General features: G+C 37.9%; 3 protein-coding genes and 1 pseudogene across 6 annotated transcripts; 3 read left to right on the forward strand and 1 right to left on the reverse strand.

The window, feature by feature from the left end:
- The first annotated feature begins 2,392 nt into the window (after positions 1–2,392).
- LOC122010742 lies at positions 2,393–4,504 on the forward strand. The gene has a single exon (XM_042567232.1). It carries the CDS (start codon positions 2,393–2,395, stop codon positions 4,502–4,504), a length of 2,112 nt encoding a protein of 703 aa, XP_042423166.1.
- Positions 4,505–6,838: 2,334 nt separating this feature from the next.
- Positions 6,839–11,443, forward strand: LOC122010743 (annotated as a pseudogene).
- A 3,274-nt stretch (positions 11,444–14,717) lies between these two features.
- LOC122008738 (scarecrow-like protein 21) lies at positions 14,718–18,137 on the forward strand. Of its 2 annotated transcripts, XM_042564577.1 has the most exons (3): positions 14,718–14,736; positions 14,916–15,016; positions 16,218–18,137. In XM_042564577.1, the coding sequence occupies exon 3, from the start codon at positions 16,344–16,346 to the stop codon at positions 17,955–17,957; it is 1,614 nt and encodes a 537-aa protein (XP_042420511.1). In that variant the 5' UTR covers positions 14,718–14,736; positions 14,916–15,016; positions 16,218–16,343; the 3' UTR covers positions 17,958–18,137. The 2 variants fall into 2 exon arrangements, with proteins under 2 accessions (XP_042420511.1, XP_042420510.1); XM_042564576.1 differs by lacking the exon at positions 14,718–14,736 and having other exon boundaries at positions 14,862–15,016.
- A 2,810-nt stretch (positions 18,138–20,947) lies between these two features.
- On the reverse strand, positions 20,948–38,076 carry LOC122008740 (DEAD-box ATP-dependent RNA helicase 10-like). Of its 3 annotated transcripts, none has more exons than XR_006119357.1 (15): positions 37,650–38,076; positions 37,066–37,124; positions 28,927–29,061; positions 28,596–28,719; positions 28,420–28,489; positions 28,092–28,154; positions 27,372–27,446; positions 25,803–25,922; positions 25,195–25,236; positions 25,001–25,075; positions 22,819–22,965; positions 22,512–22,649; positions 21,466–21,577; positions 21,310–21,390; positions 20,948–21,208 (listed from the first exon to the last, which is right to left on the reverse strand). XR_006119357.1 is itself a non-coding variant. In XM_042564578.1 (15 exons), the coding sequence occupies exons 3-15, from the start codon at positions 29,057–29,059 to the stop codon at positions 21,089–21,091; spliced, it is 1,308 nt and encodes a 435-aa protein (XP_042420512.1). In that variant the 5' UTR covers positions 29,060–29,061; positions 37,066–37,124; positions 37,650–38,074; the 3' UTR covers positions 20,948–21,088. The 3 variants fall into 3 exon arrangements, 2 of the variants coding, with proteins under 2 accessions (XP_042420512.1, XP_042420513.1); XM_042564578.1 differs by having other exon boundaries at positions 21,310–21,398; positions 37,650–38,074; XM_042564579.1 differs by lacking the exon at positions 37,066–37,124 and having other exon boundaries at positions 21,310–21,398; positions 37,650–38,074.
- Between the last annotated feature and the right edge of the window lie 34,013 nt (positions 38,077–72,089).

Genomic DNA, 72,089 nt, shown 5'->3' on the forward strand with positions numbered 1-72,089 from the left:
TCAAGTAAAAGGGGGAAGGTAGATTCCCTTCCCTGCTATAAGAAAGCTTCCCTGATATAAGAAAGCATTATTGAGTATGCTTGTGATATTGAGGGAAGTGCCTTCTCGTCATCCCCTAAATATCAACTTGGACAAAGCAATTGGAACTTGAAGGTTTTGATATGTATCGCCCTTTTATGTAGACATCTAATCCAATCATGACTTTAGCCGAATCTAACATGACAAATTACTTTTTACTAAATACTCCTTATACATGTTTCAACCTTGTAACATGATAAGTTTCCTGGAACCATCATGTTTATTTTTATAAAACAGCAAGATGATCTTCAATTGAATAATAACCAAGTCAACGTTATTATCGTCAACGTCACCAACCATGTTGATCCCAACTATATGGGTGTAACAACATGTATTGTATCCTTCCGCTGAACTTTTTGCAACTATATTACTAAATAAGATAAACTCTGTTAACATTTCCAAAATAAGACTCAGATATATATATATATTTTATTTTTACCTGCAAAAATTGCAATTCACCAAGTGACAAAAGCACAACTACAATCCATTCTATATTGAACCATGGTTTCTTTATGAGTTCATATCATATCTAGATTCTAGAATATCAGAACTTAGTAACTTGGCCTGAGCCCTTCATGAACCTGTAGCTTTGGTTTAAAAGGTCTTAAGCCACCTGATTAGATCCAACACTTTGTGGTTCTATTTTTCAATCATGTACCTTTAAGTTTGCCAGCTGCAAATAACTTGATTTTTCTGTCATATTTTATTTGTTAATTTTGCATCCTTCTTTTTTGTTTCCTTTTTTTTCTTCCCAGTAAAATAACAAGAACCAAAGAGATAGTATAGCACCTTTGTATTGGTTAGGTGCTTCAACACTTATGTGATTTGCTGAGACACTAAATTTTTACATGGAATTTTTGCTTGCGATTAATTTATAGGATAATGACGAATGAATGGTGAAAACGGGGAGAACTTTCTGTAGTCTTGTGTGTGATTGTCATTGGCCTCTGTCTTTCTCTTAAGCTAAAATGAAAAGTTTATAAGATTGTTGTATCACTGCCATGATTTATGGATCAGGACATTCAACTTTGTAAAATATGGCAGGCTAGAAATTCAAGTCAATTTGGTTTAGTCTTAATTAGTTAAAAAGATTTGGTTGAATTTTTTTTTAACTGCATATTAACATAAGTCATATGCAGCTGCAAAGCAATCCTCTTGAAGATCGATATAGCAGCGTAATATGCGGCCCAAGTGGTGATGTATGAAGCTATTAGAAAAATAACATAACAAATAATAACACAAAAGAGAAATGAGGTCTATCTCCATTAGATGATTATAAGAAAGAAAATAGGTTAAGATGATTTCTACATGTTTTAAGTTCACCAATTGATTCTATAGGTTGAATTAGAGTGGAAGACCTAAGAGATAGATATGCCAAAGAAAAACAATAGTCGACATAATACAAAATAATACAAAGGGACTTACTTGACTTGAGTATTTGTAGTGATACAGTTTTGCAAAGAGCTCAATTGAGATAAACAATTGATAGTTTATTAGTGATAAGATTCATCTAGCCAACCCAAATAGTTAGGACAAACACAACTTGATGGTGAAGATAGGTATGATGATTTATTCTTCAATAAGATTGTTAAAAATCGCCATTGAGCTCAGTTGTAGTGTTTATATTGTTCTCTATAACATGTAATGTTCTCTGTAACATGTAATACATTACTCTTTATATTGGTCATACATTGCCAAAACAATATGATGCATACTTCAAATAAACTTTTGAAGAAAAATCTGTCTGATAACCTTACCTATATTTGAGAATGCAGACATTCTTGAACCTCTTTCCTTATGCTTAGTGTTATAGAATATGGTCTTTTATTGTGTACAGGATGCACTATTATTCTTTTTTATGTTAGTCTAACCACCAGTCTCATAGTGAACAGTATATAACCCTTTCACATTAAATTTAGATGTTTGTTATAACAGATGTTTTTCTAGGTTTTAACTGCAACAGCACATTTGACCAGGGAACAAGTAAGGTGCCATGACAAAAAATGATTTGGAAAAGTAAATATAAATCAACATCATATTCATGCCTTTTAAGAATGTCATAGCTTTTCATTACATATTGGCATACAAGTAAATATTCCTTATCCTTTTATTTGATGCTATCCTAAGGAAGCCGATGGACAAGGCGTGGATGAAATTACCAAGATATAGCCATGACAAAAAATGATTTGGAAAAGTAAATATAACTCAACATCATATTCATGCCTTTTAAGAATGTCATAGCTTTTCATTACATATTGGCATACAAGTAAATATTCCTTATCCTTTTTTATTTGATGCTATCCTAAGGAAGCCGATGGACAAGGCGTGGATGAAATTACCAAGATATAGCCCAGAATACATTAATGGTGTTGAAGTTTTTCTAAATTATGCGTACACAAAAGGAAACCCCCAAGGAGTAGAGATTTTGTGCCCTTGTGCTAAATGCCACAATGCTTTTTGGAGGACAAGGGCAGTGGTGCTTGATCATTTAATTGGATACGGATTTGAAAAAGGATATGATGTTTGGGTTCGTCATGGTGAGGGGCTAATAAACCCGATGGATCTCAATGGTGATATGGATGATAGAGAGGATGCAATTGATGATATTGATGGACTATTGTATGAACAATTTAGAGATGTGGCACAAGAAGAAAATGGAGTTGGTGAAGGCCCTAATGAAGATGCTAAAAAGTTCTATAATCTACTTGAAGATGCAAAGCAAGAGTTGTACCCGGGTTGCAAAAACTTCACTAAATTGTCATTCACTATTCGACTGTATTTGTTGAAGTGCCTTCATGGTTGGAGTAATGCATCTTTCAATGCTTTATTAGTGCTGTTGAGAGAATCTATGCCTCAATTGAATATTCCCGATTCATTAAACAAAACTAGAGGCATGATAAGGGATTTGGGGCTTGATTATAAAAAGATTGATGTTTGCCCTAATGACTGCATGCTATATTGGAAAGATCACGAGAATGACACCTCTTGCCATGTTTGTGGAGCTCCACGATGGATTGAGAATGTTGAAGGAGATCGCCAACTTGAGGAAAATAAGAAAGCTTACAAAATTTCCGGTAAAGTTTTGAGACACTTCCCCTTGATTCCTAGGCTTCAAAGGTTATTTTTGTGTTCAAAGACAGCTGGCTCATTAAGGTGGCATGAAGAGGAGCGTTCAAAGGCTGGAAAGTTAAGGCATCCCGCGGATGGAGAGGCGTGGAAAGACTTCGATAAATGCCATCCTAACCTTGCCAGTGATTCACGAAACATAAGGCTTGGATTGACCAGTGATGGATTTAATCCTTTTAGATCCATGAATGTGTCTCACAGTACTTGGCCTGTGGTTTTGATACCATATAACTTTCCACCTTGGTGGTGTATGAAGGCTGAGTATGCTATGCTATCTTTATTAATCCCTGGCCCGCAATCACCAGGGAATAACATTGATGTATACCTCCAACCATTGATTGAGGAGTTGAAGTTATTGTGGGATTCAGGAGTAGAAACATATGATTCTTCACTAAATCAAACTTTTCAAATGCGAGCAGCTCTATTGTGGACTATCAGTGATTTTCCTGGGTATGCTATGTTGAGTGGGTGGAGTACAAAAGGGAAATTAGCATGTCCTTGTTGCAATTATAACACTAATTCAACTTATTTGAGGTATAGTCGAAAGATGTGTTATATGGATCATCGTGTTTTTTTGCCTATGGATCATGAATATAGATCAAATACAAGGGCTTTTAATGGGAGAAAAGAATCCAGGCCTCCACCAACTTTGTTGAAAGGGAAAGATACCTTAGAATTATTAGAAAACTTCAATAATGTCTTTGGAAAGATGCAAACAAAACTTACCAATGGTCCTTGGAAGAAAAAATCAATTTTTTTTGAGTTGTCATATTGGAAGCACAATAGCTTGCGCCATAACCTTGATGTGATGCATATAGAGAAAAATATATTTGATAATATAATCGGGACTTTGTTGGATATCCCAGGGAAGACAAAAGATCATGAAAAAGCTCGTTTTGACTTACAAGACATGGGCATTAGAAAGAAACTTCATCCCAAAGAGACAAATGAAGGTAAAAATATAATGTTCTCAAAAGCATGTTTCTCCATGACTCCGAATGAGAAGACTATTTTCTGTGGTGTTTTAAAGAAAGCAAAAATACCAGATGGTTGTGCGTCAAACATCTCAAGATGTGTTCATGTTGTTGAGAAGAAAATTTATGGTTACAAAAGTCATGATGCACATTTCATTCTACATTACTTGCTACAAGTAGCTGTGAGAAGCACAATGTCCAACCAGGTTTCCCACCCTTTAATTCGTCTTTGTTCATTTTTTCGTTGCTTATGCCAAAAAGTAATTGACGTGGGGGATCTTAATATCTTGCAATCAGAGATTACTGAAACACTTTGCCAGTTGTAGACAATTTTTCCTCCTAGTTTTTTTGATATAATGGTTCATTTGCCTATACATCTAGTGGATGAGATAAAATTAGGAGGGCCAGTACAATTTCGATGGATGTACTTTCCAGAAAGATATTTAGGTAAATTGAAGAGTTATGTTCGTAACAAGAGTCGACCAGAAGGTTCTATTGTTGAGGGATTCTTGGTTGAGGAATGCTTAACATTATGCTCACGATATTTGCATGGTGGTGTAGAAACAAGGCTTAATAGAATGACAAGGAATAGTGATAGATGTGATCCTTATGAAGTTAGCATTGGCCATTCTATTGGAAGTGCAAAAGTAATTTCTCTGGAATACAAGTTAAGGAGTCAAGCCCACCGTTACATCTTGTTTAATCATGATGAAGTTCAAGAATTCATTAGGTAAGTAAATCTATTGGTTGTTGGCTTTAATTATGTTAAAAGTATCTAACATTCATTTTAACAATGCAATTTCAATTGTAGGGAGCATGAAAACGTAATTACAAATGTTAAAAAAAGAAAGAAGTGGAGCAAAGCAAAGAGTCAAGGACAAGATTTCGTTGAGTGGTTCAAAAATTGTGCTTTGATGGATGATGTACCAGACCACCTTAAGGAGCTATCTAGAGGACCAAATACAATTGCAAGATGTTTTTCTAGCTATGTCATTAATGGTTACCGGTTTCATACAAAGCAACGTGATACAAAACGCAAGACACAAAATAGTGGTGTTTCGGTGGTGTCAGTGACCCAAAGCTTTGCTAGCACTAAAGATGAAAATCCAACAACAAAACCAATAGCATACTATGGATCAATTATTGAAATAATTGAACTGGACTACTATGGTAGTTCTAAATTTGTGTTATTTCGATGTGATTGGTATGAAGTTGAGGATGACAAGTATGGGTTGACTTGTGTTTACTTCAATAAGAGATGTTATGTAGATGATCCTTTTGTGTTGGCTTCTCAGGTCCACCAATGCTTCTATATTGAAGATCCTTTTGATGCTAATAGAAAATATGTTATGAAGACCGTTCCACGAGACTTTTTTAATATGAAAGATGATATAAATTCAAATTCCCAGGAGTTATATCAAAGCGAGCCGTCAAATCATGCTGTAAATCTAGCTATAGTTGATTCCAATTATGAAGTCGAGTTGGTCAGGGATGATATGCCGGCGACGGTTATTGAAAATCCATTTCTTAAGTCAAATATGGTGGAATCCGAAGATCAATTAAATTTTGATGCCACTTTGTCAGAATCCATGGATTAGTCTATCTGTACTGATTTTATTTTGTTAATTCAATAGTAACTAATTAGTCTATCTGTACTGATTTTGTCACTTTTTGCGCTAGACATTTAAACACAATGAGTATCTTTTATTTGTTCCAAATTGCTAATATTTGCTTATCTGCTATTGATATAGCGAATCTGTCACATCCGCTAATCAAATTGTACAAATGTATTTTCCACTGAACCCCTTAATTTCACAATAATGTTGTAGTAACGAGCCCAGGATCGATCCGAGGAACCAACGGTAGAATGTAATTTAGGATTGTCTTTTATTCCTATTTTTGGGGTTTTCGATATAAAAATGGAATGGGGGGATTTAAGCTTGAATCTAAATGTAACAAAGGAAAAGCGCAGCAATAAAGAGATTAATCTAAAGCAAGAGTAAAACCTAACTATGTGCCAATGAACAAATCATTACGCATTGTCACTCTACGTTGTGATAAATCCATTAACACACATCAAACTAAGATATAAAATAGCAAGACACAATTAAATCTGATCTAAAGCAAGATGTAAACCCTAGCTTAGAATTTAAACACTAAACAAGTAACCAAGCATCAACTAAAACTTAAACTAAGCTTCAACAAGGAAAGAAATGCTAACTACTTGCATAAAAATATAACAAAACATAAAAGTAATCTGTGATAAGCTATAAAAACAATAATAAAACGAATTAAAACCTAACCAATCCAACTCACAACCAATCTCACAAGTTTCACACTCAAGCCGTCACACAAGAGTGCCAAAGTCGAAACCATCCAACTTTGGACCTCAATGGATCGTCTCAACTGCGTATCAGCTCAAGGAATGCTTAAGAACACCGACGGACCACCCCCGGCGAGCTAAGAACATCCCGGAACCCATAAATGCCGAAAATCTGAAAATCTGGTCTCTGGATCTGATGGGAAGCTGTGGAACGCGGATGGACATCTGATGGAGTTCAGAAACGCCGGAAGACCACCTCCAAATGTTGCCGATGGGAATCGGAGCTCAGATTTGGAAGAACACCTCCAAATCTGAGGTGAACAGAGGCATCGAAGAAATGGAGATTGCGCCGGAGGGAAAATCCAAATCGGTTCCAGAGAATCGGGATGAAGCTTCTGGGACGTCCTTCACCGATGTTGAAGCTCGGAAGAATGATCGGAGAAGAGAAAGGGGCCAGAATCCGGAGAAATGCCGCGGGGATGAAGCTGATGTGCGTGGAGGATTCGACGAAGCAGAAAGGCACTGTAGCTTCTGTTTTAAATAAGATCTGGATCTGGAATGGACGGTTGCGATGATTCCAGGCTAAATCAACGGTAAAAAGTCATCCAAAATCTGATCTGAAGGTACTGATGTTGATCTAGGGTCTGGATCTACCCTCCCGTAGGTCGGATCGATCAGATCATCACTGGATGACCCAGATCTGCCCAGTCTTCAATGAACGGCCCAGATTGTTTCGGCCTGGATCAATGGCTAGATGAACTCAGATCTGGATCAAAACTTCTGGATCTTCATCAATGGCTCATATCTGCTCCCCATTAGGTTGGATCGGCCAGATCTTCAACGGATGGTCCAGATCTCTCCTATTCTTGATGAATGGCCCAAATCGACCCAAAGCTTGATCTTGTCGTTTAAACTCCGATTCAAGCCCAATTTCGGTCCAAATAAATCCAAATCCAAGATCCTTTGATGCCTACAAAATAAGAATCAAATATTAGCATCAAATAGTACCAAAAATAATATAATTTGCAATTAAGTCTAAAAATACACACAATGCACAAAATATGATGTAACCATGATTTAAACTATGAAATCAACATCAAAACCATGCATAAATGAATCAAAATAATGCAGTAAAATCATGCTTATCACTATTCAAATAATTTCTTTACTTTATTTGTTCTAAATTTCTAATATCTACTATTCAACTTGGCTGGTTCTAGAGTATTGTGTTGGTGGTGACCTCGTGACATTATTCAAGCAGGTGAGTGTGTTTATTTTTTGCAAACCAAGATTTTTTTTTCCAGATTGCATTTTGATTGGCCAGATGATTAAGTAGTTTCACCTATCTAGCAAGCTCCCATCCTAAAAACAAAGGTCATGTTCTTAGTGGTTTATTTTTTGCTATAAAAGACGTTAGTGTCCTGACAATTTTGCTACTTCTTGACTTGAGAAACTTCAACATTCTTCTACCATAAGAAAAGCAACTTTACAAAAATAGCTCTTATGATGGACTTACAACATTTGTAATTTGTTGATTTCGTTTTGTTTCATTTAAATTGACATTAGTTACATATATGTTTTAGTTACAATGATAACCTGCTAGTTGCCAGCAGTTACACCTATCTTCAACCTGCTAGTTGCCAGAAGTTACACCAAGGAACTGAGATTGAGGAAAATAATATACTGAAGGGTCTTATAGTATGTGTGCATCCCTGCCTCCAAGCGAACCTGTTCTCCCCTTCAGTATAGAGATGCTTCCTTGGTTGGCTCACTAGTTGTTTTCCTCAGTCTCATTTCCCTAAGTTCTCTGGAGACAATTTGATCCTTCAGTATATTATTTATCTTATAGTATCACCAGTCTCTTTGTTTACAGAAATTTGTTCTTAATTCCAGTGCTTTTGTTCTTAATTTTTCATACATTGTCTCACTTGTTATGTTATTGTTTTAATCATTTTATGTGCTTTTGGTTTTTTTTTTCCTTTTTTAGAAAAATGAACAGGAGAATTGATATTGAACCTCATCAATTTCAAGTTAAGTCCAGTGCTGAATTGCTCAAACTGTATAAAGTAAAAGTAGAAGGTGCCAAGAATATGAAGAAAAATAAAGAATCTACTTCAAAGCAAGAGCCAAGGAAAAATTCTACAGCTGGAAGTGCAGTCCAAGAAGCTAGAAATACTCAAATACAACATCAAAAGAATGACCAAAGGAAGCAGCCATTGACCACTACATGTGCAATTCAAGAAGGTGCCAAAAATATGAAGAAAAACAAAGAATCTACTTCAAATCAAGAGCCAAGGATAAATTCTACTGTTGCAAGTGTAGTCCAAGAAGCTAGAAATACTCAAATACAACATCAAAAGAAAGACCAAAGCAAGCAGCCATTAAGCACTACAAGTGCAGTTCAAGAAGTTAGAATGCAGCAAGAAAAGTTAGAAGTAAGATCTACTTTGATGCAACATGGAAAGCAAGAACAAAGGAAGAAGCTATTAGCCATTGGAAGTGCAGTCCAAGTAGGAAGATCTACTCAAACACACCACAAAAAGCAAGACCAGATGACGCAATCCTTAGCCACTGGAAGTGAAGTCGAAGTTGGAGGATCTACTTACATTCCAAGTCAAAAAGACCTTGATAACCATGCATTTTTAGTCCAACCTGAATCATCTAAGAAGATTGATGACCAAAATGACAGATTTTGTCCAAATAATTTAAAGAGACAACTGAGAAATACAATAGGAGATCATGGTCAAGGATCTACGGAAGAACAACCAGCCTCTAAGAAGCCAAAGGCTATTTCAAAGTGTCCTGCTATATCACTTGAAAAATATATTAATAATCATAGGGATCAACTTGAAGAAGAGGAATTAGAAGATGAAGAGAGTGAAGAAAATGACATAGAACAAGAAGTTGAAGGGGATATCAACTTTGAAAATGAAGAAGATGAGGATACTAATGACAATACAACCGAAGGTAACATTTTTTCTAGTTTAAGGGGATATCAACTTTTGATTTTAACTCATTTGTGTTTTAAGTGTCTTTGTTTATTTTAGACATTATGAAAATATGAAATTTGTTGTTTATTCGTTATGTTAATTAGGGGCAACATCGAAGAGAAAACGGGGAAAGACATTGTGTAAAAAAGTTCATGAACGATCAATAAATGATAGACAAGAAATCATCTTGAATAAAGAAGGAGAACCCGTTGGACCAGACCAGAAGACAATTTCTCAACTTAGTAGTTTCTTGGGAACAATAGCAAGAAGTGCAGATTTGTGTCCTCTTACTTACACAAATTGAAAAGCTATACCAAACAAACAACACATATGGAATTATATCAATGTATCAACTTTTTTACTTTTGTGTTTCTACTACATGTGTGTTTTTGTATTTATATAAATTAGATCTTTATAACTGCATTACTTTTCTTGGCAGCAAAAATACATCATTCCAGAAAAAGGGGAGAAGGCTGTGTATGGTATTATAAATGATGCTTGGAGGCGATATAAATGTTGGATTAAGAAAAATCATTTCACCGAGTATACAACCATGCGCGAGCGGCTGAAAAATCGTCCTCAAGACATACCAGAAGCATACTTTAGAGTGTTGATGGATTATTGGAGACTTGAAACCATTCAAGTAAGATACATATTTTTATAATTAAGTAATATTTTATATTATATTTTTCATGTTTGATAAAATTCATTTTTCATTGATGAATTTAGGAAATAAGTGATCAAAATGCTAAAAATATTGCTCAGCAAAAATGGAGACACCGTGCAGGGTCTATAAGTTTTGCTTGTATAAAGGAGAGATTGGTATTCTATTCTATTTGTTATAAGCATACATTTAAATTGGCCTAAATTTAGTGCTTAAATCATTATTTTCTTCAAGCAGAGTGCAAGCAATGAGGATAAAGAGTCTCCAACTCAAGCTGAAATGTTCATTGAAACTCGACAGAGAAAGAAAGGAAAACAACTAGATCAAGAAACAAATAATGCAATTGTAAGTGTTTCTCTACGCTTTACATGTCAAATGTAATTATTCACTATCACAATTAACATTACTTATACAATTGCTAGACAAAACTTCGAGACTTGATTGAAAATTCTAGTGTACCTTCTACTGAGGCTTTTAAGACTGTATTTGGCAAAGAGAAGCCAGGAAGAGTGCGATGTTATGGAAGAACTACAACACCTACACTCTTAAAAAGAAATGAAGAAATAGCATAAATTGAGAAAAGGCATGCTAATGAAGTTAAACATTTAACTGATAAGGTGCATGAGATAGAAGCGAAACATGAAGAGATGGAGGTGAAACATAGTAAAGAGATGGCGGTAATGGAGCAAAAATTTCAACTTCTTCTAAGGACCATGTTAAATCAAAATGACTCAAGAGTAGACATGGAGTCTTTGGCAGCTTTGTTATCTCCATGTGATGCTAATAGTGGTCTACGTTCATCCACATCTACTCATGCTCCAAATAATCCCAAGGTAAAAATGAAGTTCATATTAAAAAAATATTTTTGGAATTTGTTCAAATATTTATGCACTCAAGGCATAACTTGTGGTAATTCCCTTTTTCAATAGACTTATTGCATCCTTGGTATACCTGTTAACTTGACTTACTGCATGTAACCTCTTGACTTATTGCATCCTTCAATAGACTCCAAATTTAGTTATTAGTTAGATCTTCATATCTTGTCCTTGGTACTCCAAATTTATGTCATTCAACATGAGTCACGTCATCACCATGAGTCAACATTTATCTAATAATTTATTCAACATTTATAACTCTCTAGTAGCTATGATTTTTCAATTATTATTTATGATGATTGGTGAGGTCTTAATATTTTAACTTTTATATACAGGATCCTAATATGGATGGTGATCATGTGGATGAAGATCAAATGTTGGACATAGAAGTGGAAGAAGATGATGCTATATAGCTTGATTTTTTAGTACAAGTACTGATAGTGGATGAAGGTCAAATGTGGATGCAGATCAAATATTTTGATCAGTAATGATAGATGACAAATGATTTTATATTTTGTGTGCAAAGATTTAAGTTTAAGGTAGAGAAATATTAAGACAAATGTAGATGAAGATGATGCATACTTTGTTAATTACTATATTTGTTTGAGTATTATAATATTTTGTTTTGGATAACAATGTAATTAATTTTCTTCAATATGTATATGGATGATTAATATATTTTGAGCATGTTTTTCTTTAATTGGTATAATTTTCTTCAATTGGTATATTTCCAGTATTAATTTTTTCTGTTGCTATCAACAACAACAGTTTTCCTCTGTTGTTATCAATAACACCGGTTTTCCTGTGTTGCAATCAAAGGCAACGGTTTTTCCTGTGTTGCAATCAAAGGCAACGGTTTTTTCTGTTGCTATCATAGATAACGGTCATAAACCGTTGCCATAGAATGATTAAAAAACCGTTGGCTAATATTCATCAAAGGCTACGGTTTTTTTTATAGTGTTGCAAATTATTAGTAAAACTGTTGCCTAAACAAAAGGCAACGGCTGACTATACCACGGTTTAAAAACCGTTGTCTAAAGAAAAGGCAACGGTTTTTATACTTTAGGCCACATTTTTTGGACGTTGTCATTGGTGAAAAATGTTGTAGTGAACGTGTAGCAATTCAACAGTTATCCGTCTCTTATATTTCTGCTGAAAATCAAATCCCTGATATCTTTACTAAGCTATTATCCAGACAGCGTTTCAACAAGTTAATAAGCAAACTCAACGTCAAAGATCTCCCGTTAAGTTTATCGGGGGTAAACGAGATAAAGAGAATCACTAGAATTGACCAGATCAAATCACTAAATCAAATCAAATTAGGATTAGGATTATTCTAATAATCATGTTATAATTATTAGAATAATTCTGTTATATATTAATTGATCAATTGACTAAGTACTTCTTAAACATTATATATTGTATTGTCCTTAGGATAACTATCAATGAATAATAATTAAGATTAATTATTGTTTTCATATTCTTTCTTGTCCTCTTCTTATTCTTCTTCTTACAGTTGGCGGATTATTAGTTGTTTTACTTGGGTAAATTTTATCTTGACCGGTCCGAGTCCACTTGGTACAAATCTATGTTTTGTACCCCTAACACCCATGCATGAGAGAAAGTCTCTCCTATGCATTTGTTGATATTGTGTGTGTGCAATAATACAAACTAACAACTTTACCTTGAAACTTTCAATATGAAATAAAGTCCATTCTATTCTATCAAGAACCTTAACTCGAACCTCCAAACAACCGTTGCGGCATCATCGTAAACACCTACAACTGTTGCTCCTCTTCCTCAAAGTAATTAAGTCCTTATAAGTTCTCTTTCACAATAACTTTAATTCACTTAAGCATTCTGTTGAGCCCAAAGAATGTCCACATATCTCTACAATAATATGATATTGTATGAAGATATCTTGCATCCTTTTTAACCTCATGATCTTTACCAAATCTTTCCAATGTGGGGCTTTGATTGAAACCCAACAATCCTCCCCTCAAACGAAGGACTACAATTACTCTCATAGTCCGGGCCTCCCCGCGTGCATCCTGTCATCCTGACCTGCTCTGGGCCTCCTCGCAAGCATCCGCGCCCGGTCACCTTAACCTACTTCGAGCCTACCTGCGAGCATCCGGCCACCCTGACCTACTCGCCTCACCGTAAGTACTCGGTCACCCTGACCTACTTGCCCCTGTAAGTATTCGGTCACCTTGACCTGCTTTGGGCCTCCCCGCCAGCATCCGCGCTTGGTCACCTTGACCTACTCCGGTCCTACCTGCGAGCATCCGGCCACCCTGACCTACTCCGGGTCCACCCTCAACTTCGTTCAAGGCCGTCCCACTTGGCATCTGGTCCGGACCATGACTCTGATACCATTTGTTGTGCCCAAAGGATATCCACATATCTCCACAATGACATGATATTGTCCACTTTGGGCCTAAGCTCTCATGACTTTGCTCTTGGGCTCTAACCAAAAGGCCTCATGCCAATGAAGATATCTTACATCCTTTTTAACCCCATAATTTTTATCAAATCTTTTCAATGTGAGATTTTAATTGAAACCAACACATTCATTATCAATTTTTCTTCTTTCATCTCTTTCAATGATTAAAAATACAAAAAAAAACCAAAAGAAAACTGTAAATTGTCTCTACGATCATTCTCACACAATGACGTAACAAAAAGCCATTACAATATGTATGAACTTGAAAGTTAATCAACATCTACCCATTTTGAGATATTTAGTTGTTTTGTTAAATAGCTATTGTGCCAAAATAATGCTAATAAACTGTGTGGGATATACTAACTAAAGACTCGTATAATCATATAAAAATGCTTATTGTGATATTTAAATGCTTAAAGTTTTGCCAAAAATCTATTAGTCAAGTTATTATATACAATCTATCATTGCATAGTAGTCTGTTAGCGCTAAATTGATATTGTTCGTTAGAGTATAAGGTGATATTGCTTATCCTAAGAAATTCAGTATCGTCAACCCTACGATAAAATATAGATAAATAAATTATGAGAATATTTTATCCTAGAAGATAAGATATCTAATAAGATATTTTACCTCCATTTAAAATTGACCTTAAAATTTATTAAAACAAATACAATATACGTGGACAAGAGTGATATTGAATATTGGTTGTGAAGACCGGCACCAATAGTCAAGTTATTTTTTACAACTTGCTATGCCTGACAGGGTTATTGAAATGTATAACAGTTAAGCTATTTCAATTTTTTTTGCCAAAACATATGCTAAAATAATATGTATTATATCTAATCCTTTATTTGGAGAAAGGTGAGGTTTAATATGAGATTTTCCAAAAAAGAAAATTAAAAAAAATAAAGGGAGATTTGATTTGTACAAAAATATTAAGAGTTTAATTTAAAAATAATTGCTCTAATAACAAAATTGTGCATGTGATTTTCTTCCCTAATTATTTTCTTTTATATTGGATCAAACATATTTCATCAAATTCGATTCAGCATAATCGAACCTTACTCAAACACGCAGTCGTTTTTGCACCACCAATTTAAGTTTAAATTATTCCAGAAAGTACAATTTGTAATGAAAATAAAATTCCAAATTTGACCAGAAAGTACAAATCATAAATGGCGTTGTTGAAGGAGGAGGAAGAAGGCAGGGAACTTCCCTCTCACTCACACAAATGCAGATGGAGATGGGACGCGGGATTGGGTAGGCCATTCCATCTCTTATTTATTAAATTTCTCCTTTTTTAAATATCTTATGAACAATTTTTAATAATTATTCTGAGAAATTGGGTTGGAGCAAATTGCCCATTTTCATTATCCTATTTATTTGTTTTCTTTATATAATTAATTCACATCCCTTCATCGACTTGTTCTCTGATGCAGGGCATCGCTTCTTCGTCCTTCTCTGTCTCCTGCCACTGCTTCTACTTCTTCTTCGAATTCTGTCTTGGATGTATTCAACTGGAATCTCAAATCCTACCCAGGTATGTTGACGCCTAAGCTACTTTAGATGCTTAATTGGCAGAGGATACTTCGAGTATTTCAGAGACGTGGGATGTTCTTGTTGACCAAATTTCGAACTTTATGTGATTTCTAGCCCTTTTCCCCCTTTATTCCTAAGAAAAACGATTTTTTGGTTCTTGTATGTCGGGATTTTTGGAAGGGGGTTGGCTAAGGTGAGTTGGGCTTTACATGAGATTTCTACTGCTTTTTGGCGTTGATTTGGAAATCCCTCATGGGCGGAGCTGCACTGCCTCTAAATAACGCAGGGATCCTTTCTCCCTACCGCTTTCCCTTTGCCTCGAGGTCTCTTTTGATGCTGGGAAAGTTTTTATTTTTAAGAAATACTAATTTGGTTTTGAGTTTCTGTCTTTCTTTCTTTTCTTTCTTTCTTTCTCATCATGGTTATGTACATGCCAATATGTGGGTGGAATTATGCATTTGAGATCTTTGAACAATTGTTTTTTTAATTGCCATTTGCTTCCTCCTTTGTGTTTCTTTCATTTTCTGATTATGTCTGTCTTGGTGAATAGTACGGGAGTTGATGGTTTTCATGGTGAATATGCAAATCTTTCTTCCTTTAGCTTTCATGCACCTTATCCTCGGGTAGGATCAATCATTTAAGTGAAACGGTTACTAATTTCTGTGTATTTTAGTTGAAACTTACTATGGATCCTGGACTAGGAGTCTAAGACACAACTACTGTTCTTTACACTAGTTCTTTTCTCTAGTAAGTTCAATCACTTGCTTTTGGTACAAAGTTTACTTATTGCTAAGCAAATATGATAATTGTAAAGTGTCACAAAACGTTAGGACGACCAAAAAGGATATATTTTTGGAACTCATTTATCAAACTATAAAAATTAAGCAAAATGATGCCATCAAAAGTTGTTGGATGCTTGTTGATCATTTTTATTGATTTCGCCTAATTGATTCTTCTCACATCCTCCTTGTAATCCTCTCCTCTTCTATGCTTTTATGTGGACATCTTGTATATGTGGTACTTATTCGTTCGAGGAAAGTTGTGATGATTTTACTGGTTATTTTGTGTCTTTATCCTACATTTCTCCTGACTATTGAATTTATCACATTAAAATATCTTTTGTTGTGTGGCTGCTTCAGTTATTAGAACAACAGAAAGAATTAAGTTAATGCTCATCCCCCTATGGATATATCTTTTTTCAGATAAATTCTCGTTATGATGTAAGTAGTGGAGCAAATGCAAAGGAGTGTTCACTTGGATGATCTTTCAGTTAATCTTATTCAGATTTGCTAGATTCTTTACAAGCTACATAGTGGTTATGCTTCAGGATGCAAAGATCTGCAAAGTATGCAGCCTTTGACAAACACCAGAAATCACCGTATCAAAAGTCCATGCCTTCCGGATACGATGACTCTCAATTTAGGCCTCAAGATCACCAATCCGCGCATTCCTTCACTTCTGAAGATAGATCTCAGCCAAAAACCACTCAATCACAGATCAATCATGTTCAGTTCTGTACTCTGGAGTCCTCGTTAGCAAACACTAATTACACTAGACACCATTCTCCATCTTTTGATTGCACACCTAACAGTGGAAGCCCATTTTCCCAGCAAGATTCTCAGTCTGATAATATCTATGGATCTCCAATTAGTGCTTCTTGTATTACTGAAGACCCAAAGGATCTTAGAAACAGGTTGAAGGAGATAGAGGCTGCTATGCTTGGGCCTGATTCAGATATGGCTGAGATCTTTGAGGACACCTACCTAGGCCATCCATCGCTGGAGCCAGAGAAGTGGAAACAGGCAATGGGAATTCCCAGAGGAGACCTGAAACAACATCTGATAGCCTGTGCTAGAGCTGTTGCAGAGAATGATCTGATTGCTGTTGAATGGCTAATTTCAGAGCTAAAACATATGGTTTCAGTTTCCGGGGAACCGATGCAACGATTGGGAGCATACTTGCTTGAAGGCCTTATTGCTAGATTGGCTTCCTCAGGGAGTTCCATTTACAAATCTTTGAAGTGTAAAGAACCCACTAGTTCGGATCTTCTCTCTTACATGCACCTTCTTTACGAGGTCTGTCCATACTTCAAATTTGGTTACCTGTCTGCAAATGGGGCAATTGCTGAGGCTGTAAAGGATGAAGACATGATTCACATTATTGATTTCCAGATTGCCCAGGGAAGCCAGTGGGTAACACTCATTCAAGCTCTTGCAGCACGACCTGGTGGTCCGCCATGCATTAGAATTACCGGAGTCGATGATTCAAATTCTGCTTATGCACGAGGTGGTGGTTTATATTTAGTGGGTCAGAGGTTGTCACGACTTGCTGAATCTTGCAAAGTGCCCTTTGAATTCCATGGTGCTGCTATTTCAGGCTATGATGTGGAACCTGAGCTTATCAGCATTCGACCTGGGGAGGCAGTGGCAGTCAACTTTCCTTTTCAGCTGCATCACATGCCAGATGAGAGTGTGAACACAAGGAATCACCGGGACAGGCTTATAAGGATGGTTAAGTGCTTCTCTCCGAAGATCGTTACACTTGTCGAACTAGAATCCAACACAAACACTGCTCCTTTTTTTCCTAGATTTCTCGAGACCCTGGACTTCTATACCGCCATGTTCGAGTCAGTAGATGTCACTGTTGCGAGAGACAGCAAAGAGAGAATCAATGTAGAGCAGCATTGCATTGCAAGGGACATAGTTAACATAATTGCTTGTGAGGGGGAGGAAAGAGTGGAGAGACACGAGCTCTATGGGAAATGGAGGTCTCGGTTTATGATGGCAGGGTTCAGACCATGTCCTCTTAGTCCTATGGTTAATGCAACCATCAAGATTCTGTTACAGAACTACTCGGAACACTATTGGCTTGAGGAGCGAGATGGTGTACTTTATCTTGGATGGAAGAATAGGACTCTGGTTGTTTCATGCGCGTGGAGATGAACTTAATGACCTGACAAGCTAAATCTTCAGTTTTTGTTCATGACTATGATGTAGATTGAAAACATCTTTGCTGTTATTAGACTAGAATTTTTGTCTACTTATCGGTCGTGAACTGATTGTAAACTGGTCATAAGATGTAGGCATGTAGATGGATTAGCAACGAAGCTATTAAAATGTCTAGAACTTGCTATGATCTGGAGATACTACTTCTGATGTTTTCTTACTGCATTTTAATAGAATTATGACCAGTTTTAATGGTTGAAAAGAATTATGGAATTGTATGAGATGTGTGTTTCCTGAATTAGTTTGAACCAAGACAGGAGTCACTTATAATCTGGTGAACTTGCCTCATAATTCACCAGCCAGTGTCGATTTGCTTCCATTAAGAAAAGTTCGAGTTGCAAAACTTCTGACGTGTCTCCCAAATGAATTCTGATTCAGTTATCCATACATTGACATGAGAGCTTTTCACATAGAAGGCCAGGTAGGGTTGACAGTGAAGAAAGGACAAAAATTATCTTTTTGGGTATATAATACGACTAGGGCTACCTTAGGCAATAAAAATTCATTTATTCTGTTGTTTTCTACCCTTAAAAAAGGAGATGAAAGGTAAAGAAATCTTGCCAATACATTACCTACAGTTTGAAGAATAAGCTTCTGCAATCACATTTCAGAAGCAAACAAACATCCTGCACCAAATAACATTCGGGAGAGTGTTCAAAATTAGCCAATGTTAAAGTTTTATCTAGTGGAGAAACTGATCTTTTAGAACAGGAAAACATACATGAAAGTACAAATCTTAGATTTACTTTGTTGATCGACCATGCCTCCTACTTCACATTTCAACTACTACTATCTCACGAAAACTCATCCAAGTTCTTCATACTCCGGCTCTATGTAAGACAAACCCTATAAAATTTGGACTATAGGTTCAAGGGTCACTCATTCATCATATAACGAGCAACTTAGCGATTTTGGAGTCTACTATTCCATTTAACAAAGGTGATAAGATTTATGTTGTTTATGGGCAAACTCTTCCTATTACTAGAGTTGACTCATTGAACAATAAAACCTCCAAACTCACTAGTAAATTTGCTGAGAGTTTTATCTCTGTCCAAGTGGCACTTGTAGCTTGCAGAGAAGACAACTCCCTCTCCCCCTTCCACACATAATTTTTTGTATAATCTCAAACTTAACATTTATCGGTTCTTGTTTTCTCAAATATAATTAGATTGTGGTGAGTAGAATATAGTCAATTGATGGAAAACATTCCTCAAAGAAGTGCATCCTTGATTTTCTTCCTCGATCATTAGAAATAATTTTACTTGGATGATTTTTTTCAACCACCTTTGTAGTGTTTCTAAACACTTCAAAGGTCTCAATCTTGTTCTCGATAAATCTCCATATCTCATATAACCATCCATGAAGGTTATTCTTCATGGTGAAAGGACAAAGGCTGTAACACCTTTGGTAAGTTCTCCTTGTACAGCACATGTCTGCATTCTAATTTAAACTGTGTATCCTTATTTAGTCTCTTGATCATGCTGAACTAAACTTATAGTCATCCGACCAAGATTGTGTATGGTTTTTAGAATTACTTGTCCTCACGAGATATCCAGTTGTTTAGAGAATGACAAATTTGTTATAATGGAATAGAGATTAAATCCTAACGGACACATGCCCTTTGGAAAAAACTCCTCCCACTCCCTATTCACTTGATGGTCAGTTATAAATTGATCCCGTGATTTACCTTTTTTCACATAACCTAGGGACGAATTATGAGAACCATCAGATATGAACGTAATTATCTTTTGTTACAATTTAGAGTGCTTGTTCCAGAGAACATACATCCTTTGGTTTTCTGATTTTACCAAACTAAAGCTGCAATTGTTCACCTGTTTGGAGGGTGTGGGATGAAATTATCTTTAACAACATGGATGCTTCCAACAAAATGCTTCATTTGGAGGATGCTAAATGGCTGGTTTTACAAAGTTCCCTCTGCTTTAAGAGCAGACTGATTTCAAAATTCTTCTAGAAATATTAAAGTTAACATATACGATCATGGTTTATTAGTAGCCACAACAGATGATAATTATCCTTTTTGAAAAGGTATTCCGCTGTATTTTTAGAGCTGCAGGTTTTCTATTCTACTCTAGACATACTACTGCAGTGGCTGGAAATTGCAGTATGATGGTTGTGGGCGTGGCTCTAAGTTTCAGTAGACAACTGAATGATCTTCCCACTGCTGGTTACATTCTCTTCTTTACTGTAACCTTCCCACTTTGTCACAAAATCAGCAACTTCTCTCCTTCCTTTCTTCATTTGTTATCTTTGCAACTGCATATTGAGGTACATAACAAAGCTCATCTATTCTTCTCCCATAATAAAGCTCTGAGAAGGAAAAAAAAAAAAAAAAATATATATATATATATATATATATATATATATATATAGTGCACAAAAAAAACCCAACAAAATATAGAAACAAAACTACAGTATTTTAGAGTGCCAGCCGATGAGCATCCCTAGGTTATAGACTCCATAAAAAATTCCAGCAACTATCAACTCCAACCAACAAAAAATGTTCTTAAGAGCATTAACAGTCCTGCAATGCATTAACCTGTACATGATATTAGGCCCAACCTCATGTTCAGAAGTTCCATACCAACCGCACCCAACACAAATGTTCCAGGCTCAACTCAACCTACATCAGAAACCAATGCACAAGTGGCAACATCACTCAGACAGCTTAAATGTCTACAATTTTTGTGGGTGCCAAATATGTTCTGACCATGAAAGATAGCATTTTCTAACCAATCAACTTGCACACTCACGATTTTAACATTTTAGTTTCGTTGTGGCAAGAAAAAAACAGAGACAGAATTGCCTTACAATAACATATCAAAAAAGACCAACAAATAATAAGGCAGTGTCCCGTGTACATAAGCTAGGACCTGCAAATCATTTAAACATGAAAACCTACACTGCAATTTAGCAAACTCTGATAAATAGAATGAATTCCCCTTCAAATGCATACAGAAACTTTTTTCATCTTCAGTTGATGTAATTCAACAAGTATATGCTAGTCACTAAACAGTAAGAAGATAGTCCACGTGACAGGATCTGCTTCATTATCGTCTCTTTGATTTCTTGAATGCTTTCTTGGTATTGACAGCAAATTCCTCGGCTTCATCATCGTCATCATCTCCTCCTTTCTTTCTCTTCTTATTGCCATTACTTTCCTTAATTTTCTATTTAATCAGAAAGATTAAGACCAATCAAATTTCCCAAGCTATAACATAATGCGGGAAATTAAAGCAACAGTCAAAAATTAAAAAAAAAACTATCATACCGCAAGAGCAATCCTCTTGGCATCTGAAGTACGTTCAAAGAACACAAGAACTTCAGCTTCCTCAGCTGGGTACTTTGGTAGCTTTTTGCCTGCAAAAAATATTATCTCAATCCTACCATGATATTTATAGCAAAGACTAATAGTGGTGGTACCAACCAATAAGCTGCTCTATCTGCATATACCATGCCACTTCATACTGGTTTACTAATGATATGGCCATTCCAGAACGCCCAGCACGTGCAGTTCTGCCCACACGATGAACATAGTCCTGCATTAATTTAGCCAAGTAACTTAAGTCATTGCTTAATAAAAAATAAAAGGTAATTCCTAATGTGAAGATGAGAATTTCCCTGTTGATTGTTGCCAGTAAACAAAAGGAATTATCTACAGTGGGCCAATTTCTTAAGGAGACAAAGGATAAACCATAAGAGAAGCAACTAGAGAATCAAATAGGGGTCACATATAGAAGGATCAACAAATTGAATTTATCAAATGCCAGAAAAAATATATATATGAGAATATCAATAATGATGTTACAGAAAGAGAAGTTGCAAAAAACTACTTCAACAGCATATCTCACACGATTGCAGAGATGATTGAAACATCAAAGATACAGAAAAATTTATACGGGTTAAGGTCGAGATTCAACAGATATGTAGGTCTGCTCGCGTGGGGTGCAGGCCTTGTGTAGCTAAGGTGGAGAGGGCATCAAGAGATTCCACCTAAACTCAACCTGGGTTTGGCCAAATTCCGGGCAGTGCAATCTAGTTGCAGAACCTGCTTAGTAGAGGTCGTTGGAGAGGAGTTTCAAGGTTGGGTTAGTGTCTGAGGTGGGATTGTATCATCCTTTTCTCCTGTCCAGGAAGCCTGGTTATAGGCCTCGGTGTGCATGTTCAAGTGTACAATGTTGGCATGTGTTCTTATCTGTCCTTGCTACCATGGGCCTTAGATCCATGACGTGTATACCTAAAAGAGATCCATATGATGGCCTAACCATTTGCTCTGCTGTGAGTTTCTGTTACTCCAAATCAGTTACTCCCTCACTTTGAGATTAACAATGATATGTCGAACTCGCGGCAACAAATATAAAGACATCAAAATGGAAAAACTTAGAGTCATTTTTAGAAAAGACATCAAAATTTGCCTAAACCTATAAATATAAAGATTTTAGGCCATATTGAACATATGGAAAAGTCATGCACCTTAGAATTTGTTGGTATATTATAATTGATAACCATATCAACTGAAGGAATATCCAGGCCCCTGCTAGCCACATCTGTGCATATCAGGATGTTACAGTCACCCGCTTTGAATCTGTTTAGAGCCCCCAACCTCTTGTCCTGTCATATTAATTTACCAGAACAGAGTCAATTATGAGTTTGTGCAGGAAATGTATTGTAAAGAATTCCTATGACAATTTAGTAATAATTCAAAATTCAAATAGCCAGCCAGGTCTGAAGGCTATGACAAGGCCATTCAACAACTTAAGTTTCTCAAGATTGCTTTTACCTGGCTCATTTGACCACTAATAGGAATTGCTCGCATCCCTATATTTCGAAGAAGTAGGGACAGAAGCCGGGTTGATTCACAGGTTCGAGTGAATACCATTGTTGTACAATTCTGCTTCTCATTAAGAATGTAGACAAGATAACAATCCTGAATTTAATAGAACTACAAGTTAGTTGCCTGCCAAACGAGAGTAACTATCACTAGTTGAACAAATTTAGTTGACATATGGATGATAATAACCAACTAAACCAGTTGCAAATCCACGTAAAAATAGATAAGATATAACAGAGAAAAACAATTCAATAAGGGAAAAGGTGGAGTGTATCCAAATAATATTTACGACTTCAAAATAACAACTAACAAACAAATACACATGTAAATTAACTACATTCTAGCACACCCCTAAAAACAGAGGATTAGATATCCATCAGTGTCTAACCTATCAAACTAAATAGAAAAATATCTCATTGACTCCAAAAAATAGATACTGATCATATCCAGTTTAGAAGCACTGGTTCAACATCTGACATCTTCTAATGATGTGATGCTAAAGTCAACTTCATTGGAACCTGAAACTATCATCTTCTTCATTAATTCCCCTCAAACTAAAGACAATCACAAAAATCTGAAGCTTCCGAATACAGTACAGATGTCTAAAAATTTCAAATGAGAAAAAGATATATTTACAAATATCAACTCCAGAATTAGACTTTGGAAAATATCAGGAGAGGTAATGAGTAAAAACCTGGTGTTACTCTAAGTGAAATGTCGAAGAAGTAAATAAGATCAGTTTTGACATACTTGACAAAGAGAAAGCATATACTACAAGATAAAAAATAATTAATCCAGTTTTTAAAGTGTGGTGACCGATGAAGAGAATTGATGAAAATGATTGCCAACAAAATATCGGAGAAATAGGAAAAGAAAAAGAGTAAAATTTTGACCATTTTACTTCAACAAAGATAAAATATTGAAAAATAAAAAAGAGAAACATTGATTACCGAAGTGAGATTATAAATGAGAAGTAAATAACTAATTTCTTAAAATCTAGCAATCTACAAACAAAATAGTTGACAAGACAAGAAATTGATAATGAATAGGTATTTGAGAAAAAGAAAGACTAAAACATCCTTGTGTTTCTTCTTCCTCTTTGTCCCTTCAATTTCCTAACAACTCTTCTTTGTCAATGCGGTCATCAACTAGGCATGGCTGAGGTTTGGTCAACATTGAGAGAAAGATGTTAAAAACTTGATAGCTGGGTTGAAAGGTGCGGAACGCTTATGCTAGTCCTCAAGATCATGTAAAGGAAGGATGTCAAAGATCTATAGAAGAGGTCAAAAGAAAGCGGCATCAACTTGAGGTGGACCTGAAGTAGCGCTACTGGCAGGTCTTCAAGCAGTGGCGAGAAGTTGCAACCAATCTTGCGGTGGGATCATTGTAATCAATAAATGAAGGGTGTCGCACTGCGGTTTGGTGGAAGAATTCAGAGGTGCCATTGAACCCAAGGAAGAAAGTCAACCAGGGATTGTGCATCTCGGGCTTACCTTCACCTGTAGCAAGTATGGTAGATTGCCAATTGCCATAATATCATTTATGTTGGTGACTAGAAGTTGTTAGTGGGGTCTGTTAGCAAAGGAGGAATGGTGATTTGCACACATTGATTTGGTTATGGCAAAAGTAGTGTCTTCACATTCTTGCACAAAAGGCAAATGAGGTTTGTGCAGTGGGTGTTAAAAGTAAAACAGAAAAATTAAATAAAAATGGTAATCACATATAGGACTTGAACTTGATATAGTCAAATGCTTTAACAAAAAAAACAAGATATTATAACAAAATTGCTTCAACAGGCTCAACGTAACCAAATAAAAGTCTTTATAACAATGGATCAGATCTTATGTTGCAATTGCCAGCCTAGAAATTGTTACAATCTTAACAAAAATTAAACTAGAACGAAATTGTCATAAATGCAAGAAGGAGATGGTTAAAAGGCATTTCCACAGAAATAGTAGCTTTTAAATAATATAATTCATGTATCAAAATCAAAACAATGTGAAATACCACTACATTTAACTTAAATTATTCTCAACTATTGAATTTCTAAAAAAGTGAAACTAATAAGATGTACGAACAAACTCATTCTGAATCTACGAAAAGACAGAACAATTGAGGAAATATTTTTAACCTTATGCTTTGCAGGAATAAAGCAATACTGTTGATTAAGGGTATCCACTGTGGAATATTTAGTATCAGCTTCTATCTGTAATCAACAAGCAATTGACACAAGCTAGATCTGTGATGATCAGAGCAAAAGAAAACCAAGAAAATGCTAAGATATAAAAAGAGGAAAATTAGAGGCAAGATGGCTGTTAAACAGACCTTCACAGGATGCCTTAAACAAGCTCGTTGAAGTTTACTGACCTACAGAATCAATAACACAACACAAACAGTTTGAATAATTTGTACTCTTTATCTTTCAACAAGTCTTGGGCAAAAATATTGAATACACCATCAGAACACGATGCAAATCTTATCATGCAAAGCATGCCTTGAATACAGTTCAAATATGATGTTAGGCAATTTTATGTACTACTATAAACAAGGCAAGAGGACAGGCAAATACGAAGATTGAGTACACTTTATTTAGTTGACACAACCTTTTCATGCAATCATGGTGCATTGTCTATGTTCAAACCTAGGGAACTGAGACATTTTCAGTTACAAAGCCAATAGCCTATTGTGATATGTTCATGTTCCTCATAATCAAGTGCAACAACAAGAGAAGATGCATGCAGGACTTGATTGAAATAACCACATTCACACAGTCTTCTCATAATGGCAGATTGTGATTTTCTAGTTATTAGCTAAGTCTACCTACCGCTTTTACCACATACATATTAACATCCACAAAGCAATGCAGAAATATTGAAACCCTAAGAGATAGAAAAACATCATCAATATGCAGAATATAAGAAACTTCTACCGACCTTTTTGGTCATTGTAGCTGAAAATAAAAATGTATTCCTTTCAGAAGGAATAACCTTCAAGATATCATCAATAGCTTTCTCAAATTCCAAGTTGAGTAACCTATCAGCCTCATCAAGGACCTGGACAGAAAAACAAGCAATTCAAACCAATTAGAAAGTAAAAACATAATGTGCCTTATTCAATATTAAGAATCATGCTATGGGACTTGATCAAAATGAATATCCATGTAAAACAAAAAGGAAAGAAGATTCCTCTGATGCACTAGAATGCAACTTCTAGAAAATCAATTTGCACTTAATTTAAGTGATTTTGTGATATATTTGAACTTAATTCCACTTTTTTAAATATATATTTCTCAGACAATTATTAAATTCCTTCTTTAACTTATGGTAGAATCAGTTAACATTTTTTTATACTTGCCATCTTCAGAATGTAAAAAATTCATAAAAATCAAGATTTTCTAGTTTACTTGGGTTAAAGAATACTAACACTTCAGTCATGGTTTAAAATTTCATTTCATGCCGGGTAAAACGGACAAAATTTATCGTTTCACCCGGCACCACAAGCCGCTGCGGGGTTATGGTAAACTTTGCGGCCTTAAATCCCACGACCGCCACTGGTCGCGACAGGTCACAGGGCAGACATTCACGAGAACAAGAGTGGGATGCAAAATAAAAGATAAATAATTAAACTTAAGTTAATAATTTCAATCAACTCCTAACCATAAATATAAATAAGATAATCTAAACAGACTTAATCAAACCTTAATAAAACTATTCCATTAATTTAATATATATTTTTAATTTATTTTGATTTCAAAAATATATAATAAATAAATTATTTATTTACCATATGGAGGTGCCACAATCCTATAATTTTTTTTAAAAAATATATTTTATATTTATTTTTTGTATTTTAAATTTTTAGATTAATTTTTTATCTTTAATTAATATATTTTATATTTAAAAAATATCAAAACAATATCAACATGGCATGATACGGTACCAAAATCATACTGTTCCAATCATAAATCAAAACTTAAACCATGATTAATTAGGTATGGCTTGAATTAAATTATATGTAGACACTATCAACAATTGGCAGGGTCTATGACTAGTTTGCTAATTGAAAATATAATTTTCTTCAACCAATAGAAAAATAAAAAACAATTATAAATAACTAAGAAGCCATTTCCCTGACCAGGTAAGTCTACAACCAGATGGAGAGAGATATCACTCTTCCATTATTCCCCTAGATGAATAAACAAAGAAGACATATTTTGAACATCCATCCTTAACTCATCCTCTCAAAACTAGATGGTGAACTAATTGGCAATTATTCAAGATAGAAACTTATCCATCCTTTTATGTATATCTATTTAAGGAAACAATTAAAAGATTTATTTCTTTTTTGTTCCTCCATTATATTCTCTCATCTTTCCAAGCCATCCATTTTTTCAATTCACCTAGGAAATGGGATAACAAATTAAAACAGTGGATTTCAAGATGAATATTAAACAAAGTATTTTGCAAAAAGAAATTGTAAATATCATGTGGCAGAGTTCATACCAAATACTTTATTGTGCGAAGGCTAAAACCTTTTGTATTGGTTAAATGATCCAAGAGACGCCCCGGTGTGCCCACCTATGAGAAATAAAATCAGCAAAACAATTAAAGTGATGTTTGAGACACATACAGCAATTATAGGGAAGATCTAATGGTTCATTACAAAAGGCCAGAAGTAGCCATTTTTTCTATGTTGAAACTTTAATAAAGGTACCATTCTGAACATACTCTGTAAAGTCAATTTCCAAATCACAAACTATGGAATATGGCATAAAAATTCATTGATGGCACAAGACCCGATACTATGGAAGGGAGTTTTGAATTACAAATGTGTCAAAGAATTAATTAGTTCCAATAAATCCTGAGGGATATTCTCATGTATAGAAAAGCCTTGAATGGAACATTCTCTTCAACTGTGAAACATTTAAAATTCCTTATATCAAAATGTTTAGTCAAGCACTCAATAGAGGAATTTCTCTCAAAGAAATACAATTACAAAGTTTACATCCATATTCTTTGAGAAGAATTTCTGTGAGCAGAGCTAAATTGAATGTTTTCTAAAACTTTGGCCCCAAATCCTGTATAACTGAGAAAGTATGACAGCATTCATGTTTAAGTGATTCTTGTCTAGAAGGCATATACTTAAGCCTTACAGATAGAAAATCCATGTTCACATTCTACAAAGAGCCAACAAAAAACACAATGATGATCATTACTACATACCACAATATGTGGGCGCTTTCCAAGAGAAATTGCTTGTTGTGTCATGTCAACACCTCCCACTAACTGTGCAAAAATAAAGAAAACAGTTCATACAGAAAGCAAAATTGAAAAGAAGATATATTGATCTCTAATGCAATTACTAAGAGCATCTACACTAAGCTTCTTTTTCAAGGACTTTGATTGAACAGTCGTACAATCTGATTGGTTTGTCATATCTACATTACCAACTAAACCATAACTAATTTATGCAGAGAGATCTATGTTTGGCTAAGAACAACTGTGCACATAAGCATTCCCTACACATGCAAAAAATCAGAAAGGTGCTAACCACAGTGCATTTTACTCCAATGCCAGATCCTAAAGCTTCAAATTGTTCAGAAATCTGAATTGCCAATTCCCTGGAGAGGAAAAAAAGGGGAAAAAAAGGGGGGAAAACAAGTCAATATTCGTAATAACCAACTAAGAACTGTCGTTAAGAATTCCTGGAGAAAAACAAAATCAAACCTAGTAGGGGAAAGTACACAAGCAAACAATCTTTGTGGAGTGTCCAATAAAGCTTGAAGAATTGGCAATGCAAAAGCTCCTGTCTTGCCAGACCCTGTTTGTGCCAATCCAATAATATCTTTGCCTACACCAATATCAAGAACAATGTTTTCCCCCATAAAACTCCATTTTCAGTAACAAAAGTCAACTTGAAATACACATCATAACAAGAAAAGGAATCAATTAGCAAAGTTCCATATCAAGCTTCCAAATTATTTTCATCCAAAACCAATTAACAGTTTAAAATGATAAGGACAAATAAACTAAAAAATGGGAAGGGAAGAGAACGAACCTTCAAGAGCAAAGGGAATTGCCTCAATTTGGATCTTTGTAGGGGCTTTCCACCCCAAAATCTCACAAGCTTCCACCAACTCTTCCTTCAAACCAAGAGTTTTGAAGGTCTGCGGAGACCCGTCTTCCTCCATCTCTGAAAAACTAAGCTAGATCATGCATGTTGTAAACATAAACTTAGAAGAAATAAGCTAAACGATGACAATATATGTCTTGACTCTTGAATGAACATGTTATTAAACATCAAAAATGTAGGCATCCTACATCCTCAACGCACAAATATACGAACATAACAACCAAAAAGAAGGGCCACATTTTGACAACCAACACCGGTAAATACGCTACGCCTTCCAAAACCCTAGACCTTAGGAACCCACCCAAGGGCCTTCTTGTTGTTCATTCATATAGGTGCACAGAAGTAACGAAGACAAAAGGATATTCAAATCAAAAGGAGCTTCGAAAATCAAAGAAAGAAGCGAGTTATCGGCAAGTGATAATGACTCAAGGAATGACTATACCTTGTTCGAAGGAGGATGAACGGAGATTTAGAATTTCGGCGTGAATAGAGGAATATGAAGGGTTTTTCGGCAGAGAAGAGGAAAGGTTTTCGGAGGTTCTGCATGGGCGTTGTGGAAGGTTATGGACAAAAAAAATCTAAGGAAAATAAAATTAGAAAAAAAAAGAAAGAAAATGATACAAATAAAATTAAAGAAAACATTTAACGAAAATAAAAATAATTAAGATTTCATAATTAATTTTTTATTATAATAATTATATATTAAATTTTTATCAACAATCTTAATAAACTTTATCATAAAATTTTAAAAAATAAAAATTCAAATAATCAAGATTTAATAAAATATATATCAATATAATAAATTTTAATAATATTTTTAAATTTCTTACTGGTTAAAGTAAATATAAATATTCATTATTATTATTGAAATAATAATTTGTATTTATTAAAATTACTGCTCAATTATTTTTAATGGTAATTTTATCAAATTTTATTTAAAATAAAACTAACTTGGTGGCAAAATTTTACCAGAAAAAAAATCATAAAAAAATAGATTTTATTTTTAATTTTTTAGAAATCAAAATTAATATAATTATTAGATATACTTTAGGCAAAAGAAAAAGGATGAAAAAAAATCATGACCAATTTTTTAAAATTTTTACATGATAAAATTTAATATAATTACTTATAAAATAAAATAATGTTAATGATATTTAATTTTTAGATGTTATATTTAATTTTTTGGGAATAAAAATTAATATAATTATCAGTTATATTTTAGACAAAAGAAAAAGGAAGGAAAAAAAATCAGGACAAATTTTTTAAAATTTTTACATGGTAAAATTTAATATAATTACTTATAAAATAAAATATAATTAATTATAAAATAAAATAATGTTAATGATATTTAATTTTTAGATGTTATTTTTAATTTTTTGGAAATAAAAATTAATATAATTATTAGTTATATTTTAGACAAAAGAAACAGGATGAAAAAAAAAGGAGGACCAATTTTTTAAAAGTTTTACATGGTAAAATTTAATATTGCATATAAAATAAAATAATGTTAATGATTTTAATTTTTAGAGGTTATTTTTTATTTTTTGGAAATAAAAATTAATATAATTATTAGTTATATTTTAGACAAAAGAAAAAGGATGAAAAAAAATCAGGACCAATTTTTTTCGAAATTTTTAGATGGAAAAATTTAATATAATTACTTATAAAATAAAATAATGTTAATGATATTAAATTTATTAAAATTATCAATTAAAATTTTTATGGTATCTTTATTAAATTTTATTAGTATTTTTTTTAAAAAAAATATGTTAAATATTTTATTTAAAGAATAATATATTTAACTAATAGTATATTTTAATTAACTAAATAAAGTTAAATTTGACTAAATATTCAAAAAAATACTAACTAAATTTGATAAGATAAAATAAAAAATACTATTAAAATTATACAACAAATTAAAATAGTGGTAAATAACAAAAATTATCATCCAATCTAACTTTTGTAGATAAAAATTTAAATTTATCGATTAAATTTAACTTTGGCCAGTAAAAATAAATATTGCTAACCAAATCTAAATTTGATTGATAAAAACTAAATATTGCTGGGCAAAACTAACTTTGATTGGTAATAAATTTAAAATTACCTGTGACAAAATTTAAGGAATAGGAAGGGTTTTTCGGAGGTTACGTACGTGGGCGGCTGGGCGCTATTGAAGGTTATGGGAAAAAAAATCTAAGGAACATAAAAATAGAAAAAAAGAAAAAAGAAAATGACTAAAGAAAAAAATTAACGAAAATAAAAATTAAAATAAATAAAATTTCATAATATAATTATTGATTTAAATTAAATTATAAATTATTTTTTTATTATCATAGTTATATGTTAAATTTTTATCAATAATCTTATGAAACTTTATCATAAAATTTTTAAAAATAAAAATTCAAATAATCAAGATTTAAATATATATATATAATAAAGTTTTAAAAAATATTTTTAATTTTTTTACTGATTAAATTAAATATAAATATTCATTATTATTATTGAAATAAAAATTTGTATTTATTAAAATTACTGATCGATTATTTTTATTGATAATTTTATCAAATTTTATTTAAAATAATATTAACTTGGTGACAAAATTTTACTAGAAAAAAATCATACAAAAATTTAGATTTTATTTTTAATTTTTTAGAAATGGACATAAATATTAATATAATTATTAGTTATATTTTAGGCAAAAGAAAAAGGATGAAAAAAAATCAGGACCAATTTTTAAAATTTTTTACTTGGTAAAATTTAATATAATTACTTATAAAATAAAATAATGTTAATGATATTTAATTTTTAGATGTTAATTTTAATTTTTTGGACATAAAAATTAATATAATTATTAGTTATATTTTAGGCAAAGAAAAAAGGATGAAAAAAAAATCAGGACCAATTTTTTAAAAAATTTTATATGATAAAATTTAATATAATGACTTATTAAATAAAATAATGTTAATCATATTTAATTTATTAAAATTATCAATTAAAATTTTTAAGGTATCTTTATTAAATTTTATTAGTATTTTTACAAAAAATATATGTTAAATATTTTATTTAAAGATTAATATATTTAATTAATAATTTTTTAAATTAACTAAATAAAGTTAAATTTAACTAAAAATTCTAAAAAAAATACTAATTAAATTTGATAAGATAAAATAACAAATACTATTAAAATTATCGGACAAATTAAAATAGTGGTAAATAACTAAAATTATCGATCCAATCTAATTTTGGTAGATAAAAAATTAAATTTACCGGTTAAATCTAACTTTGGCCCCTAAAAATAAATATTGCTGACCAAATCTAAATTTGATTGGTAAAAATTAAATATTGTCCAACAAAACTAATTTTGATCGATAATACATTTAAAATTACCGATCATATCTGACTTTGGCTAGTAAAAAATTACAATTATCAGCTAAGATTCACTTTGGCCGGTAATTATAATTATTTACTGGTTAAAATTTATTATGATCGGTAATTTAAATATTTACGGGTCAAATTCATTTTGAACAGAAAATTTTTACAGTAATCTCAGTTTTTCTCTAGAAGCATCTCTTTGATCCCAAAAGGAACTCTACTTAAGCTTACAGTTTGATCATTTGGTGGTGTGGTATGAGAATATGACCCTTTATGCTCTGTTACTTTAAAGCACGAATGAGGAAAAGGACGGATGACACAAAAATCAAGATACTTTCTCTTGTCTACATGTACAAAAATAAAGAATGGATGAATTTCAAATCCATCAACTGATTATTTTTATAAGATCTCGAAATCTGGTATAAGAGAGTGGATGGAAGCGAGCGAGAAGTGTGTCATCTCAAAATCCCCTTAGTCTTCTCCTTGGACTCTTTGTCGGAGCACTCCACCTGCAGCACCGAGCAAGCTTCTCCATCCCAGAGTCGATCCAATCATCGCCACCTTCTCTTCTACTTCTCTCCTGCTCCTCTACTTCTCCCCTCCCCCGCCACTAGAAACCACAATAGGGGCAGAGGATTCTGGGGCCTAGGTTGTGGCTATTTTGTAGAGGAAGCGGCGGTGGTGCAAACAAGATCGGTGGAGAAAGAGACGGCGTCGATGAGGAGGAAGAGTTGCAAGGCTCGCGGGGGTGAGGTTGGCAGTTGAGGCAATTTTATAGAGAAAGTAGCAGTTGAGGAGAAGGTAGTTTTGGGAAGTCCATAGTAGATAGAAGGCATGCTTGATTTGTTTATATACGTACAATATCACGAGGTCATAGTGTAACTAGTAGAGTTTACTCTTGTATGTGATTATTACTGCTTACTTATCATTATTAGTTTTGATGCTTATATATATCATGTCTGCCCACAAGACCATCTATGGTAGAATGTTACTCCCGCAGATAGTGACTACCTACCTGACTGTCCATAGGATCATCTATGGTAGTGTTTCACCCGCAGTCAATGGTTGAGGAGCTAGACAGCTACCTCATCTTTTCCGCCCACAGGACCATCTATGTTAAAATGTTTCTCCCACGGATAAGGACTATTTATACATCCTGGCTGCCCACGGGACCATCCGTAGTAGAATGTTTCTCCCACAGATAGTAACTACCTACTTGACTGCCCATGTGACCATCCGTTTCCCGTAAGCAATGACTAAGGAGTTAGATAGCTACCTCATCCTGTCCGCCCATGGGACCATCTGTGGTAAAGCGTTTCTCCCATAGACAGAGACATTATATATCCTGTCTATCCACGGAACCATCCGTGATATAGTATTTCTCTCGCAAACAGTGACTACGTACCTGACTGCTCACGAGACCATCCATGATAGAGCGTTTCTCTCGCAGTCTGGTTGAGGAACTAAATAGCTACCTCATCCTAAGACCATCCATAACAGAGCATTTCTCCCGCGGATAGGGAATACTTATATACTCTTGACTATCCACGAGACCTATTCGTAGTAGCATGTGTTGCACGCAGTCAAAACTTGGTAATTTACATTTACGGGTCAAATTCATTTTGAACGGAAAATTTTTATAGTAATCTCATTTTTTTCTCTAGAAGCATCTCTTTGATCCCAAAAGGAACTCTACTTAAACTTACAGTTTGATCATTTGGTGGTGTGGTATGTGAATATAACCCTTTATGCTTGTTATGTACTTGTTTTATACAGATAGTTTTCGGATGTACTATATGTACTCCTGATTTACTGACTATACCTGATTTAGCAGGTCAGTGGAGGGTTATGTAATTTATAATTTTATTTGTAGTTAATTATATTGGCACTCTTACTTTTTGTAGTAAGTATTTTACTTAAGACTGCTTCCTTTAATCTCTTTATACTATATAGTTCATGCACTATCTTTCCTATACCCACTAAGTTATAGTTATTGTACTCACTACCCCTTGTTTTCCCTTTGACTTCCAAGTTCGCAGGTAGAGGATGTGTTATATCACTCAGAGGCCCTAGTTGTCGATCCCACACGAGTTTAGATTTCTTTTCGAGTTGTTTAGGTTATTTTTCCGCTGCTTGTATTTACAAATTTTTTTCCATATCGAATGTTTGAGTATTGGTTTAACTTGTTTAGTTAGTATGTTTACATATTCATGCATATATACACACATTAGAATTTTAAAAACTTAAGTGATTTTTATATCGTGTTGGTGTTTGTGTTGACTTTAATTGATTTGATATCAATTATTTCTTATATTGTCACTAGGGGGAACCGTCAGTTTTGGTAGACAAGTATACCCTCAGGGCATGATAGTAACAATCTTACCGACCCTTAAAATAAATCAATATGAAAAGAAGCGTTACCAAATGTCAGGCTCGTTTGAGCTTGTAGTGGCATTGCGGTGTTGTTGCGTAGTTTAAAGCTTGAGCGCAGGAATGAGGCACAATGTTTCGATGTCTAGAAAGCGTAGTAGAGCACGTAAAATTTGATACTAAGGTTCTGTTCCAGACCTTTTTTTATGACCGACTCTGGCGCCTGAATCAGTTTCGAGTGCCTCCAGCAAGGCCTATTTGATCTGACTCCATTGGTGACTTAATCATCTCCGGGTGCTTGGATGCCTTTCGAGCCACTAGACGGTTGATGTGGCATGCACAAGACAAAGATTGATCTGACCTCTTCCGCTTTGACCTTATCCCTTCCTAGGTGGTTGGTTATTGATGTGCACCACCTGATCAAGGCGTACCACCTCATCTGAACGCGGGGCTCAGTTTCGATCTATCAGGGCGCCTAGATCCACTCAGGGTGTCTGGACCTCCGATTGCCTAGAACCTCTTTGGGAGCCCGAATTTCCTTAACTATGGCCAACTTCCAATTACAACGTTCTACATCACAGTGTTGCACAAGTAAATAATATTATGATTGACAGCTTTCCAAGTTGTCTGGTCTCAACTTTAGGTCTCTCATAAAATCTTAGGTTGGATCAATGCCTACTGCTCTTTTTTTTAGAGTGCATTCTCACTACTCCTTTTGGGAGAGTTTACATTGTGTCAAACCTAGTCCACCCGACATATTTGTATTTTTGTTTAGCTTAATCTCAACTCACGGGACTTTTTGTTGGTGTAAGTTCCCTAGGTCAAGGTTGACCAGTTTAACTAAGTTTGAGTTAGCTCAAACTTAGTCTTGATGTTTGAGTTTTGATGTCTGATAATATATGAAAATTGCAAGTGCAATTATCCATTTGGGGGGATTATTAATGTAATTCCCCTCTGGTGATTTGACCAGTTTAATATGAAGAAGAGTCAAGTAGGTAGTCCAGGTCAGGTAAGGACAAGACCAACAGGAAGGTTGAAAAAAGAAAATCTAAGTGGGTCGATGCTGACCAGACACTTGGTGTAAAGGTCCTGGTGAGTGAAGCTAGACATATGAAAATCCTAATGAGTGAAGCTAGGCGATGAAAAATCCTAGTGAGTGAAGCTAGGTGATGAAAAATCCTAATGAGTGAAGCCAAGTAAAAAGCCCTAGTGAGTGAAACTAGACAGATGGAAATCCTAATGAGTAAAGCTAAGTGATGAAAAGTCCTGGTAAGTGAAGCTAGGTAAAAAGTTCCAGTGAGTGAAGTTAGGCAGTGAGGAAGTTCTAATGAGTGAAGTCAGGTAGTTGAAAATCCAAGTGGGTTAAAGGTTGACCGAACACAAGGTGATTGGAAGTCCAAGTGGGTCAAGGCTGACCGGACACTTAGCTCAAGATGGTAAGTCCAAGTGGATCAAGGTTAATCGGACACTTGACATAAGGAGAAAAATCCAAGTGGGTCAACGGATTGACCGGACACTTGGTGAAGAAGTCTTAGCAGGTCATGTTTGACCAGATGCTAAACAATAGGGAGTCCCAACAAGTCATGATTGACTAGATGTTGGGCAAAGAATCCTAGGACTCGAGTTCAAGAGCTAGGGTTGCTAAATCACTTAGGGTAAGCGATTCAGCAGGCCTTAAGCGATTAAGGTGATCGCTTAAGGTCGTCTATGAGGAAACAAAAGGTTGTAATCAATTAAGGTAATTGATTGCGGCATGTTTAATCAATTATGGTAATCGATTAAGCCAGTTTTGCGTGTTTAGAGAGGTGCCTAATCAATCAGGATAATCGATTAGGCACATCTTAAGCGATTGGGACAATTGCTTAAAAAGCTTTCTGCTTGAAATAGAAGTTGTGGTAAGCGATTAAGCAGGAAAACTTAATCGCTTACGGGGTTTCTCTAACATGTCACTAACATATATGCACTCCCATATAAGCAGATATAGTCTCGCTAACATATATGCACTCATATTAGTAAATAACTATACTATAGCATCACTAACATATGGTTACAAGCCTAAGTTTATCACTATATGGTGCAAATGTCTTAGCATAAATCTGTAACTATACTACAGTAATACTTAAACAACCCATGCATGGAAACAAAGAAGATTGCATAGATATTAAATAGATCAAAAGGTAAGATCAAGCAATAAAATATCAAGCTCAAGAAGTAGCATAAAGTAGATATCAAGGTAGAAATAACTACTACACAATCAGTGTAAATAATAAAATCATGTACTAATGTCAAAGATACTATAGAAGACAAGTAGAAACTGCCCACCTCAAATGTAGGACTTCCTAGTAGTCTTCAAATCCGAGGCTCTATCTCGAGCCCAAACCCTAAAGATAAACAAATACAGAGGCTAATTAAGTATCAACCTAAGGCTAATAACAGACTTCGTAAAACTAATTTATTCCTACATTCTTTTGTATTAGCCGTATCAATTTCCTAATTACTTGTTATTAGGTACATGGCTCCCTTAATCCAGCTACCCATATACCATTTTATAAATCTAATGAATCCGCAATTAACTCAATTAAATTACAAGCTTATTAACTAATCACACCCATTAGTAATAGGGTTTAACCAACCTTACCCTACTGTTAGCCAGTGTCATTAAATTCAATGAGGGTTAACTCATCAACATCACCGTTAACAGAGAGTTACTCAACCCAAAGACAACAACCGGATTTTTCATACATCCAGTGGACAGGATTGACCTACAACAATTAATTGAAGGGAACTTAATCCATCCACCTCACTGTTAACAACAATCTCCCAAATCAACAACCAACCTCAAATTCCAGACTCCACTCGGTAACAGAATTAATTTGAGCAAAACTTAGTTAAGGAAGAATTGTTACCTTGGGTTTCTTCTTCTCCGGCAGTCGCTCCCGGCGGCCTGCAGAGGCAGCAGCAATAGGGACTGCCGCCCGAGGTCTGTCAACTTGAGATGATTGCAGATCGGCGCTTCAGCCGTGTCCCAGGTCTCGGGCGAGGGTCCACAACAACCGACAGTAGCCCCCTATCCGACACGGCAACCGCTGGCAGTGGCAACGAGGCGGCGTCGGGTGGAGGTGGTGCGGCGCAGGCGGAAATTACAAGGGGAAACCGGCGCTTCCACAGCGTCCAGCGACGTCGGTGTTGCCGACCTAGCCCCACACGAAAGGAGGGCAATGGCTCGTCGAGACGGCGGCGTCGACGATCGAGGCGTCGCGGGGGCGGCGCGATGAGGGCAGAGTCGCGGAGAGGTGTCGCAGGAATAGGTTTACGAAAAATAAAATAAATTTTATAAATTAAACATTTGCTCGTTTACTTCCTTTATATCTCATTTATCTCGAAAACATATAAAAAAAACTCCTATAAAATCTATAAAAAAAACTCGTAAATTCATATAAAACTATTTCTACATCAATATAAATTTATTTTCTTAAACAAATTTAATTATGTTAAATTTTAATTATTTAAAATTTATATATATTTTTGATATATTACAACTATTGATAATAAATTGTATGAAAAAAACTTTAATATTTCAATATAATAACAAAAAGACTACATGAATATAAATTAGTAATAATATTATTTAAAAATATAATGAAAATACTTATTTATCACTCCTGATTTTTAGCATAATTTGGCTATCTTCTTACTGTGTAAGATGATGGTTGTTAAATGGCACTATAACATAGCCTAAGTTCCAAATATTATTCAAACGTATAAGTTCATCGGTTCAAGTTATACCCTATAAGTCGAACTAGTTAGATAAACGTGTAAGTTAGATTTATTAATGTATCTTTCTATGCTATTCAATATTAGCATCATATTTTAAGTCTTAAATATTGCTTCCACACATAATATTGAAAATATTGCACCTTTGTGTTCTCTCTCTTTGTCACTTCTCATATTGCCCCGGACAATTGTTTAGCGGTAGAATCCTTTCAATTTCTTAGACATCCAAGGATCAAGTCCTAATTTTGATGAATTAACAGATGAATTTTTCTTAATGAGTCATTAATTTAAGAACGTTGGATTGATGGGTTACTCGCTGTGAACATTTTCCGATTTATCTTAATATCTAATGCAAAACTTCTATAAGATCAATCTGAAAATTAGTCGATATAAATTAGATACTTGGTACCAACTAAAAAATATACGCTAATAACAAATAAAAAGCAACTAAAAAAATATACGCTAATAACAAATAAAAAACATTTTAAAAGAAATACAAAGGTCATTCAACACAAATTTAATTTTTAAACTATTATATCATAGTTTTTAATGTTATATTTTAATGGTCATCACTATTTGAATTATAGACATGAATAATTTTTAAATCATCGTTATCAAACTTCATCACTACTAGATATCTCTCCATTATTTAATTATTAGTAAATAACATTTATATCTGAGAGATGCGGTAAATAAATAATAAGTGTTATTAGAGAAATAATCTTATAGAATTTTTTTAAAAAAATTAGAATTTTTTCGAGATTTAAACGGAGTTCGTATGACGCGTTTAAGGGAATGAATCAATTAGACTTAGAGAAAGTCTCTTTGGATTATTACTTGAGTGAGAGTTGATTAAGTTGATTAACCTAAGGTTGGAATTAACTAACCTAGGTATAAAAGAGAAAACTGAAGCTCTCTCCTCCTATTCACCCGTGCCCCTTTCCCCTGCTCTTGATTCCAGCCAGCCCCTCTCCCTACTACTCTCTACATCGTCGTTGACCACCATGGCCGATCATCGAACATGGCCTTCTTCCTCGCCGTGGATTTGGCCCGGACTCCTATTGTCGAGCCCTCTCTTGTGTCCTACTTCTCTTCTTTCCTGATCTGATTTGAGCACCGCCTATCCTTTCCTAATAGGCGCCGCTCCAATTTGCCCGATCGTCGCCGTATCGCCATACTGCTTTAACCGCGAGTCATCAGCGCCCTATGTTATTGTCGCAATAGTCATTGTTGCTCTTCTCCAGTCTTCACCACCGGCCTACATTCCTCCTAGAGCCTACACTACCAGTTACCACAGACCACAAGAGGAGATCTTTATCCCCTCATAGTTTGCGTCTAAGATATGTTAGTACCCCGGGGTAATTTTAATATAGTCAACCAAGTTTAGTTAAGTCATGTTATATTTGATCCTTGTGTCTAAGTGTGCAGGAGCTTAGGAACACAAGAAATCGAGCAGAAGACACAGCTAGCGAGAATGATGGCACGGGAAGAGAGTCTACGGACTCGGTGCATCCGAAGGACGAGTTGTTGCAAAGAGTACACCGGTGACGAGAAAGATGTGCGCAACGTTCGAGGGACGAGAAGTCGAAAAGGAAGCCTAGTCGTGGAGAAGGTCAGAGTTGGGTTTAGGTGAGCTCAACTCCGGTTAGCCAGAGAATCACCTACGCGAAGAACTACGTGAAGAGATAAGCCTTGAGCTGAGTTGCCTTGTGGAAGGCGCCTTCCATGGCTGAAAGACGTCTTTGATGAACAGTACGAAAGTATCTTCCAACCTTTGAAGGCGCCTTCGCTAATCGTTAGCCGAGGATATAGTTTTATCCTCAGCTGATAAACTCTATCCGATGGAAGGCGCCTTGGACCTCCTTGGAGGCACTTTCAAGCTGCGGATAACTTTTTCCAATGGTTATTAAAAGACCCCTAGACTTAGGAAATCATCATCAACTCTAGTATTCATTTCCTAACAACTTTCTGAGCATTCACTGAGTGTAAAAGGGTTCTCCACATTCACCAAAGGAGACTTTTTAGTACTTTTATTTGCCTTGGATTAACAACCACTTAGGTTATAACCAAGTAACTCTTTTGTCTCTTTTGTTTTAAAGTTGTTCATTTATTTTTATTATAATTGTAGTACTGCTACTAATTTGAGTTAAAAGATTGGGAAAGACTTATTTGATTTTCACATAGGCAATTCACCCCTTCTTGTCAGCCCCGCTACGCCAATAAATGGTATCAGAGCCAGAACGCCTTAGAAAGACTAACCGTCGACTGAAGCACCAAGACGATGGTCGGACCAACAATCTATCTGCCGAAGTTCGAAGGAGACTTCGTGCAATGGAAATGCCAGATAGAGGTATTCTTTAAAATGGATTTTGAGATTCTCTTAATTATAAAATATGGTTTTGCAACTCTCAAAGACCCACAAGGAAATGAAAAATAAGAATGTCAATGGACCAAGAAAGAGCAAGCAGACTTCGTAGCAAATGGATAAGCAGAGTTCCACCTGCTCAGCGTACTTCCACCCCAGGAAGTCAATCGGATTAGAGATATATTACGAATCAGTAAAGGAACTTTGAGAGAAGTTCCTAGAGCTACAACCTCCGAAGCAAAGCTTGCAAGACGGGACCTGCTCCGGAACCAACTGACAAACCTTTGGATGGAAGAAAGTGAAACAGTCATACATCTGCACTCAAAGATTAAAGAACTCATCATCGGACTCATGAATCTCGGAGAAAAGGTAACGAACTGAGATTCGTTAAGGTATACTTTAAATGCATTTCCTAGAATACTCGAATGGACATTTATAGTCGACTCATTTTATATATCTAAAGACCTCGATGTTAGTTTATTAGAAAATCTATTTTTCACTTTTGAACTTCACGAATCAAGATGTGTAGGTTTATGAAATAAAGAAAAAAAAGACAACCCACAGCATAGCTCTAAAAGCTAATCAGAAAGGAGAACTAGATCCAGACTCCGAAGAATCAATTGACGAAGATGAAACAACCTTATTTGTAAGAAAATTTAATAAGTTCATTAAATCTAATAAATTTAATAAGTCATAAGCGAAAACACACTTTTAGAGTAAAAGAAATGTTCGGTGCTACAACATTGAAGAAGGACGCATCAAGGATGACTGCCCTAAACTAACGAAGAAGGAGAAAGACAAGGACAACATATCCACAAAATTGAAGCACAGGATCTTGAAAGCCACATGGGATGAATCATCATCCTTCGAGTCTGAGATCGAACCTTATGCCGAATTAGATCTAATGGTAGACCACCAAGGAGAAGATAAAAGTAATTCAAAAATGAGTATCGATGAAGGGGGAGGATCATTAGAGGAAAGCTGTGATAAAGGGGGAGCATCATAACACGAGGTAAGTGAGGTGCATGCACTATATCTCAAGCAATCTTTTGAAGTTATCAAAATACTTTCTAAAAATATGTGCAAATTAGAAAAAGTAAATATGGATTTGAAAAGATAATTAGCCAATGCATATCCACTAGAATTGTTTAATAATTTAAAATTAGAAAACAAAAAAATTGAAAACACAAATAAAGAAATTGAAAGATTATCATGCATGTTCTAACTACATTCAACCAAAGTTTAGAAATTATGGTAGAATCAACTGGTACATTAGAAATCACCATGGACAAATTAAGAAAATTTTTAAAAATTATGTACCTCCCAAATTTTTAGTAAATCCCGTGGGCAGGAACTTATATTGGGTTCCAAAATATTTTTTAGATTAAACTCTAATTTTTTTAATTATTAGGATAGAAATTGTCTCAATTAGAAAAATATTTTTTTTTGTTTGTATTTTGAGTTAAAAATTTGTTTATGCTATCTGATGATTTAATGTACAAACAGAAATTTTTTCATATTTTGTTTACTATTGAGTTATTTTTTATAAAATTAAAAAAAATCATACTTTGAAATTTTAATTTATTTCGCATACTTAAATTTTGGAAATTTTATTTTTCTGCCATCAAACAATGTATCACATACATCTAAGAAAATAATAGAATTTTTAGAGTTAAAAAAATATATTTTTTTTAAGATTTATTTTTGAAAATTAGCTTCTGTACTAAAATAATTTATTCCTTTTTCAAATATAAAGTATTTCGTCGTGTGAATTTTTATACTGATCTAACACTGTCTGGTTGAGGTTGACAAACTTTTCAGGATTTTTCAAAATTGATAAGTATTTTTAACATTATTTTTGTCAAAATCGGAGTTTAATTAGTAAAAATAAAATATTTTTTAAAATTATTTATAAAATATATTAGTTTACTGGTAATTGTTGTAATGAACCCCTCGAAAAGTTTTTCAAAATTTTCTAACAGTTTACTTATTTTCCAAAAAAAAATCTCAATTTTTTTTATGTGATCAAAGTGGGAGAAATCAGTAACAGTTAAAGGGGATTAAGGGAGAGTTAGGATAATTCTCATAATTTTTATCATTGTATTTATTTTTCCAATTAACCTGTTTAATTCATTGTTTTACTATATTATTTTATTATATTTTTAACCCTAACTTGAACTTGGGTTGATGCATATCAAAAAGGGGAGATTGTTAGTACCGGGATAGTTTTGATGTGGTTAACTAAATTGATCCTTGTGTCTAAGTGTACAGGAGCTTAGGAACATAAGAAGTTGAGCGAAAGATGCAGCTAGTGAAAAGGATGGCACGGGAAGGGAGTCGACGGGCTTAGTGCATCCGAAGGACGAGATGCTGCGGAAGAGTACACCGATGAACGAGAAGGACATGCGCAACTTTTAAGGGATAAGAAGTCAGGAAGGAAGCCTGTTCGTGGAGAAAGTCAGAGTTGGGTTCGAGTGAACTCAACTTCGGTTAACCGGAGAATCACCTATGCGGAGAACTATGCGGAGAGATCATCTTTGAGCTGAGTTGCCTTGGGGAAGGCACATTCGATGAAAAGTACAAATGTGCCTTCCAGCCTTTAAAGGCGCCTTCACTAGCCGTTAGTCGAGAATAAAGTTTTATCCTCAACGGATAAACTCTATTCGATGGAAGGCGCGTTGGACCTCCTTAGAGGCACCTTCAAGCCGCGGATAACTTTTTTCAAGGGTTATAAAAAGACCCCTGTGTAGGACCGTTGGGCCGGCTAGGAGGGGGTTGTTGGATATCCTGCTAACACAAAAAGGAAAACAAACCCTCCTCGAACTCTTTAGGCTAACACTTGCATAAATAAACTAAGCAGTAAATTAAAAGCATAAAGAAAAGCGAGGCACAAAAGATTTACTTGGTTACAACCGATGTGGTTGTTAATCCAAGGAAGATTAAGCTCAATAAAACTCCTTCTGGCGGAGAAGCCTCGTACAACGTTGAAGTGCAGAAAACAGAAGCTTAGACTAAAAGAGAGTGTGCAAGCACTGGATTTACAATCAGTGAGTTCTTCTTAAGCTTCTGGACCAAGGCTATATTTATAGTCTTGGTCTGGGCGCCTGGAAGGGTTCCGGGCGCCCTGGGGGGGATAAATTTTATCCCCCAACGGTCGGATCGAGTCAAAACTCGATCCTGTTGAAAAGTCCATTCCGGGCGCCCCGGATGGTTCCGGGCGCCGGACAGCTCCGGCGCCCGGATAGTTCCGGCGCCGAGCCAAAAGTCAACCCAGTTGACTTTTGGTCCGTGCTCTCTTCTCTGGTTCAGCTCGCCTCTGGTCCGGGTCTTTCTGCTCCGGCTCCGCTTGCTTGGGTGATCTCTGACATCCGGAATAGGGCTCACCCGAACCCATCTTCCGGTCTTCTCGAGCGTGCTTCCCTCCGACTTCTCGTCCCTCGGAATTACCGCGTGTCCCTTCTCGTCCACCAGCGTACTCATCCGCAGACTTCGTCCCTCGGTCGCACCCCGTGCCGACCTTCGCGCTAGCTGCGTCTCTTGCTCCCCGAGCAATCTTCCGCTCCGGCTTTCGTACCTCGGAACCACCGCGCGCACTTCCTTCTCGTCCGCCGGTGTACTCTTCCGCAGCACATCGTCCCTCGAACGCACAGCGTGTCGTCCTTCTCGCTAGCTACGTCTTCCGCTCGAGTACCTGTGCTCCTAAGCTCCTGCACACTTAGACACAAGGTTAGAAACAACGCAGGACCTAACTTAACTTGTTGATCACACCAAAACAACCTTGGGGTTCCAACAATCTCCCCCTTTTTGGTGTGATCAACCCAAGTTAAGCTAGGGTCAACAATAGATATGAAATTAAACAGTTTATTGCAATAACATGCAACATGATAGAAAAAATTAAATTTCAAACATTTTAATTTTCAATTTTGTCTACCTCCCCCTAGACTTATACTTTCCCTTCTCCCCCTTTGATCACAATAAAAATGGGGTACAAACGAAATCTAAGGGTTGACAAAAAAATTTTGAAACTATATTTCAATAATTTTCAGGGAAATATTTCTTAAGTCAAGACAAATTTCTAAGTCATTCGACATCAAGATTAAGAAGTTTTTAAACAGAAAGCTTTATGCAAGAAAATTTCAGAGAATTAATAACGTAAAGAGAAATTTTCTATGTATTTATTTATTTATATATTTTATGCTTTAATCAGAAGGTTTAAATTTCCATTTTAATTTATCAGAAATTCTTATGTCACACTTTTTCATATTTAAAGCAAAAAATATTAAACATGCAACAATTTGTATCATGTTAATTTCTATTATTTTTTGAATTTCAAGTTCACAAAAATATTCAAATAGCATAGATTCTAACTTGATAAAATTTTTCGACAATATAAAAAATTCTTTCGGCAATGTGCAAAATTCGTTCGAAAGAATATTTTGTAATTTGCAAGAATTTTTTAACAACAAAAATTCTAATTTACAGGAATCTATTAACAGATTTCTTAATCCGAAACACCTTTTCGGTGACTCAATTTCTAAATCGCAAAATTCTTTCGAGAGAGAAATTTGTAATTCGAAAAATTCTTCTAACTTGCATAATTCTTTTGTCAAAATATTTTTAAATTTGCAAATTTCTTTTGATAATATTTCTAATTTGCAAGACAAATTTGACAATTGATTTTCTAATTCAAAAAACTTTTTCAGTAATTCAATTTTTAAATCACAAAAATCTTTAGGCAATTTTTCTATTGAATTAACCGGTTGTTCAGAAGGTAGAGACCATACCTTACTTACCTCGTCGGTCGTTGATTCTCCCCCTGTTGAGTTGCTTTCTTCCAATATCTCTCCCCCTTCATTGATGCTCACTTGGGATGAGCTTTCTGTGTCCTCGGGATGGAGATCGACTATCTCGACAGTTTCCTCATTCTCGGACTGTTCTGGCGTTGAATCGGTGTTGGATTCATCCTCGACATTAGCTGATTCTTCGTAGATCTTCAAGAACTTTTCCCAAAGTTCTTTTGCATTTTTGTACTCTCCGACTCTGTCGAGATCTTCTTTTCGTATTACAGTTAGAAGATGGAATTCAGCTCGCCCGTTTGCCACAAACTCGTCGCATTGCTTCTTGTTCCAGAGGCGTAGATCGAGTTCTTCTCCATTCGTTGTCTTTGGTGCTTCATAGCCAGATTTTAATATGAAAGAAATACCAACATCAGAATTAAGATATACCTCCATTTGTTTCTTCCATGAAGAAAACTCCCCCTTGAATGCTGGTGGATATTCGCTAGCTTCGGCCATCGTTTTGTTGCTTCAGACGGCGGTTAGTCCTTCTGAGGCGTACTCGGCTCTGATACCACTTGTAGGACCGTTGGGCCGGCTAGGAGGGGGTTGTTGGATATCCTGCTAACACAAAAAGGAAAACAAACCCTCCTCGAACTCTTTAGGCTAACACTTGCATAAATAAACTAAGCAGTAAATTAAAAGCATAAAGAAAAGCGAGGCACAAAAGATTTACTTGGTTACAACCGATGTGGTTGTTAATCCAAGGAAGATTAAGCTCAATAAAACTCCTTCTGGCGGAGAAGCCTCGTACAACGTTGAAGTGCAGAAAACAGAAGCTTAGACTAAAAGAGAGTGTGCAAGCACTGGATTTACAATCAGTGAGTTCTTCTTAAGCTTCTGGACCAAGGCTATATTTATAGTCTTGGTCTGGGCGCCTGGAAGGGTTCCGGGCGCCCTGGGGGGATAAATTTTATCCCCCAACGGTCGGATCGAGTCAAAACTCGATCCTGTTGAAAAGTCCATTCCGGGCGCCCCGGATGGTTCCGGGCGCCCCGGACAGCTCCGGGCGCCCCGGATAGTTCCGGGCGCCCCGGAGCCAAAAGTCAACCCAGTTGACTTTTGGTCCGTGCTCTCTTCTCTGGTTCAGCTCGCCTCTGGTCCGGGTCTTTCTGCTCCGGCTCCGCTTGCTTGGGTGATCTCTGACATCCGGAATAGGGCTCACCCGAACCCATCTTCCGGTCTTCTCGAGCGTGCTTCCCTCCGACTTCTCGTCCCTCGGAATTACCGCGTGTCCCTTCTCGTCCACCAGCGTACTCATCCGCAGACTTCGTCCCTCGATCGCACCCCGTGCCGACCTTCGCGCTAGCTGCGTCTCTTGCTCCCCGAGCACTCGGAACCACCGCGCGCACTTCCTTCTCGTCCGCCGGTGTACTCTTCCGCAGCACCTCGTCCCTCGGACGCACAACGTGCCGTCATTCTCGCTAGCTGTGTCTTCCGCTCGAGTACCTGTGCTCCTAAGCTCCTGCACACTTAGACACAAAGTTAGAAACAACGCAGGACCTAACTTAACTTGTTGATCACACCAAAACAACCTTGGGGTTCCAACAATCTCCCCCTTTTTGGTGTGATCAACCCAAGTTAAGCTAGGGTCAACAATAGATATGAAATTAAACAGTTTATTGCAATAACATGCAACATGATAGAAAAAATTAAATTTCAAACATTTTAATTTTCAATTTTGTCTACCTCCCCCTAGACTTATACTTTCCCTTCTCCCCCTTTGATCACAATAAAAATGGGGTACAAACGAAATCTAAGGGTTGACAAAAAAATTTTGAAACTATATTTCAATAATTTTCAGGGAAATATTTCTTAAGTCAAGACAAATTTCTAAGTCATTCGACATCAAGATTAAGAAGTTTTTAAACAGAAAGCTTTATGCAAGAAAATTTCAGAGAATTAATAACGTAAAGAGAAATTTTCTATGTATTTATTTATTTATATATTTTATGCTTTAATCAGAAGGTTTAAATTTCCATTTTAATTTATCAGAAATTCTTATGTCACACTTTTTCATATTTAAAGCAAAAAATATTAAACATGCAACAATTTGTATCATGTTAATTTCTATTATTTTTTGAATTTCAAGTTCACAAAAATATTCAAATAGCATAGATTCTAACTTGATAAAATTTTTCGACAATATAAAAAATTCTTTCGGCAATGTGCAAAATTCGTTCGAAAGAATATTTTGTAATTTGCAAGAATTTTTTAACAACAAAAATTCTAATTTACAGGAATCTATTAACAGATTTCTTAATCCGAAACACCTTTTCGGTGACTCAATTTCTAAATCGCAAAATTCTTTCGAGAGAGAAATTTGTAATTCGAAAAATTCTTCTAACTTGCATAATTCTTTTGTCAAAATATTTTTAAATTTGCAAATTTCTTTTGATAATATTTCTAATTTGCAAGACAAATTTGACAATTGATTTTCTAATTCAAAAAACTTTTTCAGTAATTCAATTTTTAAATCACAAAAATCTTTAGGCAATTTTTCTATTGAATTAACCGGTTGTTCAGAAGGTAGAGACCATACCTTACTTACCTCGTCGGTCGTTGATTCTCCCCCTGTTGAGTTGCTTTCTTCCAATATCTCTCCCCCTTCATTGATGCTCACTTGGGATGAGCTTTCTGTGTCCTCGGGATGGAGATCGACTATCTCGACAGTTTCCTCATTCTCGGACTGTTCTGGCGTTAATCCTCGACATTAGCTGATTCTTCGTAGATCTTCAAGAACTTTTCCCAAAGTTCTTTTGCATTTTTGTACTCTCCGACTCTGTCGAGATCTTCTTTTCGTATTACGGTTAGAAGATGGAATTCAGCTCGCCCGTTTGCCACAAACTCGTTGCATTGCTTCTTGTTCCAGAGGCGTAGATCGAGTTCTTCTCCATTCGTTGTCTTTGGTGCTTCATAGCCAGATTTTAATATGAAAGAAATACCAACATCAGAATTAAGATATACCTCCATTTGTTTCTTCCATGAAGAAAACTCCCCCTTGAATGCTGGTGGATATTCGCTAGCTTCGGCCATCGTTTTGTTGCTTCAGACGGCGGTTAGTCCTTCTGAGGCGACTTTGGCTCGATACCACTTGTAGGACCGTTGGGCGGCTAGGAGGGGTTGTTGGATATCCTGCTAACACAAAAAAACAAACCCTCCTCGAACTCTTTAGGCTAACACTTGCATAAATAAACTAAGCAGTAAATTAAAAGCATAAAGAAAAGCGAGGCACAAAAGATTTACTTGGTTACAACCGATGTGGTTGTTAATCCAAGGAAGATTAAGCTCAATAAAACTCCTTCTGGCGGAGAAGCCTCGTACAACGTTGAAGTGCAGAAAACAGAAGCTTAGACTAAAAGAGAGTGTGCAAGCACTGGATTTACAATCAGTGAGTTCTTCTTAAGCTTCTGGACCAAGGCTATATTTATAGTCTTGGTCTGGGTGCCTGGAAGGGTTCCGGGCGCCCTGGGGGGATAAATTTTATCCCCCAATGGTCGGATCGAGTCAAAACTCGATCCTGTTGAAAAGTCCATTCCGGGCGCCCCGGATGGTTCCGGGCGCCCCGGACAGCTCCGGGCGCCCCGGACAGCTCCGGGCGCCCCGGATAGTTCCGGGCGCCCCGGAGCCAAAAGTCAACCCAGTTGACTTTTGGTCCGTGCTCTCTTCTCTGGTTCAGCTCGCCTCTGGTCCGGGTCTTTCTGCTCCGGCTCCGCTTGCTTGGGTGATCTCTGACATCCGGAATATGGCTCACCCGAACCCATCTTCCGGTCTTCTCGAGCGTGCTTCCCTCCGACTTCTCGTCCCTCGGAATTACCGCGTGTCCCTTCTCGTCCACCAGCGTACTCATCCGCAGACTTCGTCCCTCGATCGCACCCCGTGCCGACCTTCGCGCTAGCTGCGTCTCTTGCTCCCCGAGCAATCTTCCGCTCCGGCTTTCGTACCTCGGAACCACCGCGCGCACTTCCTTCTCGTCCTTCCGTAGCACCTCGTCCCTCGGACGCACAACGTGCCGTCCTTCTCGCTAGCTGCGTCTTCCGCTCGAGTACCTGTGCTCCTAAGCTCCTGCACACTTAGACACAAGGTTAGAAACAACGCAGGACCTAACTTAACTTGTTGATCACACCAAAACAACCTTGGGGTTCCAACACCCTGGACCTAGGAAATCACCATCAACTCTAGTATTCATTTCCTAGAAATTTTCTGAGCGTTCAACAAGTGTAAGAGGGTTCTCCACCTTCACCAAAGGAGAATTTTTAGTGCTTTTATTTGTCTTGGATTAACAACTAGTTAAGTTGTGACCAAGTAACTCTTTTGCCTCTTTTATTTTAAAGTTGTTCATTTATTTTTATTATAATTGTGCTACTGCTACTAATCCGAGTTGAAAGATTGGGAAAGGCTTGCTTGATTTTCACATAGGTAATTCACCTCCCTCTTGTCGGCCCCACTGTGCCAACAGGATCAACATCTAGTCGTTGTAGATCTGAGTGGTAAGCTCCCTGTTCATCGTAGCTACACTTGGGATATCCACTGAGCAGTTGCAGATCAAATTGGGGTAACAATACTAAACCGGAACAGATAGTGAGTTGTGCTTAATTGTTAATCTTGGACCTAATTGTGGTTTTGAGTTGATTAATCTATACTTAGTTGTTAGTTTTGGATTGATTTGGAGATGTAGCAAATTTGAAATTCAATAATATGTTGATGATGGAGATTTGATTTCATGATATATTATGGTTTGGTCAACTAGTGGTTGGTTGATCAGGATCATTATCAGATTTGAGTTAATTGAAATTGAGGTATTGTTTTAAGGAGATTAATAGTAATAGTTATTCATTATTGATTTGGATAGGATGGAAGTTATTTTGATTGATTAACAGTCAACGAGTGGATGATGACAATTTGGAATCAAAATTGTTTAAAATGTTGATTAACCTTTAAGTACTAGGGTTAAGCGATGATTGTGTTTCGATTAGGCTACCCTAATTAGTTTAGAGATCGATTTAGCTATTTGATTCATGTGAAAGTAGCTAAATAGCATCTATTGATATATGACTCTTATTTGAGATGAGCATCTTGACGTAGGAGATATTTGATATGAGCTACAATTTAAGGCGGATACTTCTTTCTTGGCCTCTTTAGTTCATTGAACTTAGTGCATGATTGTTTTTTATTGAAGGATAATGTGCGCAGATTATATATGTCTTTAGGCATTGTTTGACACACATCTACTTATATTTCATGCATATAATCTATGTTTATTACACCCTATTTTATTATAATGTCGTACTTTCATTATATTTTGTTTGGAGATTTACTTTTTGTATGTTTTGATTGACAAGATGCATATTAGTGCGAAAATGGAGCGAAAGCACACATTGAAGCAACAAGAGAAGAAGTAACAACCTGGTCGTGCCAATTGGCACAGTCGTGTGCCATCCCCCAAGGTGAATTTGGGGCAGGCCATGCCTTGTGGCACGGTCGTGACCCTTCCAAAGCCACACTATGTTTAGGTCGTGCCGAATGGCACCACCGTGCCTCCCCTTCAGAGTTAAATCAAGATCATGTCATGCCAATTGGCACGACCGTGCCTATCTTCCATAGGCCAATCATGTGGTGGTCGTGTCAAATGGCACGACCGTGCTTCTTTAGTTGAGGCCAACATGCCACGGTCGTGCCTCCAAGCACGGTCGTGTGGAGGAGAGCATGAGACCGTGTGTCGAGCTAAAATAGGGCAGTGTTAGAATCTGGGTAGACTGTAGATAAATTTTAAAATGGTCATAACTTTGTGCTTAGTTAAAGTTACGGGCTATTCCAACACCAAATGTAGCTAACTTCAAGCTATACAACTTTGCTTTAGAGTCCAATAGAGGTTAACAAGGTCTAGACGTGCTAAAATGCATGGTTGTGCCTCCCATTCACAGCTTCATCGTGACCTCTGCCTAGACTGCAGACTAAACTTTGAACCACCATAATTTTCGACTTGGTTAGAGTTACAACCGATCCAAATATCAGATTCTAGATAATTTTAAGAGATACAACTTTAGTTCTAGGTGAATTATGAGAAAATCAGGTTTAATTGGTGAAAAACTCGGTTTACCGGACCCCTATAATCCTGATTTTCCTAGCCAGTTTGGAGGAGACATAAAAAGGTCAAGAACCCCATTTTTCACTCATCGTGGATCTTGGGGAAGGGTTCTCCCCTTTGAGGGAGCCCTAGGCTTCATCCTCGCCAATGTTCATTGATCCGTCCACCTCCAGAGTAAGGAAGCGCTTCCAAGGACGTTACGCTTTAAAGATAAGCATCTCTTCTCTTTATCTCCATGTATTGAGTTGTAGTTTGCTTCTTTCTTTGTCTTTGGATTGTAATCCCTTGTAATAGAGTAAATTCTCTAGATCTAGGATGTAGGAAATAACTAAGATGCGATGTGATGCATGAACTATGTATTTGAATATTTTCTTGTGCTTGAAGTATTTATGTTATGTTTTATATGTATTATGCATTTTATGTGTTTGACGAAATGTGTGAATGATGTTAATATATAGATGTGAGGGATTTGTCTCTATATTAAGGTTGCTACTAGACTGGATATCGGGAGATCCTTAGTGACAAAGAATACCCATTCAACCGGACATATTATGTCCTTAGTGACAAAGGGCATCGATACTTGCTCACTCTCTAGAGTCAAAAGATCTTAACATAGAGACTAATGCTTGTTAGAGTATTCTAATTGGAGTGGATACTCCAGTACTACATTTAGGAAGTACATTAGATAACTCTAGCTATTGTATGACCGAGGGACCCTGTGACAGAGGGTAACCTTTTAACCGGACTTTCTAGAGTTGCTTCTTTACTTAATGACATTAGGACTCAGGTAAACTTTTTGGTGCGACTTTCACAGGGTTATGTCAGACTTTAGTTAGAATCTCTACACAAGTGTAAGTATGGAGTTAAGGATATGAACAATGCATAGGGACATTAACTAGCATCATGGTGAAATCGAAATCCTAACATCTATCCATCCCTAAGATCAACTCTCAACTTCCTCTTTATTTCTCTCTCCTTCTCTTTCTCCTTCCCTTTATTTCCTCTCAAACATTCATGACAAACAACTTGTTATGAAGTCGTAAGTGTACGACTACATACAAACTATTTCGAGCTCATCATTTGATAACTTCGCTTACTTCAAACCTCCTCTATATTATATTTTTAGTTTTCATTAGGACAATGAAATATTTAAGTTTAGGAGGATGTGTTGGATTGTAGTTTAGTTTTTTGCATATTTCTTTTAGTATAATAAAATTTTTTATAGTTGCATCATTCATCACATTATGACTATTTGTTCCTTAATACAAAATACTAACACGCTTGTTCTAGATTTCATGTGCTTGTTGGTTACTTATAGTGCTAGTATGTTTTAGTGTCTATCTTTTCCTATATATCTATGTTAGCATGAAATGAGTAATGTTTTGTTGTGAATGCTTTTGGGTATTAGTTTGATGTTTAGTTTCTCACTTCATTTAGCTTGTGTCTTGAATGGTTGATAACTTTAAAAATAGTTATGATTTATCAAGTTTGTTTAGTATTCAATTTTCTATGATGATTTTTTAAACTACATCTTTGAAAAACTAAACTAGATCATGCATGCTATAAGCATAAACTTAGAAGAAATAAGCTAAATGATGACAAAATATGTCTTGACTCTTGAATGAACATGTTATTAAACATCAAACATGTAGGCATCCTACATCTTCAATGCACAAATATACGAACATAACAACCAAAAAGAAGGGCCACATTTTAACAACCAACACAAGTAAATACGCCACGTCTTCCAAAATCCTAGATCTTAGGAACCCACCCAAGGGTCATCTTGTTGTTCATTTATATAGGTACGCAGAAGTCACAAAGACAAAAGGATATTCAAATCAAAAGGAGCTTTGAAAATCAAAGAAAGGAGTGAGTTATCGATGAGTGATTGTGACTCAAGGAATGACTATACCTTGTTCGAATGGAGGATGAACGGAGATTTAGAATTTCTAGGCTTGAAAAGAGGAACAAGAAGGGTTTTTTTGGTGGAGAAGCGGAAAGGTTTTCAAAGGTTATGTGCAGGCGCCATGGAAGGTTACGGGAAAAAATATTTTAATAAAAATAGAAGAAAGAAAATGATACAAATTAAATTAAAGAAAAAATTTAATGAAAATAAAAATAATTAAGATTTCATAATTAATTTTTTATTATAATAATTATATATTAAATTTTTATCAATAATCTTAATGAACTTTATCATAAAATTTTAAAAAATAAAAATTCAAATAATCAAGATTTAAAAAAAATATATATCAATATAATAAATTTTAAATAATATTTTTAAATTTTTTACTGATTAAAGTAAATATAAATATTCATTATTATTATTGAAATAATAATTTGAATTTATTAAAATTACTGATCAATTATTTTTATTGATAATTTTATCAAATTTTATTTAAAATAAAATTAACTTGGTAACAAAATTTTACCAAAAAAATCATAAAAAAATTTAGATTTTATTTTAATTTTTTTAGAAATAAAAATTAACATAATTATTAGTTATATTTTAGGCAAAAGAAAATGAATGAAAAAAAATCAGGACTAATAAACAATTTTTACATGGTAAAATTTAATATAATTACTTATAAAATAAAATAATGTTAATGATATTTAATTTTTAGATGTTATTTTAATTTTTTAGAAATAAAAATTAATATAGTTATTAGTTATGTTTTATACAAAAGAAAAAAGATAACAAAAAAATCAGGACCAATTTTTTAAAATTTTTACATGGTAAAATTTAATATAATTACTTATAAAATAAAATAATGTTAATAATATTTAATTTTTAGATGTTATTTTTAATTTTTTAGAAATAAAAACTTAATATAATTATTAGTTATATTTTAGACAAAAGAACAAGATGGGAAAAAAATCAGGACCAATTTTTTTAAATTTTTTCATGGTAAAATTTAATATAATTACTTATAAAATAAAATAATATTAATGATATTTAATTTTAAAATGTTATTTATTTTTTTTTTAAAAAATAATATAATTATTAGTTATATTTTGGACAAAAGAAAAAGGATAAAAAAAATCAGGACCAATTTTTTTTCAAAATTTTTACATGGTAAAATTTAATATAATTACTTAGAAATAAAATAATGTTAATGATATTTAATTTATTGCTGCAGGTTTTGCTGTCGCCGGGATCCCCTCCCCGGCTCGGTTTTGCTGCAAGTTCATCGGAGTCCACGTCAGCCCAGAGTCTACACGGAATCAGTAGAGAACGCCACGTCCTCAGCGTCCGTCTACTCGCCTCTCGGACAGGATCAAATTGGCGCCGTCTGTGGGAACGCACCTGAATCCGAGCAGAGAAGATGGAAGGAGCTGGATGACTGCACACCGTGATGATTTCTCAAGAGGAGCTTGACGCTCTTATCGAGGCGAGAGCAGTGAAAATTGTGGAGCAGCAGTAGAAGGCGGTAGCCGAGCGGCTGGCACAGTAGCGACCTTGGCATTAGGTGGCCGAGCGGCGCAAGAAGAGCGACCGGAACAATACTCCACTTGGGCACAGAATAAAGGTCAAACCGGCACACCGGGAGATGCGCCACCCACCCCTATTCCGTTCCATCGGGCCTTGTTCCAGACGCCGTCTGAGCTAGCTCAAGCCAACCAGGGGTCATCCGAAGAAGCGCCCATGCGGGACACCAGGAAGGGAAAAATGCCTCAGACCGAGTCATCCCTGAGCAGATCAATCGCCAGTTCTCTGAGTCGATTATGCAAGATCCACTTCCGAAGCATTACGCCCCTCTATCGATCGGAGAGTACAACGGTACAACCGACCCGGACGACCACCTCGGTAAGTTCGACAATGTCGCCACTCTACATCAATACACCGATGGAGTCAAATGCAGGGTCTTCCTCACCACCCAGTCCGGCTCTGCACAACGCTGGTTCAGGAGGTTGCTGGACAGATCGGTACGAAGCTTCAAAGACTTCCAAACGGCGTTCCTCCACGACTTTGCCAGCAGCCGATGTTACCTGAAGACCAGGGTCAGCTTATTTTCTATGAAGCAAGGGTCGAGAGAGAGCCTCCAAGCTTACATCCAGTGTTTCAACTAGGCAGCCATGGATATCCCCACTGTCTCATCTAAGACAATGATGCATGCCTTCACTCAGGGCCTAGTCGACGAGGATTTCTTCCGTTCTCTCATCCGAAAGCCATCCTGCGACTACGACCACATGCTGAAGAAGGCAAACGAGTACCATCAATGTGGAGGAAGCTCAGGCGGCCAAGAGGAAAGAAGCACCACCCAAGCCTTCAGCTCCGACCGAGCGGAGACCGCCGGCCAATCATCAACCCTCGAGGGGACCCCGTGCTGAGGGAACACGCCCTCATCAGGAGGCAAGGCTGCACGCCGTCCAACATGTGACAGCCGATCGGCCCAAGCAAAAAGGAAAGGTATGGACTCCCATGTTTTGTTCGCTTCACCAGTCAGCGACCCACAACACCCGTGACTATCGAAGTCTCGGCCCGATTGCTCACCTGACGCCCAGAAGCTATCGCCGCCGATCGCCTTCGCCTGATCGACGACATTGACACCAGAGTACCGAGCGACGGGTGACTAGGGAGTCCCCCGAACGACAACAACATCATCAGCCGAGGATCAATCCCTGGGCCTCGTAAGAGCGAACGAGACCCCCCGCCCGAGAGGAAGAAAACAGGAGCAATATTGCTCGGGGCGAGATCAACATTATTGCTGGTGGGCCGACAAGCGGTGACTCCAACCGTGCAAGGAAGTCACACACTCGGCAGCTCAGGGTCCATGCGGTCGACTGCAACCAGGAGCGGGCGCAAGGACCCGAGATCAGTTTCGGGCCCAGAGACTTAGAAGGGGTCGAAGTGCCGCACAATGACGCCCTCATCATCCGAGCGATAATAGCAAATTATATTATTCATCGTATATTTATTGACACAGGCAGCTCGGTCAACATTATTTTCAAGAAGGTGTTCGACCAACTTCAAATTGACCAAGCTGAGTTGCTTCCAATGACAACTCCATTATATGGATTTACCGACAATGAGGTTCTGCCGGTCGGCCAGACCCGACTGGCTATATCGCTAGGAGAGGAGTCGCTTCGAAGGACATGGACCTCTAACTAATGAGTTTCGGGAGGTCGTCTTAACCTTTTGTCAAAAGATCAAATTCCCCATGGAGGACAAGGTGGGCAAAGTTAGAGGAGATCAGCTGGCTGCCCGACGATGCTATGTGGAGATGGTCCGAGCAGAGTCAAGATCCGCTCAGAAAGCACCGCGGTTGGAGGTAAACACCATAACTGAAAAGCCTCCAACTTTAGTTTATGAAGAAAAAGAAGAGGTGCGTATCCGCGATGGCCGACCGGAGGCAACCACATTCATTGCATCCGACCTGGAAGTGGGCCAGAAGGAAGAATTGATCAAATGCCTACGATGTAACCACGATGTCTTTGCGTGGTCAACACACGAGCTACCAGGCATCTCGCCAAGCGTTGTGCAGCACGAGCTCCATGTCCGGCCGGATGCGCGGCCGGTGAAGCAGAGGAAGAGGGACTTCAGTGCTGAGCAGAACGTCATCATCCGAGCGGAAGTCGAGAAGATTCTGGAGGTCGACCACATACGGGAGGTGCAATTCCCGAGTTGGCTCACAAACGTAGTTCTGGTCGCCAAGCCGGGTAATAAGTGGAGGGTTTGCATCGACTTTCGAGATCTGAATAAGGCGTGCCTGAAAGACTTTTACCCTCTGCCCCAAATTGACCAAATGGTGGACTCAACTGCGGGATGTGAACTGATATGCATGTTGGACGCTTATCAGGGATACCACCAAGTCCCGCTCGCCCGGAATGATCAAGAGAAAGTAAGTTTCATCACGGCGGACGACACTTCCTGCTACAACGTAATGCCATTCGGATTGAAAAATGTCGGTGCCACATATCAACGTCTCATGAACAAGGTGTTCCGGAAACAGATCGGGCAGAACTTGGAGGTATACGTGGATGACATCCTTATTAAATCGCTCCGAGTGGTCAACCTATGTGCAGATATAGAGGAGACCTTCCATACACTGAGGATGTACGGAGTCAAGCTAAATCCTCAGAAGTGTCTCTTCGGAGTAGCGGTCACTTTTTAGGCTATATCGTCACCGAGCGGGGAATAGAGATGAACCCCAGCAAGGTAAGGGCATTGCAGGACATGCCACCTCCTAGAAATTTGAAGGAAGTACAATGCCTTACCGGTCGGATAACGGTCTCTCGCGGTTCATCTCCAAAACGGCCGACCGGAGCATGCCCTTTTTCAAGATTCTTTGCCGAGCCACCAAATTCCAGTGGGACGAAGAATGCGACCGGGCGTTTGAAGCTTTGAAGGTTTATCTAAACTCTTTACCTATATTAGCCAAGCCGACTATCGGCGAGCCGCTCCACATATACTTATCCTCCACCGAGCATGCTGTTGGCTCGGCATTGGTAAGGCCGGACGGTGAAGAATAGCTTGTGTATTTTCTAATTCACATCCTAAAGGACGCTGAATCCCGCTACACTAGTCTCGAGAAGCTTGCCTTCGCGTTAGTCCTTGCCGCCTGGAGACTCCGACCCTACTTTCTCACGCACACAATCGTCGTCATGACAAACAACCCTTTGGGAAGAGTACTTCTTAATCCCGAGGCATCCGGACGATTGATCAAATGGACAACCGAGCTCAGCGAGTTTGACATACAGTACCAGTCCCGGATGGCAATTAAGGCGCAATCCTTGGCGGATTTCGTCACCGAAGTGCAGAACCCTGAGCCCGAAGCCACTTGGAGGGTATATGTGGACGAGTCAGCCACGCGGCAGGGAAGCGGCATCAGTCTTTTGCTGATTTCACCACAAGAAGAGCGGATGCATTTGTCCGTTCGGTTGGATTACCGCGCAACCAACAACGAGGCGGAGTATGAGGCCCTCATAGCAGGATTACAGGCCGCTCGGCATGTAGGAGCGAGTAAGGTGTTAATTTATTCAGACACACAGTTGGCCACTCAGCAGCTCTTGGGGACCTTCGAGATCAACAACACCAGGCTGAAGCTGTACGCGGAGGCATTCGACAAGCTCAAAACCAACTTCGGTGAGGTTGTCATACAAAAGATCCTCTGAGCGGAGAATTAGGCGGCAGATGAGTTAGCGAAGCTAGCGAGTTCGATAACGCCGATCGTCACCCAACAACCGATCAAGCAGGTATCCTTAGTGGCTCACATTCACAGGATGGAGAGCCTCACGTTCCCTAGCGACTGGAGGATGGCCATAGTGGAATTCTTGCGATCAGGAGCTGCTCCGTCCGATCGGGATGAGGCGCAGTTGCTAAGAAGGAGAGCGGGTCGATTCACCCTCATAGGGGACCAACTCTACAAGAAGGCTTTCTCCTGTCTGCTGCTAAAGTGTGTCAGCTCGGAAGATGCGGAATATATTCTAAAGGAGGTGTATCAAGGATCCTGCGGAGGACACCCGGGCGGCCGGTCGTTGGCAAAAAAGATCCTGCTAGCTAGATATTTCTGGCCGACCCTCCAGGAAGACGCCGCTCGGACCGTCGCCACTTGCCTTTCTTGTCAAAGATATCACAGCTTCTCCCATCGGCCGACGGAGGAGATGAAGGCCTCTACAGTAGCCTGCCCGTTCGACCAGTGGGGCATGAATATTGTAGGACCCTTCCCCATGGCGACCGGACAGCGGAAGTTTTTACTAGTAACGGTAGACTATTTCTCAAAGTGGGTGGAAGCCGAGCCGCTCACAAAAATAACCGAGCAGATGGTCAAGAAGTTCATCTGGCAGCACATAATATGCCGGTTCGGCATTCCACGACGGCTCGTGTCCTACAATGGGTGGCAATTCGTTGAACAGCAGCTCCGAGAATGCTGCGAGGGGTATGACATTCAACAACACTTCACCTCCGTGGCTTATCCGTAGAGCAACGGACAGGCTGAAGTCGCCAATCGAGAGATCCTGCGGATTCTTCGAGTTCGGCTTGACCATATCGGTGGCAGTTGGGTAGATAAGCTCCCAGGCGTGTTATGGGTGATTCGCACTACCCCTAAGGAGGGAACGGGGTCACGCCCTTCCACTTGGTGTACGGAGGAGAGGCTGTCGTTCCCGTGGAGGTCGGAGTAGAATCCGATCGGGTGCAACAATATGATGCAAGTAACGCCGAGCGGAGGCAGCTGGAGTTGGACCTGATAGACGAAGCGTGAGCCAAAGCAGCCGCCTGACTAATGGCGTACTGACAGAGAATGAAGCAGAATTACAACAGGCGAGTGATTCCCAGGGTATTCCAAGTCGGTGACTTTGTATGGAAGAAGGTGAAGCCCGTCGGAGATGTGAGCAAGCTGGAGGCACCCTGGGCTGGGCCCTTCAAGGTCATTGAGAAGCTCCGATCGGGCGCCTATTACCTCGAAGATGAAGATGGACGACAGCTAGAACGACCATGGAGCGCTAAACATCTCCAGCCGTACCGAGTTGGATGAAAGGTGTGCCAATGTAATTCGTTATATGTACTTTCCGTTCCTCGGCTCCCTTTGAATGCAGGAATGATATCAAAAAGAAAAGAAAACGCCGAATGGCTAGGCTCCACTAAAATCGTCGAGCGGCGACGTTAAACTCTAGAGTCGGACTGGCGACTATAAACCCCCCTGCCCGAAGACCGTCGAGCGGCGATGTTAAACTCTAGAGTCGGACTAGCAACTATAAACCCCTTGGCCTGAAGACCATCGAGCGGCAACGTTAAACTCTAGAGTCGGACCGACAACTATAAACCCCCCGACTCGAAGACCATCGAGCGGCGACGTTAAACTCTAGAGTCGGACCGATAACTATAAACCCCTCGGCCCGAAGACCGTCGAGCAGCGACGTTAAACTCTAGAGTCGGACCGGTGACTATAAACCCCGGCTTGAAGACCGTCGAGTGGCGACGTTAAACTCTAGAGTCGAACCGGCGACTATAAACCCCCCGGCCCGAAGATTGTCGAGCGGCGACGTTAAACTCTAGAGTCAGACCGGCGACTATAAACCTCCCGGCACGAAGACCGTTGAGCGGCGATGTTAAACTCTAGAGTCGGACCGGCGACTATAAACCCCCCCGACCCAAAGACCGTCGAGCGGCGACGTTAAATTCTAGAATCAGACCGACGACTATAAACCCCCCGACCTGAAGACCGTCGAGCGGCGATGTTAAACTCTAGAGTCGAACCGGCGACTATAAACCCTGGCTTGAAGACCGTTGAGCGACGACGTTAAACTCTAGAGTCGGACAGGCGACTATAAACCCCCCGGCCCGAAGACCGTCGAGCGGTGATGTTAAACTCTAGAGTCGGACAGGCGACTATAAACCCCCCGACGTGAAGACTGTCGAGAGACGACGTTAAACTCTAGAGTTGGACTGACGACTATAAACGCCCTGGCCCGAAGACCGTCGAGCGGCAACGTTAAACTGTAGAGTCGGACCGGCAACTATAAACCCCCCGGCCCGAAGACCGTCGAGCGGCGACGTTAAACTCTAGAGTCGGACCGGTGACTATAAGCCCCCCGGCCCAAAGACCGTCGAGTGGCGACGTTAAACTCTAGAGTCAGACCGGCGATTATAAACCCCGGCTTGAAGACCGTCGAGCGGCGACGTTAAACTCTAGAGTCGGACCGCCGACTATAAACCCCCCGACCCGAAGACCGTCGAGCGGCGACGTTAAACTCTAGAGTCGGACCGTCGACTATAAACCCCCCGGCCCGAAGACCGTCGAGCGGCGACGTTAAACTCTAGAGTCGGACCAGCGACTATAAACCCCCCTGTTGATTGCTGCTCGGAAAACCTAATGGTTCAACTGTACAAAAATTTTGTACAAAGGTCTGAACCTTTTCCTAGCTACCATGTGTTCTTTTAAATTAAACTCGGATCGCCTGCGGAACTTATCACGTTTGATCCTAAGTTTAATTTATTTGTTCTTTTAGGTTTAGACTTGGATCTCCTGCGAAACTTAACATTTTCGATCCAAATCACCTAGGTTATTAATTCTATTAAATATTAATTTCTAAAATTGGCTTCCAGTACTGACGTGGCGAGGCACATGACCTTCTTGGATATGGGAGCAACCACCACTGACTAGACAAAGCCTTTTAAGGAAGCTAATATTTAATTTCCATAAATAACTTTAGGTCAACCGAAAAAAACAATCAAATCACAAGGAAAAAGAAAAACAAAAGAACACAACATCGAAAATAAATTCGAAATACTAGAATCGCATGCCTCTTGTATTTATTATTTTTACAAAGAAATAAAACTAGCATGATGCGGAAAAACATTACTAGTTATACCTTTCTTTTGAAGACAAAGACCTCTTGATCTTCTACCGTATTCTTCTTCTAGCCTCGGACGTTGTGTGGACAACGATCTTCCGAGATGAGAACAACCTTTCCACCTTCCTTCTTTCTTCTAGATTTCGGCCATAATAAATTTCTTCAAGGATGAAGAATTTCGGCCACCACCAATGCTCCAAGGGATGCTAGAGACGAGGCTTGCTTTCTCTTCTTCTTCTCCTTCCTTGATCCTGCCACAAACAAGAGCTCCACCAAGAAGATAGGTTTCGGCCAACAAGAGAAGAGGAGAGAAATAGGGCCACCAAAACTAAGGAAGAGAGGGAGGAAAAGAATAGAGGTTGTTCACCCATGAAGGCTCCTCCACCTCCTCTTTTATAATCCTTGGTCTTGGCAAATAATGAAATTTTAATAAAAACTTCCTTAATTCTTTTGCTATGAAAAGGAAAAAATTTATTTAATTAAAAATAATTTTTCTTCTCATTATTATAATGGTCGGCCAAACCAAATCTCCAAGTAAATAAAAATTTAAACACAAATTAAAACTTCCTTATTTGCTTCCGGAAATTTTATAAAAAATTTCTCCAATAATTTTTATCCCTTCGTGACTGGTTAAAAGGAAATTTTATAAATTAAATCTTTCTTTAAACATGTGGATAATTTCTGGAAAGTTATCTCTAAAAATTAAAATCTCCTTTCAATCTACAAATAAGGTAAGATATCAAATCTTTTCTTAATCTTTTGTAGAAACTAATAAAAGAGAATTATTAATTTTTTAAACTTTTAAATCATGAACATGGTTAAAAGGAAAATTTTTACCAAAATTAAAATCAACCTTTTAATCTACAAATAAGGAAAGAGATTTAGCTCTTCTCTTAATCTTTTGTAGAATCTTATAAAAGGAAAGATTTAAAATTTTAAACTTTCTTTTAAATCATGTTATCCACATAAGAAAAATTTTAGTAATGAAAATCATTTTATTTTAATTTGGGCCGGCCACACCAAGCTTGAACCAAGCTAGGGCCGGCCACCTTGAAGCACCCATGAACCAAACTTTGGCTGGCCCTAGCTTGGTCTCCAAGCTAGCTTGGCCGGCCCCTATGGGATGGGTAAGAAGGTGGGTATAAGTGGGTATAGTACTCTATAATTAAGAGGCTATGATAGGGACCGAGAGGAGGAATTGATTTTGGTCTCCCGATAAAATTAAGCATCCCGTGTTCGCCCCGAACACACAACTTAATTTTATCAATAATAATTCATTCCACTAGAGAACTATTATTGAACTACCGCACCAATCCCAAATTACATTTTGGGCTCCATCTTATTATGAGTGTGTTAGTCTCCCTGTGTTTAAGATGTTGAATGTCCACTAATTAAGTGAGTTACTGACAACTCATTTAATTAATATCTTAGTCCAAGAGTAGTACCACTCAACCTTATCGTCATGTCGGACTAAGTCCACCTGCAGGGTTTAACATGACAATTCTTATGAGCTCCTCTTGGGGACATTCTCAACCTAGATTACTAGGACACAGTTTCCTTCTATAATCAACAACACACACTATAAGTGATATCATTTCTCAACTTATCGGGCTTATTGATTTATCGAACTAAATCTCACCCATTGATAAATTAAAGAAATAAATATCAAATATATGTGCTTGTTATTATATTAGGATTAAGAGCACACACTTCCATAATAACTGAGGTCTTTGTTCCTTTATAAAGTCAGTATAAAAGAAACGACCTCAAATGGTCCTACTCAATACACTCTAAGTGTACTAGTATAATTATATAGTTAAGATAAACTAATACCTAATTACACTACGACCTTCCAATGGTTTGTTCCTTTCCATCTTGGTCGTCAGCTACTGTTTATAATTTATAAGGAACCGATAACATGATCTTCTGTGTGTGACACCACACACCATGTTATCTACAATATAAATTAATTGAACAATTACATTTATCATAAATGTAGACATTTGACCAATGTGATTCTTATTTCTAGATAAATGTTTATACCAAAAGCTAGGCTTTTAGTATACATCCTAACACCCCCGACCTGAAGACTCTAGAGTCGAACCGGCGATTGTAAACCCCTGGCTCGTAGACCGCCGAGCAGCAACCATAAGGTTTAGCCTTGGCACCACGTAAATCTAATGGACTTACGGAAGAGTGATGGTCTTGTACTCGACTGTCGGGCGGTAGCGAATACACATGGCAATTGGATGAGCAGACAAGGAAAGACCCAAAAAGGTTCATTGATCAAAATAAGCCGAACGACAAGTACACATAGTGAAATAGGTCAAACGGCCAGTACACATCCACGACTTCACTCTAAATAATTAAAAATCTCATCTGGAATCGTGGTTAGAAGATCATCATGATCGCGGACGGGAATAGTGAAATCCTCAAGAAGCCGACCCTTTGTCTTTAGATAGTAGTCGTGGTGGTGATGGCCAGCTAGAACGCATGGATGAGTCGAGCACAGGTTTTCTCTACGAATTTCTCTAAGCGGATGTAGTTCTGCTGCATAACAGTGACTCGGCCAGGTTCGACCTCCTGATATTCTTTGAAGGCGACTCAAGAGGCCTCCAGGGCGTCTTGAAAGGTCTTTAGATCACTCTGAAGAGTGGCCACCTCCGCCGAACGACCATTATTCTCGGCAGTGAGTAGGTTGGTCAACTCGTTGACTTTCAGCTCAAGCGCCCGGGCCTCAACATTCTTCATCTCTAGTTGGTGATGGCTTGATTCTTCCTGTTGGTGGCCAAAGTGATCTTCTTGTCGTATGTTTTGACCTGGGCCTCAAGCCGGTCCACCATAGTTTGCAAGCCTGAAGATTTGTGACGCTCGGCTTCTAGCAGTTTGTTGGTCTTATCCAGGTCGACCTTCAGCTCGGCATAAGAAGGGCCTTGAAGGGGAGCCTCACCAGAGACCTTGAGGTTTTTGAACTCCTCTTCAAGGAAAGCTAAGCGGTGGCGTACCGCTATACTTTCCACCCAATGCTGCAACTCGGTTAAAAGAAAAATAGTCAATACCGAACGGAGGAGAAGAAATTAAGGCTTGTGATAAAAATTACCCCGGTGGTTTGATGCAGATTGCTGTTGCCGAGCAGCCCAGGGGGCATCAGACCCACGCGCACTCGGGCGCCCTCCCAGACTTTCGCGAGGGGTCCCCGGACGGTTATTAAGTGTTCGGGGCTCGTCGGCTGTTCGGTCGCCTGCATATATTCCTCTGTCGGTAGATGGAGTAAGGCCTTGATAGTCTTGCGCTGGCCCAGAGTAGACTGAGTGGACACGGAAGGGGCAGAAGATTATCCGACCGGTTCAGAGCGAATAAGAGATTGCTTGATTACTCGTGGAGATAGAGGGAGCGAGCTGAGGGGCTGAGCAGCGACGGGGTTGGAAGGCCAATCTCCTTCAGATATGGTCCGGTCAGAAGACAGCGCTTCCACAGTCGCTGGAGCCAGTGGAGGAGGATCGTCCATCTGCTCGGACACGTGAATGACTGAGGTGGCTGAGCGGGTTGGTGTGCCTGTTCGGCGGCATTTGCGTCCAACCAAAGGGAGTTCGTCATCAGAAGACTCGTCTTCCTCAGGCCGAGTGGCCGGTTGCGTAGTTGATAGAGCGGTCTCTCTAGCTGCATCAGTAGTGACTGTCCGAGCGGCAGACGCATCGCCCACCGTCTGCACCTCTTCGCTCTCGCCTTCATGAGAGCCAATCGGGGTGATGCCAAGTCTCTCCGCCTCCTGCGCTGCAGCCGCCTCTATCTCGGCGGCCTTGCATTTCAGCATGCCGAACACCACCGATTTCATCATGGTCTCAGTTGCAAGAAAGAGAAAAAAAATCAGTTAGACTCAAAGAAAAGGAGAGAAAGTTATTTCTTACTAGGGTCATTCGGAAGCTGCATTCGGATCTGGCTTAAGCCAAATAGATACAACATCCCTTCAGGCAGCAACTTATGGATGTCCAGTTTTAGCCCGGCCAGCAGGCTAGCCGCATGTAGAAAAGCGGGCTCGGTCCTATACCTTTTCAGGTCGGGGGGAGGCGGCAGCGAAGTTTGCCATTGGGTTTGGAAAGGTGGCGGCTCGAGAAAACTCAAAAAGAAGAAATGATCCTTCCAATGCTTGTTGGAGGTAAGCATTTTATCAAAGAAAACTAAGCCAATCTGAGCTTGAAACAAGAAGGTGCCCAGCTCGGATTACTTGGGATAGTAAAAATAATGAAAAATCTGAGGCTTAAGGGGGATGTTGTGCACTCAGAAGAGCACAACTATGCCTCACAATAGCCTGAAGGAGTTAGGCACAAGCTGGCCGAGCAGAATGCGAAAGTAGTTGCACACTTCTATGATGAATGAGTGGATTGGAAACCTAAGGCCACCTACGAATTGGTTACGAAAGAAGGTAACAGTGACGACCGACGGGTCATGAGGCCGGTCGGATGACTCAGCCAGGGTGAGTTTGTGGTCAGCAGGGATGTCATATGCATTGATCAGTTTAAAGGCATCTCCCGAGTCAAACCGACTCTCCATGGATTGATACCAAAGGTCGGGAGAGGGGGCGGACGAACTGGCCATGATCAGAAAGTGAAAACACAGAGGCTTCATCGGAAAGATCGACGGAAAAAACAACGAGAGAGGCGACGCCAAGGAAAGCAAGGGGAAGCAAAACACGAAAACAAGAAAGGATCAGGGAGCTTACAAAAGTAGACCTAGGAGAGGGAGGGGGAAGATCATCGGGCACTGGAGGTCGAGGAAGTCGATGAAACACACAGAAGCAGCAATGATGGAATAGTTGTCGGCGCCTGTGCTTTATAAACATAGGGCTCGGCCAACCTTAGCCGTTCGATCCAGGTCATCGGGATCGAAGTCAACATCCGACCGTCAAATTCAAACCGCCGCTTATCCCATCGGAGCTGACACTCTCGCCGTCAAATTCAAACCGCCGGTGGTGCCACATGGCGGCAGGTTAAAGGGCGACATTTAATGAACGTCATTACGTGGGCGTGGGTGCATGCTCGACCTTAATAGTGGGGATGTGCATGAATTCCGAGGAGATCCGGAAGACGTCAGCATTAATCACCCTCAGGTTGACAAGGTAATCAGCGACAAGCAAAACTTTCCAAGGCCCAGCAGGTAGGCTGCCGAGTGGTTGCTTGGCGCCACCACGGTGCCCGAACAGAGAAGCACCCACCTCAGGGGCCGAGCGTCTGCTACACCGCTAGACTAGTAGTCCAGTCAGTCGGACTTTTAGCCACCTCAAGGGCCCTAGCTGGTTGTTGGCAGCCACGGGTTGATTGCTATTGCTGGCCCCAGCAGCCGTTGCTGGCCACTACGGCTGCTGTCGACCCCTATGGCTGCTACCGGCCCATAGTGTAGTAATGTTTGTGGGTGTCCAATAGTATATTTGTTTGTGTACTCTTATATATGATTGTAAACTTCTTATTATTGTTTATGCAGGTTAATTTGTATTTGACGTGGCATGGAGAGACGCTCATCTTTGTTCTTCGTTGTTTAGTATATGTATCTAGATATGTTATTTTAATCATGATAGCATTAGTGTAAGGATATCTAATTTTTTAAGTATAATGATAACATAAGTGTAGTTTATTTATATCTGGATATGCAGGTTATATATGTTTGTTAATACTGTCCAACTTTATTGCAATAGTGAAATAAATGTGCCTATTATACTATCTGATGTTATTGTTTTCTTTGTTATATTTTATTTCATTTGTATGTGCACTAAGTACATATTCATCAATAGTATATTATCTTATAATGTTTATTAATATAGTATATTGGAAATAGACAAAATGCAGAATGAAAGAAGTTGGATGTATAACAAGAACTTGCCAGATCATCGCGGTTTAACTAGTGAGTTTATAATTGGTTCGAGGCAATTTTTGAATTTTGCATCTAGTCAAGTTGAATATATGGATGACAATAAGATAAGATGTCCTTGTAGAAAGTATCATAATGGTAAATTTTTACTCTGCGATAAAGTTAAAGAATATGTTTGTAGATTTGGATTTACCTCGAAGTACTATAATTGGGCATCTCATGGTGAACCGTTCATATCTGATGATGATTATGCACGAAACATACAAGTCTCAGTTAGGGGTGATCATAGTTATTATGATCAATTAAATTCATATCAAAGGATGGTTATTGATGCAGCAGGTCAGAATTTCAATCCCGACATGCATGGTATAAGTTCTAGTTATCCTCCACCAGTTGAACAAATGTTTACTACTTATACATCATCTTTGGAGGAGGTAGAAGTACCAGGTGTTGATGAAACATATATTAAATTTCAAGAAGTGTTGAGTACCGCTGATGAACCATTATGGGCTGGTTGTAACACTCACACAAAATTATCTCTCATTGCAAGACTGTTGAATGTCAAGGCTGAGTTTAATGTGTTGGAAGATTGTTTTAATAAGTTTGTGGAAACTTTTGAAGAGGCATTGCCGCGTGATAATATATTGCCCAATGATTTTTATAATATGAAAAAACTTATTAAAGAATTAGGTCTTCGAGTGGAAAGAATTGATGTATGCAGAGATGATTGTATGCTATATTGGGGAGATGATGCAGATGTAGATGTTTATAAATTCTATAATCAAGATAGGTACAAGACCATCAGAAGAAGTCAAGAATGACGTAAATCATACAGTCAATTGTTTTATTTGCCTTTAACTCCTAGGTTACAAAGACTTTATGCATCAAAGACAACTGCTGAACATATGACGTGGCATGCAAATCATCAAACAGAAGATGAACTAATGTGTCATCCATCAGATGCAGAGGCGTGGAAAAATTTTGATAGAACATATTCAGAATTTGTAAAGGAGACTCAAAATATTAGATTAGGTCTCTGTGCTGATGGATTTGCTTCGTTTGGCAAATCAGGGAAAAATTATTCATGTTGGCCAGTTATTTTAACTCCGTATAATCTTTCACCTAGGATATGCATGAAAACACCTTATATGTTTTTAACATTGGTTGTACTTGGGCTGCAAAATCCGAAGAAGTTAATAGATGTTTATTTGCAACCTTTGATTGTAGAATTGAAACAATTATGGGATGAAGATTTTCCTACATATAATGTCTATACTAATCAGATGTTTGTAATGAAAGCTACTCTTCTTTGGACCATAAATTACTTTTCAGCTTATGGTATGCTATCAGGTTGGAGTACTGCTGGGATCTTAGGATGCCCAATATGTATGGAGAGATCAAAATCAATCAGATTGCAACATGGGAAGAAACCGAGTTATTTTAATTGTTATAGACAATTTTTATCACTAAATCATAATTTCAGAAGGAATAAAGATGAATTCACTAGGAATAGAATTGAAAGAACACCTTCTCTATTAAGATTAACAGGTCAAGATATTTGGTACAATGTTACACTTTTCATCTGTTATTGAAGACCCACATGGTATAATATATGATTATGGAAGTACACATAAATGGACAAAAAAGAGTATTTTTTGGGATTTGCCATATTGGTTTAGTCATTTAATACATCATAATCTCGATGTAATGCATATTAAAAAGAATATTTTTGATAATCTGATAAATACAGTGATGGATATCAATGGGAAAATCAAAGACAATCTCAATGCAAGAAAAGATATGCGACTCCTTTGTAAAAGACCCACTCTTGATGCCGACAAAAATAGTAGGGGACCAAAGCCAAAGGCAGTTTATGTTGGGACCAAATATGTAGCTAGAGGGAGGGGGGGTGAATAGCTCGTCGCGTTCTCGTGTGCTTCGTTGCTTGTTTCTTCAAAGACGTGCAGCGGAAAATACAAAGAAACAAAATACAACGCTAACAAATGGATTTTACTTGGTATCCACCTCACAAGAGGTGACTAATCCAAGGATCCACACACTCACGCACCCTCCACTATGAAACACACTCCTCTACGGTAACTATTGAAGGCGGAGAAGCCTTTACAAACTCTCAGTACAAGAAGAAAGGAAAGGATATGAAATACAAGCAAAAGCTTACGATAAACCCTAACCCTAACTTCTCTTCTTGCTTTTGATCCGCCTCTTGACTTGGAAGAACCTCCAAGAATCTTCAAGAACTGGCGATCTGAACTTGAGAGAGAGCTATGGAGTCGCTGGTGAAGATCGGAGATGAATCGTGTCAACTATATTGAAGCTGTCGAATGCCTGCAGCTATAAACGACGCCAACGGTCGGATCCCGATCGATTGGATTGCTCCCAATCGATCGGGGAGGCTTTAGATCGATCAGTGGATCGATCCAGAGCGCCTCTGTGCTTTGGGAAATTTGCCTGGATCGATCGGCTGATCAATCCAAGGCTTATCGCGACAAAACACACCTTCCCAATCGATCCACTGATCGATTGGGACCTCTGGATCGATCAGCTGATCGTTCCAGAGGCGTTCTGTGTGCTCACGACATCCTCCCAATCGATCCACTGATCGATTGGGACGAAGGCTTCTCGCGGGGACATCCCAATCGATCGGCCGATCGATTGGGCTCCAGCCAATTGATCGGCTGATCGATCCAGCTGCTAGTTTTTGCCCAAAACCAAGTCCCAAAGCCCCCAAACCAACATCCGGTCAATCCATGACCTGTTGGTTCATCATGCCTAGCATCCGGTCACCCTTGACCTGCTAGGACTCCCTCACCAAGTGTCAGGTCAATCCCTTTGACCCACTTGGACTTTTCTTCATCATGCCAAGTATCCGGTCACTCCCTTGACCTACTTGGACTTTCACCAGATGTCTGGTCAACCTTGACCCATCTGGATTTCTTCGTGCCTGGCTTCACTCACTAGGACTTCCCTTCTGCCTAGCTTCACTCACTAGGACTTCTCTTCTGCCTGACTTCACTCACCAGGACTTTCACCTAACTTCACTCACTAGGACTTTCACCTAGCTTCACTCACTAGGATTTTCACCTGGCTTCACTCACCAGGATTTTCCTCTGCATGGCTTCACTCACTAGGACTTTCACCTAGCTTCACTCACTAGGATTTTCACCTAGCTTCACTCACTAGGATTTTCACCTGGCTTCACTCACCAAGATTTTCCTCTGCCTGGCTTCACTCACCAGGACTTTCACATAGCTTCACTCACTAGGATTTTCTCACTACCTAGCTTCATTCACTAGGATTTTCACCTGGCTTCACTCACCAGGATTTTCCTACTGCCTGGCTTTACTCACCAGGACTTCCAAACTGCCTAGCTTCACTCACTAGGTCTTTCACCTGGCTTCACTCACTAGGATTTCCCTTCTGCCTAACATCCCAGTTAGGACTTTCCCAGTCAAGTATCCGGTCACCCTTGACCTACTCGACTCTTCTACAACCAAACTGATCAAACCCTGATCAGAGGGGAATTGCACCAAATAATCTCCCCAAATGAACAATTGCCATATCATCGAAGTCCTGTATTATCAAACATCGAAACCCTAACCAAGACTCAAGGTTGGTCAACCAGGTCAACCCTGACCTGAGGGATATTGCACCAACAGTTTATACATTGAACAATGATCAGAGACGTGTTGTTTGTGAATGGTTGAAATCAATGAAATTTCCAGATGATTTCATTTCTAATCTTGGAAGATGTGTTGATATGACAGAATACAAATTGATTGGTATGAAGAGTCATGACTGTCATATATTTATGCAAAGGCTTATTCCTATTGCTTTTAAGGAGTTATTACCAAATTTTGTATGGGGTACAATTACAGAATTAAGTATTTTTCTACATGATATTTGTTCAACTATTTTGAGACACTCACACATGGAGACGTTAGAGAGAGACATTTCAATTATTTTGTGTAATTTGGAAAGGATATTTCCACCCTCATTTTTTGATTCCATGGAACATCTTTTGGTTCACTTGCCATACGAGGCCAAAGTCGGAGGACTTGTCCATTTCCAATGGATGTATCCATTTGAAAGGTAAAATTTTCAT

The sequence above is a fragment of the Zingiber officinale genome, chromosome 8A (assembly GCF_018446385.1).
Source record: "Zingiber officinale cultivar Zhangliang chromosome 8A, Zo_v1.1, whole genome shotgun sequence".
In the NCBI taxonomy this organism is placed as follows: Eukaryota; Viridiplantae; Streptophyta; class Magnoliopsida; order Zingiberales; family Zingiberaceae; genus Zingiber; species Zingiber officinale.

Coding starts and splice junctions, on each gene's coding strand:
- LOC122010742 (XM_042567232.1), top strand. CDS start 2,393: ATGGACAAGGCGTGGATGAAATTACCAAGATATAGCCCAGAATACATT.
- LOC122008738 (XM_042564577.1), top strand. CDS start 16,344: ATGCAAAGATCTGCAAAGTATGCAGCCTTTGACAAACACCAGAAATCA.
- LOC122008740 (XM_042564579.1), bottom strand. CDS start 29,059: ATGGAGGAAGACGGGTCTCCGCAGACCTTCAAAACTCTTGGTTTGAAG. Junction 28,490..28,595: donor TGTGTACTTTCCCCTACTAG/GTTTGATTTTGT, acceptor TTTCCTCTCCAG/GGAATTGGCAATTCAGATTT. Junction 21,578..22,511: donor ATATACCAACAAATTCTAAG/GTGCATGACTTT, acceptor AAATTAATGCAG/GACTATGTTCATCGTGTGGG.